Here is a 72,089-nt window from a genome sequence, read left to right as displayed (position 1 = left end):
ACTGCATTTTGAGTGATGTAGGTCTACTCGATCAGGATTAGACAGTTGAAGCAGGAGGAATTGACATTGCGCTGGAGGAGATCACGTCAGGATATTGGACGACAGAATGCTTCGGATGTTGGGCATCGGGCCAAGGAGAGCGGAATTGTGCCAAGGATATCGGGGTTATGGAGGTCAACCGCCAATTGGGCAACAAGCCGCAAGAGAGGATGAAGCGCTAAAGAATCGGATGAAGCGCCAACCAATGACGTGCCGGGCAACAGAATGTCAATTCGTGTTGTAATAATTGTCTAGATCAGAGTAGAGTTTTGGCTTGTGTGTGCAAGATTAACTACGATAACGATGAAGACATAAAACGAAACAAAGTGCTAGAGTCAAGTGTGAAGGATTCGTTAGGAGTTCGATAGTTCGATAGAAGTCCGAAGGTTCGTCGGGAATGCTGCCGGAACTAGCCGAGAATGAGTAGGGAGCTTACCGAAGGGTTTTCGGAAGCTCACCGGAAGGTACGTCAGAAGTTCACAGAGCTTGCCGAGAAAGATCGTAGCTTGCCGAAGAAGCTCATCGGAACTCGTCAATATCAAATCGTGAAGTCTAGGAGCTTGTTAGGAGTCTGTAGAATGGTTTCCGAGAGTTTATCGGAAGACCACCGAAAGTTCGCCGGAAGCTCGCTGGAAGAAGTCTTGACTTGTGGACTTTGTAATAGCTTAGGAAATGTCTTCAAATTCATAGTTAACACATTAATTAGGGTTATGATTAGGTGTTAATCTTATAACCTAAGTAAGGGCCAATTGGGCCCGAGTTTGGACTAGTTTAGGCCAAGTTTGGAGCCCAACTAGTGAGCTGAAATAGTGTAGGCGGTGGCATCGCCAGACTAGGTGGTGGCACCACCTAGAGCTTGAAGTATCAAGCAGTGGTACCACCAGACTGGGCGGTGGCATCGCCCAGCACCCAAAAGTTCGGGCGATGGCACCGCCCAAAACCCGAGAGTTCCGGTAGTGGCACTGCTAGAACTCTGTCAATGTTGAAATTGACAGGTGGTGGTACCGCCAGCCTTGGAAACCTAAGAGAATTCAAAATTTGGAGCCCAAATTTGAATCCTCTTGGGGCCTATAAATACCCCTCAAATCTCAACTAAGAATACAACCTTTGAGAAGCAAGAGATTGAGATAAAAGTCTTAGCAAAGCCTTTTGCAAGTTTTTATTTTCAATAGCTTGAGTATTCACCTCTCTCTTTCTCTTTGAAAATTTGTAAGAGTGTGAACCACTTATAAAAGGTTGTAAGAAGGTTATTTGTCCTTCCCCTTCAAAGTGATTTACTAGTGGAAGTTGGGAGCCTCTTCGAAGAAGGCTTCGCAAGTGGATGTTGGTCATTTTGATCGAACCACTTTAAATTGGTGTGTTCCTTGAATGTGTGAGTTCTTACTTTCCTGAAATTGTTATTTACACTACTACTAGTTTTCAGTTTTCATCTACTCAAGTTACTATCGAAACGAAATCTCCTCGTATTTACGAATTCAGTTTCAAACTTACAAGGTTTAATCCGCTGCACTAATTCACCCCCCCTCTTAGTGCCGCTCCGATCCTAACTATTGGTATCAGAGCCCGATATTTCTCATTTCGTATTTACATCCGAGAGAAATGGCTCTTCATGGCTTTCAAGAGGGTTTTTCGATTGTTCGTCCATTGTTGTTTAACGGATTGGACTACATTTATTGGAAAACTCAAATGAGAGTTTTCTTGATTTCTATGAATTTGGATTTATGGAATATTGTTGAAAATAGTTTTCAACTTCCCTCTAAACCGATGAACGAATGGTCAGATTTGGAGAAGAAGTATTTTTCTTTAAACGTAAAGGCTATGAATGTCTTATTTTGCGCTTTGGATAAAAATGAGTTCAATCGGATTTCAACGTGTGAAATGACTTTTGATATTTGGCGAACACTTGAAATCATGCACGAGAGAACTAGTAGAGTCAAAGACTTGAAAGTTAATATTTTATTACATGATTTTGAGCTTTTTCGAATGTAACCAAGCCTTTTTCGAATTTTGATCTCATAAGCAAGATCTTAAGATCCCTTCCAAAAAGGTGGGATCCTAAAATAATCGCAATACAAGAGATAAAAAATTTAAATAATTTTCCATTAGAATAATTAATCGGGTCATTAATGACCTATGAAATGATACTTTTAAAATATTTTGAACCCGATGAGCAGTTGAACCACCTTCCAAAGAATAAGAAGGATTTGAAACTTTGGACAAATAAATACCACTTGAAAGATGACTCCAGTGATGAGGACAATGATGAACTTGAACTTCGAATACTAAATCTTAATAAGTTCATTAAATAAAAATCTAAAATAAACAATGAACTTGAACGAAGGAAGAGGCCAAAGAAGAGGAAGGCAACCAAGGATGAATCAAGAACTTCCAAAGGTGAAATGATGAATTGGGCTTTGATGGGCTTCGACTACAAGGTAAGTAACTCAACTCTCTTGAATTATTTTGAAATTACTTGAAGTTTTTCATGAGTGCTTAATTTAGATAGTAGGAATAAGAAATAAAAAATTATTTGTTAAAAATTATATCATGTTTTTCTTTTTAGCATCATTGAAAAATTAAAAATTTGATCATGAAAAGTATATTGCTAAGGTTTCATGCATGTTATGTTTCGAAATGTTGAATGATGTATGCAACATTAGGGATGATAATTATATGATATGTGATAATGCTTAGGATTAATCCATGCATGTGTATCTTGATGATTTTATGTCATGCATGAGTTTTTGAAATGTTGATTTGAAACTCTCATTTTAGATTAACATGTTTTTGGTCTAATTGTTTTTATGACGAATTAAGATGACATTCTCATGATATATTAAGATGACATAGTGCATGTACATCTATGTATGAATTTCTTGATAGTTTTTTAATGATAGATGTGATATCATGATGTGTTTGGTCTTGACGACTTCATGATGAAACTTATGTTTCGATTTTAAATGATGATACATGTTTTCACAAAAGATTTGAATACCCTCATATGAAATCAATTGTATGAAATGGAAATAAATTTTCTATCCTATTGAAATTAATGAATTTATTTACCAAAGAGAAGAATCTTCCGAAAATGAAATGATACAAATGAATCACTTATCGATATGTCTTTTTGAAATATCTTTTTAATGTGATGTTAATAATTTGAGATGTCTGTCGGAATTCATGACATGAGATAATTGAATCCTTGACTTATTCTGGCTTAAAAATAGATGTTTAAAATCTTGCTTGATGAGTTATTTTATAAGATTTTGCCTTTACGTCTTGAACTTTCATGCTTATCTTGATTTGACATATAATGACTAAGGCATGCTTAGAGGAAAAAGAATCACTTAAAAAATACTTTTCCCATCTAATCGAGATTAATGATTTCATGATATTTTGTGAATCTCGAAATTGATTTTGATGACTTGATTATGAATTTCAAGTTAACGATTTGATTTGAATGAGTTTTATCTAAATCATAATCTTGATCTTGCAAAATTGGAATCACAAATAATATCTTTTGGTATTCATGAATTGATACTCACAATATAAAAGTATTGGTATTCATGACTTGAATTTGATTGAAACATTGCATGCTTAAATTAATCATTCTCCTATGTTTAAAAAATTCTTTAAATGCCTTATGTGATGATTGAAAATTAATTTGCTTTATGATAAATCTATGTATACCATTTTGAATCTCTTGAAAGTAATGTTGAGATTTTGATGAATTTGACGATTTGAATTTGAATGAGTTTGTATTCGAATTATGATATGGACTTCTTGGATTTACTACTTGAGATTTTTTTTAATCACAATCTCTTCTTTATACACCTATAATTTTTATTATTTATAAAAAGAAGAGATTTAATAAAATGAATCATTGTTGACTTAATGTTCGGTATCATGAATACTTTATTATCATACATGAAAATAGTGATAAATATTTTGAAAATAAATGTTTGTATCATGTTAGATGATTTTACATTTTGTGCATGATGAGTTATAGTGATGATTGAAATGATATGAATGATGATTTGGAATCATGCATATAATGATGAGTTTATATGTTTTGAAAATATATATGATGATTTGGTATTATGCATGCAATAATGATGCACGTAATGATGAAATATTCATGATAAAATTATTATTTTGATATTCATGACTTGAATCTTCCTTTCTTTTTGCCAATGATAAAGAGAGAGAAAGAGTTGCTAATGTGCTATCTTGAATTGATGTAAAGAGTCATCTCAAAGAGAAATTAGCTACCTTGCATAAGTCAAGAAAATGCAAAAACTTGCTTACTTTCTTGCACATCTAAAGAAAAGATACAAATGTAATACTTGCCAAATTATTTGCTTGCCTCATGAAAAACATGGTCCCTTGCTAGTTTGGTATTTTGCTAAGGAAGCAAAAATGACATTTCTTAAAATAGAAGAAAGAGCTTGCTTTCTTGAACATCTTTAATTTGCTAGCTAGCATGATGTACAATTTACTATCTTGAACATTATAAAGAAATACTATCATGTACATTGCAAAGGAAAGCAAATATGCCAACTTGCACATCTTTAAATTTGTTAGCTTGTATATAGTAAAGCTTGCATATTGTAAAAGTTGCTAGCTTATAGAGAAGCAAAGAATTGCTATCTCGAAAGAAGCAAAAAATGCAAAACTTAGAAAACTTGCAATATAATTGCTCATGCTTTGTATCAAAAATAGGTTGATATCCTTAAAAGCATCACATTAAATTTTTTAGTATCACAATGTATCACATGTATCGCAAATTAAAATTTTTGAGACTATTATCATATCATGTTTAACAATTGATGTCTTTCATAACATGATTTCTTTGCATTTTTATCTTGTATGTATCATATGATGATTAAAATATTGATTGATGCAAATTCATAATTTATGTAAAATTCTAAATCATTGGTTCCTCTCCATCTTTTCGGCAATGACATAGGGGGAGAAAGATTGCTAGCTCAAGGCAAATGCTGGCTAGCTTGTACTCTTCCCTTCTTTTTGACAAAAACAAAGGGGAGAAAGCTTTTGCTAGTTAGAACATGCAAAGAAAGGTAAAGTGCAATCTTGCACAAGAAGCAAGTGTTGAATTGCCATGATTGAACTTAAGAATCTTACTATGCTTTTGTGCTTGTATGTTGTGATGAAAATCTAGCTTCATGTTATAAAAACTTGAATATCTTTTAAAATAGCTAGAGCTACTTCTTCTTTTGTTGATGACATAGGGGGAGAAGTATATTGATGACCTCATGCATTGAATTGAATATTTTATATATATTTGCATGATGATTTAAATGTTTTTCATAACATATGATGAATGTTGCTTGGATTTGGGATAATCCAAGTGTTCTATCAATGGCATATTGATAGGATGAGTTTGGTTAAACTCCGGAGAGTTAAAGTTAACTCTGGTAGTCATCAATTAGTTGTCATCATCAAAAAGGGCGAGATTGTTGAATCTCGGATTTTAATGATGAAACTAATTGATTGTGTTTAGATGTTTAACTGCATTTTGAGTGATGCAGGTCTACTCGATCAGGATTAGACAGTTGACGCAGGAGGAATTGACGTTGCACCGGAGGAGATCACGTCAGGATATTGGACGGCAGAATGCTTCGGACGTCGGGCATCAGGCCAAGGAGAGTGGAATTGCGCCAAGGATATCGGGGTTGTAGAGGTCAACCGCTGATTGGGCAACAAGCTGCAAGAGAGGATAATGCGCTGAAGAATCGGATGAAGTGCCAACCAATGACGTGCCAGGCAATAGAATGTCAATTCGCGTCGTAATAATTATCTAGATCGGAGTAGAGTTTTGGCTTGTGTGTGTAGGATTAACTACGATAACGATGAAGACATAAAGCGAAACAAAGTGCTCGAGTTAAGCGCGAAGGATTCGTTGGGAGTTTGATAGTCCGACGGAAGTCTGAAGGTTCGTCGGGAATATTGCCAGAACTAGCCGAGAATGAGTAGGGAGCTTGTCGAAGGGTTTTCGGAACCTCACCGGAAGGTACGTCGGAAGTTCACGGAGCTCACTGAGAAAGATCATAGCTTACCAAAGAAGCTCATCGGAACTCGCCAAGATCAAATCGTGAAATCTAGGAGCTTGTTGGGAGTCTGCATAATGGTTTTCGAGAGTTTATCAAAAGACTGCCGGAAGTTCACCGAAAGCTCGCTAGAAGAAGTCTTGACTTACGGACTTTGTAATAGCTTAGGAAATATCTTTAAATTCATAGTTAGCACATTAATTAAGGTTAGGATTAGGTGTTAATCTTATAATCCAAGTAGGGGCCAATTGGGCCCGAGTTCGGACTGGTTTGGGCCAAGTTTGGAGCCCAACCAGTGAGCTGAAATAGTGTAGGCGGTGGCACCACCTAGAGCCTGAAGTATCAAGCGGTGGAACCGTCGGACTGGGCGGTGGCACCGCCCAGCACCCGAGAGTTCGGGCGGTGGCATTGCTCAGAACCCAAGAGTTCCAATGGTGGCACCGCCAGAACTCTGTCAATGTTGAAATTGATAGGCGATGGCACCACCAGCCTCGGAAACCCAAGAGAATTCAAAATTTGGAGCCCAAATTTGAATCCTCTTGGGGCCTATAAATACCCCTCAAATCTCAATTGAGAATACAACCTTTGAGAAGCAAGAGATTGAGATAAAAGTCTTAGCAAAGCCTTTAGCAAGTTTTTGTTTTCAATAGCTTGAGTGTTCACCTCCCTCTTTCTCTTTGAAAATTTGTAAGAGTGTGAACTACTTGTAAAAGGTTGTAAGTGGGGTATTTATCCTTCCCTTTCAAAGTGATTTGCTAGTGGAAGTTGGGAGCCTCTTCGAAGAAGGCTTAGCAAGTGGATGTTGGTCATTTTGACCAAACCACTTTAAATTAGTGTGTTCCTTGAATGTGTGAGTTATTACTTTCCTGAAATTGTTATTTACACTAGTGCTAGTTTTCAGTTTTCATCTACTCAAGTTACTATCGAAACGAAATCTCCTCATATTTATGAATTCGTTTTTAAACTTACAAGTTTTAATCCGCTGCACTAATTCACCCCCCCCTCTTAGTGCCGCTTTGATCCTAACAATATTATCTTCGGTTCTATGAATGAATCTCTTTATGAATCGTTTGCTAAAACTATGAGCCTTGAATTTGAAATGAGTTTGATGGGAGAATTAACCTTCTTCTTAGGCTTACAAATTAAACAACTAAGCAATGACATCTTTATTAGTCAAACTAAATATGCTTTAGATTTGCTAAAAAGATTTAATATGGATAGCTCAAAAGCTATCAACACTCCTATGAGCACCTCCACTAAGTTAGAAATTGATGAAAGTGGAGAAAGCTTCGATCAAAAAACTTATAGGGGTATGATATGAAGTTTACTTTATCTCACTACAACTAGACCGGATATCATGTTCAGTGTAGGACTTTGTACTTGATTTCAATCGAACCTTAAGATATCTCATCTTAAAGCAGTTAAAAGAATACTTAGATATTTTAAAGGTACCACAAATCTAGGATTATAGTATCCAAAATCTGAGAATTTTGAGTTAATTACTTATGCTGATGTGGATTTTACTAGGTGTAGACAAGATAGAAAAAGCATATCAGGAACATGTCAATTTTTGGGACATGCCCTTGTTTCTTGGTCATCCAAGAAATAAAACTCGGTTGCACTATCAACAACCGAAGCTAAGTATATTGCAGCTAGTGCATGTTGTGCACAAGTTGTATGGATGAAAAACACCTTAGAAGATTATAAAGTTCACCTTAAAAATATTTTCATTAGATGTGATAACATAAGTGCAATATATTTAACAAAGAATCTCATTCAACACTCAAGAACAAAATATATTGATATTAGACATCACTTTATACGAGATCATGTCACTAATCATGATGTAATTATAGAGTTCATTGATACTAAACATCAACTAGCTAATATTTTTGTAAAGCCTTTAAGTGAAGAACAATTTGATTTCATTAGAAGAGAATTAGGAATGTTGATTTGTCCGAATGCATGAACTTATTAAATTCATTTTTCGAACTTTCTTGATTCAATGATCAATCACTTAATTGTTATGATGAGAATTTTACACATTTACATGCCTTAATAATATGTTGAAAATTATATGTTTTGGATACAAAAATTTCCATGATGATGAGCATGTTTTATCTTCATGATTGTGTTTGAAAATCTATAGCAAAACCTTATCCGAATACATGAATTTCATTTTTGGACTTTCTTGATCCTAATAATACTATTCGAAAACATGATTTTGTATTTCTCTTCCGGACTTAATGGAGCTTTCATGAGCCTAAATGATTTTATATCAATGTATCAAGTTTATTTCATATCAATGCTCCATGATTTTTGACATATGAAAATGCATCTCTCATAGATTTATCTTGAATTTTTAATCGAGAAAGGGATTTGATGAAATGATTCTTTCATATGAATTCCTTCTTGATGAAGGACGATTTCCTTTTGAGATGAACACTTGCATGTGTTAGGATCGGAGCGGCACTAAGAGGGGGGGGGTGAATTAGTGCAGTGGATTAAAACGTTGATTTCGACAAAACTTTCGTATGAAAAGAACGAAACTTGAAAAGCTTAACTTGAAAGCGTATTCTTAAAGTTGTGCAGCAAAGGTAATAAGGAACTAAAGCATGTAAGAAGGTTTGCAATAATGTAAATGGCAATAATGAAATGCAAACCAAGGATGACGTCGATTTTAGAGTGGTTCGGTCAAATGACCTACTCCACTTGCGAGGCCCCTCTTCGATGAGGCTCCCACCTTCCACTAGCAAATCTCTTGAAATGGAAGGGTAAATACCCCTCTTACAACCTTTTACAAGCAGTTCAACCTCTTACAAAATTTCAGCAAGCAAGAAAGAATGAGGAGAACTCTCTAGCAAAATGAAAACAAGACTTGCTAAGACTTTCTAAAACTTTTCTCTCAATCAAATTGCTTCTCAAAAGTTGTAATCTCAGCTGAGATTTGAGGGGTATTTATAGGCCTCAAGAGGATTCAAATTTGGGCTCCAAATTTAAATTCTCGTTGGGTTCCCGATGCTGGCGGTGCCACCGCCTGTCAGTGGCGGTGCCACCACCTATCAGCTTTTTGACGCTGACAATGCTGGGCGGTGCCACCGCCCAGTGCTTGAGTGCTGGACGGTGCAACCGCCCAGCCCAGGAGGTGTCACCGCCCAGCTCTCGGGTGTTGGGCGGTGCCACCGCCCAACCAAGCGGTGGCACCACCTGGCTCTCCGGTTCACTAGTTTGGCTTAATTTTAGCCCAAACCAAATCTGACTTTGGACCCAGTTGTCCCCTAACTAGGATATAGGATTATCTCTTAATCCTAATCCTAATTACAAGTGAACTACATAACAAAACACATCCTAAGCAAGTTTTTAACCGCGAACGTCGAGTCTTGTTCCGGCGAGCTTTCCGACGAACTTTCTTCCGACGAGCTCCTAGCAAGCTCCCGAACTTGTGATGACTTTAATGAGTAGCCGAGCCTTCTCGGTGATCTCCGTGAACCTCCGACGATCTCTTCGGTGAACTTTCGAAAATTCCGACAAGTTCCCGATTTCTTTTCGGTTGGTTCCGGCAGCATCTCCGACGATTCTTCGGACTCTTAAACGTCCATCGAACTTGACTCCGGTATCCTTGCTTTGTGTTTTCTAGTTATCGTAGTTCATCCTGCACACTTAACTCAATAATATGGATTAGATCAATTAACCCATCAATTGATTATTATCATCAAAATCCGAGATTCAACAGCATTGATTTAATTCACATGCATATCTTGATCCGTGTAAAAATGAATCATGATTTAATCTCTTATCATTTTATTTAACTTCATTTAAGTAAGCTCATAATGGCTTTCTTCTTTCATGCAAATAGATAATGACAAATAAAAAAGAAGATGTAATGAAAGCTATCTCCATATCATGTTTCCTTGAAATATTTGTATAATTGGTATCCTATCACTTATTATTGAAAAATGACATGAATCATTACCGCACTTATGCTTGAAATATGCTTAAATCGTTCTCCTTTTTGTTGATGACAAAGGGGGAGAAATATGTGGTAAATTAATGATAGATAGAATTGCTATAATTGTCCTATTTGCATTATGTTAAGATATCAGATAAATATGTGGTAAATTGATAATAGAATTGCTATAATTGCTATGATTGCCATATTTGCATTATGTTAAGATATCAAAAGCTTACATTGTAATTTTACAAATTGATATCTTGCCATATAATGAATTGCTATGAATTGCTATACATAGAACTTACATTTGAAATATTTGCATTATGTTAAGATATCAAGAGCTCGCATTGCAATTTTACAATGTTGATATCTTACCATATGATGAATTGTTATGATTGCTATCTTTCACATTTGAAATATGAAACTTGAAAATGGATGTCATCCCTTAGGGGAAAAAAGATAGTTTTTCCCCTGTAAATTTAAGAAATTCTAATTATATCCTTTTATTCAAATTATGAAAATACCCCCTCAAAAGTTGAAAAATTCCTTGCATGTCCATGAATTCAGAAAATATTAATTAATTAAAAGGTTTAATTGATTATTATTTTTATTATTATCTAGTAGTCCTAAATAATGATGATTTATACATGTGCTGTATGATAAATGGACAGATGATCATGGACTGTATGATGTGTGTACTTGTGATTATTATTATTGGGGCTTATGAGCCTCTATTTTTATTTCTCGTTTATTGTTGGGCCTGCATGCCTATGATTAAGTTGTAATCATACGAGGAGGCATAGCGGGAGCATAGAAGTAATATGTATATGTGCAACATGTCATATTAGGAGACCAAATTATAAAAACCTCTCTTTCGATAATATTAAGTTGGTAAACATGACGTAATTAGATTGGCCCATATTGTCACGGATTTAGCTGGTTTTGCCTAAGTCGTGCGGCACCCTTGCGTGTCCGTTCGCAAAGGTCAGTCTCACCGAAGCCTCCTATGGTCCCTTAGGACCCACAAAAGAGAGAACAGGATAGAGAAAATGCCTCACTCGGGATCCACAAGCAAACATCTCCGAAAATACTTCATAGACAATGCAAATTACAAATAGACTTTACAAGCTCTGAACAGTTGCACAACAAAAGGTAAAATAGTCCATTATAGACTGAAAATCTCTCACACGTGTCCACATGACACAACCTTTATTTACAAGCCTAAAGCAGCCACCAACCCAACTAAAATGGGACTATTAAGCCTTTGGCCGTCTCTCTATATGCTGTATAAAGCATGAACATATCAAAAGACACGGATATACATAAGCATTACATCAAACATCCTGTTTAGAAGTTTGTCCGTGACATTCTCCCCCACTTCTTCCTTCGACGTCCTCGTTGAAGCCGTTGCCGACACTACAATCCCTCGCCTTTGTTGAGTCTTTAATCTTTTGCTCCAGCTATAATGTGCCTCTTGGCTCCCAATTGCTCTCCGTTGTTGTTTTTGAGTAGTCAAACCTTTGATCCGCCATGCTACTTCAACTCACCAATGACTCTAACTCTGGTGTGAGGTTGGCTGAGTTGTGTTGATATTTGTTGATTCCTACGGATCCTCCAAATAAAAGAAAAGACCATCCTTACTGCGCTAGTCTCTCAAATGCCTCATGTTGCTTAAACTGGGTGGATGCTTGTTGGAGCTTTAACGAGCATCGTCTCACAAACTTCTGAAGTTTTGGGTCCTCCCTCCACAAAATTTGCCCATTGACTCTTCTTTCACTTAGTTGTCACATCCAAGTAGGTTCGCATCACTTTTGCTTTCGATTGACATTTCGTTGGGAAATGAAGTGGACAATCTACTCTCAGTAGCACTGATCACTATTGGTGAGGATTTGACAACTATTATCTTTCATTATCTTCGAAGGGTCTTTGAACTTGTGTAGAGCTCCTTTGCTAGATAGATAAGAGAATTGGGGTACTTGGTTTCGCCCAGTCTCTTAAGGGTTGAGAAGGCAAAGGTTACTTGACTTCGCCCGCCTCCTTGAGGTTGTACTCCATGCATCGAGCTGGTTACTGGCCTTCGCCTGCTCTTTGCTCACACTTCTGAAGCACTTGAAGTGTTTGCACTCCTTGCGTTGAGTTAGCTACTGTGATTCACCTTCTCAATGCCATCGAACTTCTAGAATGTAGGAAGTTTTCACCCCAACTTGGAGTAATTCTCTAATAGATTTGGTCGCCTTTGGGATTGTACCGTCTTCTCCATCAACCCTACCGCCTACTCCCCTGAGTAGCTAAGGTACAGAACCGCGTACTGCCTACTTCTTTCCTTGGTCGTGCACTCTTGCATGACCCGAAGTCCTTCACTTTCAGCTATCTTGATGAGAAACTCATTGACACCGGTCTTACGAAGTTCCTTGGCCTCTGCCCTTCAGCCTTGTCTTGGTACTTGGAGTTTGCCTCTGTATGCTCCACCTCCTCGGCCCCTTTCACGACTAAGCGCTCTCCCTCCATGAGAGCAAGGGATCAATGACTTTTACGGAAGTCCCGTATCTGCGGTACCATAGCGCTGCCATGCCCATGGCACTACTATCCTTGCCTCGCATCTGCATCCCTTTTCTTCACAATTAGTAGATATGCCTCTGTGGTACTCCTCCGGGTCCACCTCCATTCTATATGATGCTTGATTTTGGGTAGCTAAGTCCCTCTGGACTCATCGTCGCTTCATTGCCCTTTTCAACCCCCCGCTTCAACACCTCTGTGTTCTCTAAGCAACTCCCTTTGGTCGATGGAAAGACAGACTGCAATTCCCAAGTATGGCCTCTGCCATCATGTTGTAGGGTTTGCTCCAATTCTGTTCTCCTTAGCTTCCTTGGTAGCAACGTTCGCTTACTCGACCTTGTCCTCTGACTTGTCAAGCTCCCTTAAGCGAATATTAGCTATGGAGCAGTCCAACTCTCCAGCTGCTTTGATCATACCTCTATATGATCAAGTCCCTCCCATGGGACTCACTGGTACTTGCATTCGAACTTTTTCCTTGGTGGAACACAGCCCCCATATGCTGATGACCAAGGTTTTCATCCGATGCAAAATTCGATGCATGCACGGAAGACCTGCCTCTACGGTACCATGGCCTTCACTCCGTGAATCCATAGCCCTTCTTGTTATCGTGTTGTTCACCGAAGTGGAGTTTCCAGTAGCTCCCGATCATACCTATGTATGATCCAGTCCCTCACGGGACATATTCATATGTATCGCATTGCCATGAACTATTCCACCACGATCCGCTGCACCATGTCGCCTCCTGGTGACATCTCCATTGCATTATGATTCTTGTAGGATGAACTCGAATTGTGGTCCCTCCGTATGTGGCCTATGCCAATACATCATAGGGTCTCTTCCACCTTCGATTTTGTTCGCTCCTTTGGCAATCGACCTTCATCTACCCACTCTTAGGTTACACCTAAATGAAGCACCATTCTAGGATAGTCCGTCGCCTAGTAGCTCTCGAAGTCCCCCGACTTCGCTGCAATTAGTGCACCATTGTCTGGATCCTGGGCCTCTGCCCCTACCAGCATAATCTTCGCTGCGCACCGCTTCCTTCGTAGCAACTTGAATGGAAACACTGTGGCATATTCTTCAAGAGTACCCGCCTCTGTTTCCTCTTGCCATGTGCTAAGACCTTTTGAACCCAACTTTGCCTCTGCAAATTGAGTCGCCTTAGTTCCTCCATCAAATGCTCCTCCGAGATAGAGTGCATGTGCCCAAATGCTCCCTTCATCTTTGGCACCATGCAAGATGAGTCCGCTCCATCCGAATGAATGACCTATGGAACAACATGATCCTGCTCTTGCCTCTGCAAGAGTTCATGTCCTTGACCTCTGTCCAAGGAAAGTACTATGCCTCTACTCCATGTTCCATCTTCTATGCTAGCTCCCTTCATGCGGCTTGGGTACTTCACCAAGTTACACCCAAGTTACTCCACTCCTCATTTTTGCATTGAGTTGATGGTGGCCCTCGCGCCCACCATTCCACGGGTTAGCCCTCCCTTGAGTCCGATCTCCATATCGACTCCAAGTGTGCCTTCATTTGTATTGCTTTGGGTCGCTCCCCCACTTGATCTCGCAATGCATCCACCAATGCATTCTCTCACGATCAGATCGAGGAGGTGAGTACTTAAGTGCAGAGTTTACCCAATTCCTCAAAAACTATGAGATTTTATCCCAATGGACACCTCCTTATACACCTCATCTCAATGGTGTGTTTGAAAGGAGGAATCATACGTTGTTAGACATGGTATGATCCATGATGAGTTTCGCTAACCTACTCATCTTATTCTGGGGATATGCCCTAGAGACCACAGCTTATATTCTGAACAGAGTTCAAATTAAGTTGGTAGTGTCAACACCATATGAGATATGGAAAGGGAAGAAGCCCGATCTTAATATTGTTAAGATTTGGGGTTGCCCTGCTTATGTTAAAAGACACAACCCCAATAAGTTGGAATTAAGGATGGAGCGGTGCAAGTTTGTGGGATACCCAAGGAAACTTGTGGGTATTATTTCTATCATCTTGAGGACCAAAAGGTCTTTGTAGCCAAGAGAGTGATGTTCCTTGAGAAGGAACACATTTTTGGTAGAGATAGTGGGAGCATGATAGAGTTGAGCGAGGTTAGAGAACCTAGCTCAAGCACCACTCTAAAGCCCGTGTCTATTTAGGTACCTAATACACAAGTTCCAACTATTTGTAGGTCCGATAGAGTTTCCAATCCTCTTGAGAGATATGTGGGACATATTATAGGAGAGGATATTAAGGATGTTAATCCTCAAACCTACGAGGAGGCTATTATGAGTATAGATTCCGGGAAGTGGCAAGAATTCATGAATTCTGAGATAGATTCTATGTACTCCAACAAGGTTTGGAACCTAGTTGATGCGCTCGAGGATATTGTACCTATAAAGCAAGACTAGTGGCTAAGGGGTATCGTTAAAGGCAAGGTGTTGACTATGATGAAAAACACTATGATTATGAGATCTAGCAGATGGATGTAAAAATCATATTCTTCAATGGGAACCTTGAGTAGGAGGTGTATATGATATAACCCGAGGGATTCATGTCCAATGACTACCTAAATAAGGTGTGCAGGTTGCTTAGATTCATTTATGGACTAAAGCAAGCTTCCCGAAGTTGGAACATAAGATTTCATGAGATAATAAGATCTTATTATTTTGTTAAGAATGAAAATGAGTCTTATGTATATAGGAAGGTAAGTGGGAGTACTATAACCTTTTTGGTGTTATATGTGGATGACATCATGATAATTGGGAATGATGTAGGAATGCTATCCATAGTAAAGACTTAATTATCTAGACACTTCTCCATGAAGGACTTAGGGAAAACATCATATATCTTGAGGATTCGGATATATAGAGATGATCCAAGAGGATGCTTGGCTTATCCCAATCTAGGTACATAGACACCATTGTCAAAAGGTTTGACATGAAAAATTCCAAGAGAGGTCTTATACCAATGAGACATGGGATATGACTTTCTAAGAGTATGTCTCCAAAGACTTTTGAAGAAATGGCGAATATGGATAGGATACCCAATGCCTCAGCGAAAGGATCTATCATGTATGTCATGCTATGTACTAAGCTTGATATAGCGCATGCTTTAAGTGTCACAAGTAGGTATCAGGCAGATCCTGGCTTAGAGTACTGGAAAGCAGTAAAGTATATTCTTAAGTACTTAAGAAGGACTAAGGATCTTTTACTAGTATATGGAGGTAGTAGCATTTGGGTTGAAGGCAACATAGACTCAAGTTTTCAATATGATGTCGATGATAGTAAGTCGAATTCGGGGTATGTGTACATTCCGAATGGAGGAATATTATGCTGGAAAAGTTCCAAGCAAGATACTATTGTTGACTCGATCATAGAGGCGGAGTACATTGCTACAACAAAGGCAACAAAAGAGGAAGTCTGGATGAAGAAGTTCATCATAGATCTAGGAGTCATACAAGGTAGTGAGGAGCATATTCCCTTATATTACAACAACAACGGGGCAATTACTTAAGTGAAGGAACCCAGGTCTCATCAGAAGTGTTCTGAGAAGGTTCCTCCTAATTAGATGACTCGTGACCCGAGGAGATCTAGGAGAGGAAAGAGTTCCATCCGAAGATAACATTGCAAATCCACTAAAAAAGCCATTGTCTCAAATTGTCTTTGAGCATTACAAGGGTCTAATAGGGATCATACACATAGGTGATTAAATTTAGGTCAAGTGAGAGATTGCTAATTATATGTGCTCCATAAGCCAATCATATGAGTGATAACACATATGACTTGACACGTAGTCTTTTTGCTTATTATATTTTGGTATTTTATCACTTTATATTTACTATTGTAAAAAAAAAAAAATATATATATATATATATACATATATACATATAAACATATATATATATATATATATATATATATATACATACATATATATATATACATATATACATACATATATACATATATACATACATATATACATATATATATATATATATATATATATATTTATGTATATATATATACATATATATATTTATGTATATATATATACATATATATACATATACATATATATATATATACATATATATACATACATATATATATATATACATATATATATATATATGTATATGTATATATATATATACATATACATATATATATGTATATGTATATATATATATACATATACATATATATATATATATGTATATGTATGTATGTATGTATGTATGTATATATATATATATATGTATGTATATATATATATATGTATATATATACATATATATATATATACATATATATATATATGTATATACATAAATATATATATATATATATGTATATACATATATATATATATGTATATATATATATATGTATATACATATATATATATATATATGTATATACATATATATATATACATATATATACATATATATATATATATATATATATATATATATATATATGTATATATATATATATATACATATATATATACATATATATAAATATACATATATATAGTGATGTTTTTGGATCTGTGTAATGAGAATCAGATCATGATGAGATTATGTTAATGAGACCGATTCGCCTTTAAACATAGATCCTAAATAATCCCCGTCATAGGTTACTCGAGAGGGACATCGAGATAATCAGACAAACTGGTGTGTTATATACTTATCCATATGATGGATGTAGTTGGTCTCATAGCTGCTCATGTGGGGACACTAGGGATATAATACAAGTGCTCATTAGAGAATGAGTTCACTGATTGATCTACTTACGAAATGCTGGATAGTTGATGATGCCTTATTATTAGATAGCGATTCCGTAGTCCTAGTAGTGTATCTGGTCCTTTGACTTGAGATACCAAGGATGTCTTGTATGAGTGCTCCACTCTTTGATATCAGACATATATGTTTGGATGTCCCAAATCTAGCACAACTAGTCTTCGGGAGTCGTAGTCAATCTTACGAGGGCTATTGAGTGTCGATAGAGGATCATCTACTCTCGGTGTCATAAGAGGAATATCTCATGTATTCTTACTCAAACAAATCCCTAGCTAGGGTCATTCAGATTAAGAGAGAAAGAGTTCTCCGGGAGAATCCGATTAGAGCAAGACTCGAGTAGAAACCATATGGGTCTAACAATACTATGCTCGATATACGGTCTCTAGGATATTAGATGGATGAGGGACTATAGGTACATGGTAACTAAGGACAGACATGTCCAATGGATTAGATTCCCCTATATCGTTTGGAGACTACAGCGTAGTGGCCTAGTACGTCTATAATCGATAAGTCAAGTGAATTATTATGAAGATACTAATTCATTGAGTCAAAAGGAGTTTTGATAGGTATGACTCACAACTAGCTCGATATTGGGCCTAGAGGGTCACACACATATGATAGACATTGCGATGAGTAGATGTTCGGATATAATATATTCGCTAGAGCCCCTATTTTATTGGATATCTAATAAGCCCCTGAAGTATTGGATCTCATAGATGAGATTCAATAAGAGCCCATGAGAGATTATTGGATAGAGATCCACTAATCTAAGAGGCTTGAGTAGTTGGATAGAGATCCAATACCCAATAGGGGAGGATTTATTAGGATTAAGTTGAAATATGATCTCTATAAATATGAGGAATTCAATGGTTCATAGGCTAGAGCCTTTGCTTGTCTCTCCTATTCTCCTCCCCCTCTCCATCTCAGAGTAGACCTGGAGTTTTGAGGAGCATCGTCGTAGTCCTATTGTTTGGATCACTACTAGAGAAGAGGACGCTTACCTCCTTCACCATCTCCTAGAGATTTGCAAGAATTCAGGGATATACGATCTTCCTAGGTAACACAGTTTATCTTATATGCAGTTTTAAGTTTCACCGATTTTTGTGCATCAATCTTCGTATGATGATGAACATTTATTTAGGAATAGGGGATTTTGTTTTCTGTTCTTCTACTACGCATGTGATGTCGCCCTCAAGATTTCACAATAGTGCTAGATCTGGAACTTCCAGACCTGTAAATCCGATATCAAAGAGTGGAGTACTCATACATGACATCATTGGTGTCTCAAGTCTAAGGACCAAATACACCATTAGGACAACAAAATCGCTGTTTGACAATAAGGTATCATTAACCATCTAGTATTCCGTGAGCGGATCAATTAGTGAACTCATTCTCCAATGAGCATATTCACTATAGTCCTAGTTTCCCCATACAAATAGCTATGAGACCAGTCATCTCCATCATATGTATGGGTATATAGTATATCAGTCTGTCTAGTTATCTCGATATCCCTTTCGAGTATCCTATGACTAGAATTATTTAGCGTATGTGTTTGAAAGCCAATTGGTCTCATTATCATAATCTTATCACGATTCGATTCTCATTCCATAGATCCATAGATATCACTATATATATATATATATATATATATATATATATATATATATATATATATATATATATATATATATATATATATATATATATATATATATATATAATAATAATAATAATAATAAATACTATAAAATGATAAAATATCAAATAATATAATAAGCAAAAAGAATACGTATCATATCACACATGCCATCACTCACATGGTTTGTAGGGTATTTGTAACTAGTAAACATGTCACATAAGCAGACTCTAAAGTTTGTCAACTCAAACTTGATGAGAGGAACTTATATGTTATATTTTTTAAAATATAAAGATTATTTTAGATATAAGTAAATCATAATAACTTAAATGATCGATAGCCAAAAGTATATAAACCTTAACCCTATATTGAAAGATCATATTTCATCTGTTTTGTTTTCCACCAAAAGCTAAACCATTTAATTAACTAAAAGTTATTGTATCATCTTTGGCCAATTTATCGAATTAAAATCTTCATAATTATTTTTTACTAGGGACATTTTTTTAAAATACTAATTTTATTCTCATAAATATTTTGAATTGATTGGCATAAATTTTCTAAACCCTTCTACTCCTCTTTCTCCCCTTCTCCTTTCCTCTACTTTTTCCACCGTCCTCTTCTCCTCGGTCCCACTCTCTCGCTCTCAACTCCTCTTCCTCTTCCGTGTCGTCCCCTTTAGTGTTCCTCTCCTCCTCCTAATCCACCTTCTACTCCATATAATTTACTCAGAAAAGCTCATGTTATATTAAAAAATAAATTGAAATACACTTTTCATGAAACATATCAAATTCTATATAAAATTATTTTAAATTTATCATTAAAATATGAAAATCAGTATAATACTTTTTAAAATCATGTTCTAATATAAGAGTTTGAGATGATTTAATCGAAGTTGATCCCATTATGGTAAAAAAATAAATTAAAATATATTCTTTCAAAGAATACATCGAAACATGTACTAATTTTTATAAAAAAAATAAATTTATAATAAAATAAAAAATATTACAATCCTTATTAGAATCATATTCTAATATAGTCCTGAAAGTTTGAGATAGTTACACTTGAAAATGAATAGAATTACACTTGTTCAACTAACCTACCTTAAAATATGCCAAGCTTGATATTTAATTATCCAAAATCAGCAAAAAAGAATTCATTAGAATCATGTTTTAATTGAATATTAAAAATTTTGTATGTTTGATTGAAGCTGACTTGTTATATTCGAAAATAAATTAAAATATATTTATTCCCATAATCTATAAAAAAATAAATTCAATGATTAGTTATCCTAAATTTAACAGAAAATTAAAAAACCTAGGTATAATTTTGTTAGAAGTAGTATTTTCTAGTAGAATCATAAAAGTTTCAGACGGTTTGGTCAAAGTTGACCCATTACACTTGAAATTAAATTGAATTTCTCTCGTTCATACAACTTATCCAACAAAATATAAAAATCAATAATTATTTTTTAAATCATAAAAATATAAAATATATTGAAATATTTATTTAAATAATATTTCAATAGAATTATGAAAGTTTGAGGTTGTTTATTGAAAGTTGAACCCGCCACACTAAAAAATAAACTAAAATACAATCAATCATGAAATCTATCTAAAATATATCAAATTTGATCATTAATTAACTTAAATTTATCATAAAAAAAACTAATTTAATCCTTGTATGAATCATGTTCTGGTGTAATCCTGAAAGATTGAAATGGTTGGATGGGACTTAGCCCTGTTACACTTGAAAATGAATACGATTATAATCGTTTAGAGAACTTATCAAAACATAACAAATTCGATAATTAATCATTCTAAATTTATCATGAAATAAAAAAAAAAACAATTCTTGTCATAATTATATTTTAATAGAATTGTGAAAGTTGATTATGCTTACAAAACCTACTCATATCAAATTTGATAACTAATTTCTTAAATTATTAAAGTTAACAAATTAAAATCTTTGTTAGAATCATGTTCTAGTAAATATAGGAAAGTTTATGATCATTGGTGAAAGTTAATCAGGTACACTCGAAAATGAATTGAAAAACATCATAGAACCTATCTAATTGAGGATTATATAATTGAGTGCATTTTCAATCAACATTGTATAAATTACTTTAAACTTGTAAATCCACATATGATTATAACAATGATTTTTTTTTATAATTTTTTTAAAAATATTTTTTTAAATTTCAGAAGTATTTTTGGATGAGGAGACAAAGGAGAGGGTGGAGAAGAAGACACAGACCGGAGAAAGTGAAATAGATAAGGAGAGGGTAGGAGGAGAGAACGAAGGTGGGATAGTTTGGGAAAGTATTAGGGGTAACTCAAAGTTCTATTGAATTTGATTGGATCCTTCAATAAAAAAAAAAAAAAGACTGAATTTTATCTTGATTTCCATATATTTGATAGAAAGAATAAGGATATTTTTATCTAAAAATCAGGATAACTAAGATAAAAGCGATCATAAGAGACAATATAGTAGCAGGTAATACAGGATATTTTTTCCTGTAAATTGCCCGACATCCTTCAAAACCTCGTGGTCCACGTCATTGAATACGCCGTGTTTTTAGTTCTGATGTTTTTAATGCACTCCAAAATCGTATGATATCATGAGTAGTAGTTAAATAGAACCAACAGTTCCAGCAGACACGATGATGGAGGGACATATGTGTCATATCGAATCTGGTATTACGGCAACTCTGTGCTGGATTTTACAGCACCTCCACTGCGGTCTCTCTCTCTCTCTCTCTCTCTCTGGAGGATCCATGGCTTCCCTCTTCTTCCTCTTCCTCCTCCTCTTGCCTTTCGCCATCCTCCTCCTCGTTCTTGCTGCAATCGTCCGTCCCCGGCCGGTCAGGATCCCCCTCAAGGGTCGCCACGTGCTTGTCACCGGTGGATCCAGCGGCATCGGGCTCGCCCTCGCCCTCCGCGCCGCCGCCGAGGGTGCCCGCGTCACCATCCTCGCCCGCGACCCCTCTCGCCTCCAGGACGCTCGCGACGCCATCCTTCTCGCCACCGGTGTCGACGTCACCATCCTCGCCGCCGACGTTCGGGACCCTGAAGCCGTCCGCCGCGCCCTCGAGGCTGCCGACCCCGTCGACGTCCTCGTCTGCAACCACGGTGTGTTCCTGCCGCAGGAACTCGAGCGGCAGAGCCTGGAGGAGGTCCGCTTCATGGTCGAGGTCAACCTCATGGGTACGTTCCACCTCATCAAGGCCTCCCTTCCCACCATGAAGCAGAGAGCGAAGGAGAGTGGCCTCCCGGCCTCAATTGCCATCGTGTCGTCCCAGGCCGGCCAGGTATCTGACATATTGCTTCCAGGAATTTGTACTGGATTTCTTCCTGATGATGCCATTTTGTTCATCCGGGACACGTTCTGACAACAATCTTGCTGATGATAACTAAGAAGAAGGGTGTTTTGCTTAACAGGTAGGAATTTATGGTTACACAGCATATTCGGCAAGTAAATTTGGGCTTCGGGGACTGGCAGAAGCTTTACAGCATGAGGTTATTGCTGATAACATCCACATAACTCTCGTATTTCCTCCAGATACAGACACACCAGGACTTGCTGAAGGTGTGGACAACTGCCTTTACTCTGATCGCTGTCATACTTTTCCATTTCCTTTTCTGAATGCTTGTTAATTAAACTTATTCCACATACATAATTTAGATTCTCTATGCAATGTCTGATAAGGTTTGCCATTTTGATCAGAAGCTGATCTTCTGCTATTTAAGATCTGTACGATTGCTCTCATGCATTTCATAACTTCTGCCTTACTCTGACCGCAGATTTTTGACTGAACTAACTTGGCAAATATAATTTAGGGTCTATATGCTATTTCCAATAACTTTTGTTATTTATATTAGGTACTTTATGTAGATGTAGCAATTAGCATTCATGTCGACGTTGACACTTAAGCTCTAGATCCAAATCATTCCTAGACTAGATTCTTTTTTTTCCAAAGGGGGGAACTTGTATTACTTAAAAGCAGCGAATATAACTAGTGTTAGAAGAATTAACACTCATAAAGGAAATAAAAGGATCCAATCAGTGGCCTATCCACAAAAAGGAACTTGACAAAACCAGCCAACCAATCAGAATAACAGTTCCCTTCCCTAAATATATGATAAGCATTAACACACCCGAGGGATTCCATTGGCCTTTAATATTTCTAACAATGTTAAGCAGTTTCTAATACCCTCGAAGAACAATGATTCCTTTACCATCTTAGATGAGTGGATTTCAATATCCAAGAACCGCACATTCTCCTCCTCATCAGGGAGATGCAACCCTCCAAGCACAGTAGCAAAGGTTTTGTCAATAAAAATTTGTAAATCTGCAGCCACATAATTATAGGAAAATCTAGGGACGACATCATATGCACAGCGGAAGAACATAAAATAAAAAATCTGAATTTTCCAAACAGATATTTGTTGTCGTGTGAAAATTGATACACAAAAACCCACGAAACTTAAATTTAAGTGTAAGATAGATACGTTTTACCTAGGGAGATCGCATATCCCTAAATCTCTGTAGATCTGTAGGAGAGGATAAAGGAGGTCAAGCGTCTTTCTCTCTAGCGATGGATAGGTATAAAACATATCAGTCTGTCCGGTTATCTCGATGTCCCTCTTGAGTAACTTATGATAAGGATTATTTAGGTCTGTATTTAAAGGTGAATCAATCTCATTATCATGATCTCATCACGATCTGATTTCCATTGCACAGATCCATGGACATCATAATATATTTATGCAACAAGCAATATAAAATAATAAATTACCATATTAATAATAATAAAAAAACTATGTCATGTCACCCGTGCCATCACTCACGTAATTGGCTTGTAAGGCACCAATGACTAGCAATCTCCCACTTGACCTAAAGCCAATCACCTATGTGTCTGATCCCCATTATACCCTTGTGATGCTCAAAGATAATATAAAATAACGGTTTTGTTAGTGGATCTGCGATGTTATTTTCGGATGAAACTCTTTCCACTACTATATCTTCTCGGGCCACGATCTCTCTAATAAGCTAGAACCTCCTCAGAACATTTCTGACGAGACCCGGGTTCCTTTATTTAAGTAATCACCCCGTAGTTGTCGTAATTTAAGGGAATTGACTCATTGCTTGGCACGACTCCCAGATCTATGATGAACTTCTTCATTCAGACTCTCTTCTTTGGTGCCTTTACCATAATAATGTACTTCGTCTCTATGGTTGAGTTAGTAGTAATATCTTGCTTGGAACTTTTCCAGCACACTGTTCCTCCATTCAAGGTGAACACATACCTTAAATTAAACTTGCTATAATCGACATCGGATTGAAAGCTCAAGTTTGTGTAGCTTATAGCCCTGAGGCTACTTCCTTCATATACTAGTAAAAGATTCTTAGTCCTTCTCAAGTACTTAAGGATATACTTTTATTGCTTTCCAATGCTCCAAGCTTGGATCAACCTGATACTTGCTCGTGACATTCAGATCATACGCTATATCAAGCTTGGTACATAGCATAATATATATGATAGATCCTATTGTTGAGGCATACGGTATCATATCTATGTCTGCCCTTTCTTTAGGAGTCTTTGGGGACATACTCTAAGAAAGCGATATCCCATATCTCATCGGTATGAGACATCTCTTGGAATTTTTTATACAAAACCTTTTGACAATGGTGTCTATGTACCTAGATTGGGACAAGCCAAGCATCCTCTTGGATCTATCTTTATTGATCATATTGCAAAATATGGGACGATTGTTAGGATCGGAGTGGCACTAAGAGGGGGGGTTGAATTAATGCAACGGATTAAAACTTGTAAGTTTAATAACGTATTCGTAAATATGAGGAGATTTCGTTTCGATGGTAACTTAAGTAGATGAAAATCGAAAGCTAGCAGTAGTGTAAATAACAATTTCAAGAAAGTAAGAACTCACACATTCAAGGAACACCCCAATTTAAAATGGTTCGGTCAAAATGACCTACATTCACTTGAGAAGCCTTCTTCAAAGAGGCTTCAAACTTCCATTAGCAAATCACTTTGAAGGGGAAGGACAAATACCCCTCTTACAACCTTTTACAGTGGTTCACACTCTTACAAATTTTCAACGAGAAAGAATGAGGTGAACACTCAAGCAGTTGAAAACAAGACTTGCTAAAGACTTTGCTAAGGCTTTTTTTTTTCTCAATCTATTGCTTCTCAAAAATTGTAATCTCAGCTGAGAATTGAGGGGTATTTATAGGCCCCAAGAGGATTCAAATTTGAGCTCCAAATTGGAATTCTCTTGGATTCTCGGAGCTGGTGGTGCCACCGCCTGTCAATGTCACATTGATCGTGTACTGGCGATGCCACCTCCTGTCGGTGGCGGTGCTACCGCTTGTCAATTTTCACATTGACAGTGTTCTGGTGGTGCCATCGTCGGAACTCTCGGGTTTTGGGCGGTGCCACCACCCGAACTCTCGGGTGTTGGGCGGTGCCACCGCCTAGTCCGGTGGTACCACTGCCTGATCCTTGGGTTCTGGGCGGTGCCATCGCCCAGTCCGATGGTTCCACCGCCCGATCTTACCGGTTATTGGTTGGGCTTCAAATTCGGCCCAAACCAAGTCATATTTGGGCCCAGTTGGCCCCTAACCAGGATATAGGATTATCCCTTAATCCTAACCCTAATTACATGCAAACTATGCAACTAAAAACATAGTCCTAAGCAAGTTTTTAACCGGCAAACATCGAATCTCCTTCCAACGAGCTTTTCGGCGATCTTCCGGTGGACTTCCGATACACCCTCGGATTTCTTCCGGTGGACTCCCAGTAGGCTCCCGATCTTGTGGTGAGTTCAGCGAGTAGCCGAGCCTTCTCGGTGATCTCCGCGAACCTCCGATGATCTCTTCGGCGGACTTCCGAAAACTCCGACAAGTCCCCGATTTCTTCTCGGTTGGTTCCGATAGCATCTCCGACGAATCTTTGGACTCTTAAACACCCATTGAACTTGACTCAGGTATCCTTGTTTTATGTTTTCAGGCTATCGTAGTTAATCCTGCACACTTAACTCAATAATATGGATTAGATTAATTAACCCATCAATTGATTTCATCATCAAAATATGAGATTCAACAATCTCCCCCTTTTTGATGATGACAATCAATTGATGACGAGGTTAAACATTACTCCCCCTATTTATATGCCATATTATGAGAAGATAAAAACACTTGAATTCAATCTCTTTGAATTCAAGCTTAAACTGATAAGTTCCATCCGTTGAACTTATCGTTATTCTCTATAAGCATGAGCAAATACGAAACTTCATATTTCTCATAATTTCAAGCTATGAAAATTATTTTTAAGTCGAATGATAAAAGACAATTATCACTTCGACAATAGATCAGAATTTTCAACATGAATTTCATGATATAAATATAAGGCATGATTACATATGATCAACCAATCTAAGAACTTGCGATATTCTCAAAGAGTTTTGCGATGCATATAAGATATTTGCATTACACAAGCTTTTGTAATTCATATAAGTCATGCTATCGATGCATATAAGACATTTGCATTACACAAGCTTTTGTAATTTATATAAGTCATGCTATCGAATTGGCACAAGTCATCACAAGTCATGTTTTGCTCATTCTTCTCCCCCTTTATCATCAACAAAAAGGAGATGAGACTTTAAGCGTACAATTTGTGATCATAAAATCATTAGAAAAGGAATTCAGCATTAAAATCGATCATCCAAAATTCATCTCATTAAAAAAAAGTCACCGTTTATCCAGAATTCATCTCATTAAAAAAAATTCAACATTCATCCAGAATTCATCTCAGCATTAATCCAGAATTCATTTTTTAAAAAAATCATCATTCATCCAGAATTCATCTCATAAAAAAAAATCAGCATTCATCCAGAATGCATTTCAAAAATTCAGCTTTCATTCAAAATTCATCTCATTAAAAAAGCATGGCTTTCATACAAAAGAAAGAAGATGACAAAACTTTAACTTGGCATTAAGAGTAATCATACAAGGATCGCATGTTAAGGTAACAGAATAAGAAGGTATATCGATTAATCCTTAGGAGGAAATCCATAATTCTTATACATGACATCTATTTTTTGATTCATTTGTAATCCATAGTTCTTATACATGACATCTATTTTTTGATTCATTTGTCGCAGTTCCTTCAAAATTTCAATTTACTGAATTTGAATTTTCTCTTGTTATGATTTGAGTTGTTCTTGTTGTGATTTGATTTGATGCAATTCTGTCATAATGAGTTCTTGAGAAGATAAAGCAGAAGTTGAAGGTGTTGTACCAAAGGGACTAGGAGGAGGAGATTCATTTCCTCTAAAAATTGGTGTTTCGGGGTGTTCTACTAGTGGGAGAATTGGATCAGTCCTTCTAGGTTGCCTAACCCATATACCATTGCTAAATGTGCACCTAAGTCTTTTCAGTAGATTTATATTGATGGTGTTAAATCGATCAACTTGAATTATTTCTTCATCAAGTGAGACACAAATATCATGGGCAAGTATTAATCGAGTGATTAACCCCCCATATGGTAACATAGTGTCTTTAGCTATTATATCCTACATGTGTTGCCGAATTAAGTATCCAAAGCAATTATGTTGTCCGATCATAATCCAGTACATGGTGCTTAGCTCTATTTGACTCATTTCATCAAGATGAAATTGCTTGGGAAGTAGTATGCTAGTCATGATGTGATGAAGAATTTTAGAGTTAAAGGATAGTAAGTGCTCACAACTTTTGGGTATCATGCCTAGGTTCGGATTTTCAAAGATAGTTTCTAAGGCTTCAAAGTAAGTTGCTCCGATTACATTGATATCCCATTTATTTTTAAAGTAATAGCCTCTATCCTTTTCAGTAATTCTAATTAGTTCACAAATAGTACTATCAAATATTTTAATTTGTGTTCCTAAAAGGTAAGTACTTAGGCTTTCGTTGTCCACACATAAGTTTGCATAAAATAGCCTAACTAACCTAGGATAAATTGGTTCATTGATTTGTAAGAGAGGTAAGACATCTAAATGTGCAAACCATCTAATGGGTTCTAGGTTTCCTAGTTCATCTAGATCAACATGTTTACCCTTATGTATAGTTCTTGTTTCGAAATTTGGAAACCTAAGAGCTACTTCTTTGGATCTAAAAAGATTTTGTTCATATGAATCTGCTTCAACCCTTTTCCATTTTATTCTTGTTGATCTCTTAGGAGTCATTATCTAGACAAAATGATAGATCAAGAATATGAAACTGAGAAGAGTAGGCAAAATAATGAGAAGAGGAAGGAAATTTTTCATATTTTACCTTATGGAGAATTCCTTGAAAGATAGAGAGCTTGAATCAACAAGAATCCCTCTCCTAGGCCTCTAAAGGTTGGAATGAGGATTAGAGAAGTTTTGAAGGAGTTGTGGGAGATTTAGGGAGAGTTCTATTTAGGGAGAATTCTCACGGGTTGGGAGTGGTTCCACCGCCGGCCTTAACCCCTTTTCTTTCTTATAAAGGAGATCTCGGGTGGTGCCACCGCCAATCCGAGAAGTGCCACCGCCTAGCGACTGAGCGCTCAGGCGGTGCTACCGTCGGTTCTGGCGGTGCCACCACTAGCATGACAAGAAAGAGAAAGAAAAATTTTCTTTCCTCCCCCTTTTTGTTTTTCAGAGGTGTTTGGCTTAAGATAGGATAGGATCTTGGATTGCACTTTAATATGTCATTTGGAATCGAAAAAGAAGGAAGAAATCAAATCCACAAAAGAATGGAAAGAGGATGAAAAACTTTTCAGAAAATACATTCAAAGAAGCTTATTCTCAGGGACAATTTAACATGCCTAGTTCCCTTCTAATGAATTCAAATTGGTCTTCATTTAAGGCTTTTGTAAAAATGTCTGCTAATTGATGCTTTGTGTCAATAAACTCTAGAACGACATTATTGTTAAGGACATGATCGCGCATGAAATGATGTCTAACATCAATATGCTTAGTTCTAGAGTGTTGAATTGGATTTTTAGTAAGACATATGACACTTGTATTATCACATTTTATGGGAATATTTTTCAAGTAAATTCCATAGTCTTTTAATGTATTCTTCATCCAAACAACTTGTGCATAGCATGCACTTACAGCAATATATTCGGCTTCCACTGTAGATAGTGCAACTGAGTTTTATTTCTTAGAAGTCTAAGAAACAAGTGCATGTCCTAAAAATTGGCATGTTCCGGATGTACTTTTTCTATCTATCCTGCATCCGCCAAAATTGGCATATGCATAAGCTATTAAATCGAATTTATCGGATTTCAGATACCACAATCCTAAATTGGGAGTTCCTTTAAGATATCTAAATATTCTTTTAACACTCTTAAGATGAGATAATTTAGGATTAGATTGAAACCTAGCGCAAAGTCCTACACTAAACATGATATTCGGTCTAGTCATGGTGAGATAAAGTAGACTACCTATTATTCCCCTATACGTCTTTTGATCGAAATTCTCACCATTTTCATCCATATCTAACTTCATCGAAGTACTCATAGGAGTGTTTATCGCTTTTGAACCATCCATGTTAAATCGTTTTAACAATTCTAATGTATATTTAGATTGATTAAGAAATATAACATCACTAAGTTGTTTAATTTACAATCCTAAAAAGAAAGTTAATTCACCCATTAGACTCATTTCAAATTCATGACTCATACACTTGGCAAATGATTCACATAGTGATTCATCCGAAGAACCAAAAATAATATCGTCAACATAAATTTACACAATAAGAAAATTGTTTTCAAAGTGTTTGATAAATAATGTAGTATCAACCTTGCCGTTGGTAAAATTATTTAAAATAAGAAAGGAACTAAGCCTTTCATACCAAGCTCTAGGAGCTTATTTCAAGCCATAGAGAGCCTTAGTCAATTTGAATACATGATTAAGAAGAAGAAAATTTTCAAATTCGACAGGCAGTGGCACCGCCAGTACACGGTCAATGTGACATTGACAAGCGGTGGCACCGCCACCGACAGGCGGTGCCACCGCTAGCTTCGGGAATCGAAGAGAATTCAAATTTGGAGCTTAAATTTGAGTCCTCTTGGGGACTATAAATACCCCTCAATTCTCAGCTGAGATTATAATTTTTGAGAAGTAATATATTGAGAAAAAAAAAGCCTTAGCAAAGTCTTTAGCAAGTCTTGTTTTCAATTGCTTGAGTGTTCACCTCCTTCTTTCTCGTTGAAAATTTGTAAGAGTGTGAACCACTATAAAAGGTTGTAAGAGGGGTATTTGTCCGTCCCCTTCAAAGTGATTTGCTAGAAGAAGTTGGAAGCCTCTTCGAAGAAAGGCTTCGCAAGTGGATGTAGGTCATTTTGATCGAACCACTTTAAATTGGTGTGTTCCTTGAATGTGTGAGTTCTTACTTTCCTGAAATTGTTATTTACACTACTGCTAGCTTTCGATTTTCATCTACTCAAGTTACTATCGAAAAGAAATCTCCTCATATTTACGAATACGTTATTAAACTTACAAGTTTTAATCTGCTGCACTAATTCACCCCCCCTCTTATTGCCACTCCGATCCTAACAATTGGTATCAGAGCTAGGCTCACTCTCATATTTGGTTTAATACCCAAGAGAGATGGCTTACTCTAGCATGCATGAGGGTCATTCTATTACACGTCCACCTATGTTTAATGGGTCGGATTACACGTATTGGAAGACTTGTATGAGGATCTTCCTCATTTCCATGGATTTCGAGCTTTGGACTATTGTCGAAAATGGATTTAAAAAATCTTCTTTTCCGATGAGCGAATGGGATGAATTAGAGAAGAAAGTTTTTGCTTTAAACGCAAAGGCTATGAATGCCTTGTTTTGTGCATTAGATAAAAATAAATTTAATCGCGTTTCAATTTGTGATTCGGCTTTTGATATTTGGAGAACTCTTGAGGTCACTCATGAAGGTACTAGCCGAGTGAAAGAGTCCAAAATCAACATTCTTATGCACTCTTATGAACTTTTCCGAATGAAACCAAGTGAGTCCATCGGAGATATGTACACTCGTTTCACGGATGTCATCAATGGACTCAAAGCTCTTGGTAAAGATTTTTCTAACTTTGAACTAGTAACTAAAATCTTAAGATCCCTTCCAAAAAGTTGGGATCTAAAAGTTAGGGCCATTTAAGAGGCCAGGGACCTTAAAACATTTCCTCTTGAAGAATTTATTGGGTCTCTAATGACCTATGAAATGACATGCCATGCTCATGAAGAGCTCGAGAACCCCCTTCCAAAGAACAAGAAGGATATGACGCTTACATCACAAGAAGACCACTTGAAAGGAACATCAAGTGATGAGGACAGTGATGATGACATTGCACTTTTAACTCAAAAATTTTAAAAATATATAAGAAAGAACAAATTTAAAAATAACACCAAAAACAAACATGAACATAAAAAGGACCAAGTAATATGCTACGAATACAAGAAGCCGGGGCACTTAAAAAATGAATGCTCCCAAGCCAGGAAGAAGTAACCGAAGAAGAAGAAAGCTTTAAAAGCGACTTGGGATGATTCAAGTGATTCAAAAAGTGAAGAAACTAGCAACAAAGATGAGGCAAACTTTGTGCTAATGGCTTTAGAAGAAGAGGTATGTGATTTAATTAATGAAGATTTATCTTTCGATGAACTTTCTATCGCTTTTCATGAATTATTTGATGAGTGTAGAACTATTAGTAAGAAGTTTAATCTTTTAAAGAAAGAGCATGTCTTACTACAAAATAAGCTTGGTAGTCTTCAAACTCCTCCATGCTCTAAGTGTGAACACTTAGAAGTAATAAAAAATGAAAATTTTCTATTTAAAGAGACCTTAAACGAGTTTGAGGTCGGTAGCAAGGGATTGGACATGATCCTTGCAAACAAGGGTCACGTCGCAAATAGAAGTGGAATTGGTTTTGTGAGAGGATCCCACCAAAATCCTACCACTTTCATTAAAGGACCCACATTACACGTTTCACCTTGTTTGAAATGCAACTTTTGTTGTAAATCCGGACATGTTGCTTACAAATGTCCATTTAGGAAAATTAGTCCACATAATTTGATATGGGTTCCTAAAGGAACCAAAAATACTTCAATGATGAATAACAAAATTGGTAGATCAAGTTTTGAGGCACCCAAAATCAAATGGGTACCTAAAAACCATCCTCTTTTATAGACAAACCCACAAACTAGGAGCAAGAGATGGTATCTTGATAGTGGATGCTTAAGACACATGACTGGAGATCCATCTCATTTCTCTATACTCACTAGCAAAGAAGAAGGGTACGTTACCTTCAGAGACAACAACAAAGGCAAAATCATTGGCAAGGGAACCATAGGTAACAAATCATATTTTTCAATTGATGATGTATTACTAGTTGATGGATTAAAACATAATCTCTTAAGTATTAGCCAATTATGCGATAAAGGTTACATCGTTAGATTTGAATCTAATACATGCATTATTGAAAAACCAAATAATAACTTGTCAATGATTGCTTTAAAACAAAATAATGTCTACACCATCAACCTTGATGAACTAAGTAATGAAATGTGCTTCTCCGCTTTAAATGATGATGCTTGGCTTTAGCATAGGAGATTAGGCCATGAAAGTATGAAACTAATATCTAAGATCTCATCTAGAGAATTAGTATGAGGGATTCCCAATATGAAGTTTGTTAAGGACAAAGTATGTGATGCGTGTCAACTAGGTAAACAAATAAAAACTAGTTTCAAACCAAAAAATCAAATTAGCACCACTAGACCATTACAATTGATCCATTTGGACTTATTTGGACCGATTGACACGACAAGTCTAGGAGGAAGCAAATATGCTTTTGTAATTGTAGATGACTATACTAGATACACTTGGACCTATTTCTTGGCTCACAAAAGTGATTGTTTCAAATGTTTCTTTAAATTTTATAAACTCACTCAAAACGAAAAAGGCTTCATGATTTCAACAATTCGGAGTGATCACGGTGGCAAATTTCAAAACCGTGACTTCCAAAGTTTTTGTGAAGTTAATGGATATAACCATAACTTCTCCATTCCAAGAAATCCTCAACAAAATGGAGTAGTTGAAAGAAAAAATAGAAACCTACAAGAAATGGCAAGAACTATGTTGAATGAACATAATCTACCCAAGTATTTTTGGGTCAAAGTCGTGAATATGGCTTGCTACATCATGAATAAGGTTCTAATAAGACTGTCTCTATCAAAAACTCCATATGAATTATGAAATAACAAAAAATCAAATGATTCTTATTTTAAAGTTTTCAGTTACAAATACTTTATTTTGAATGAAAAGGATGCTTTAGGAAAATTTGATGCCAAATCCGATGAAGGCACCTTTCTAGGTTATTCTTCTGTTTCTAAGGCTTTTCGTGTTTTTAACAAAAGAACCTTAGTTATAGAAGAGTCTATTCATGTAGTTTTCAATGAAAATTTTGAGTTAAATTAAAATGATTTTGATGATGATATTGGTTTTGAAAATTTGAATTTAAATGAACCTTCTCCTCAAAATAATAACTTGGATGCATCTTCTTCGTTACCTAAGGAATGGAAGTATGTGGATGCTAATCCAAAGGAGCTAATTCTAGGAGATACATCAAAAGGGGTTCAAACTCGTTCTTCCTTCAAGAATTTTTGTGCTAACACCGCCTTCCTTTCTCAAATAAAACCTAAATGCATTGACGAGGCCTTGAAAGATGATTCTTGGGTCATTGCAATGCAAGAGGAATTGAACCAATTTGAGAGGAATGAGGTATGTAAGCTTGTTCCTAGACCTAGTGACCATTTAGTCATTGGTACTAAATGGGTCTTTAGAAATAAGAAAGACGAATGCGGTATCGTGGTTAGAAACAAAGCTAGATTAGTGGCCAAAGGTTTCAACTAAGAAGAATGTAATGACTATGAAGAAACCTTCGCTTCTGTAGCAAGATTAGAAGCCATTAAGATGCTCCTTGCCTATGCTAGTAATAATAATTTTAAACTATTTCAAATGGATGTCAAAAGTGCCTTCTTGAATGGTTTTATTTTCGAAGAAGTATATGTCGAACAGCGACATAACATGCATAGTGGAAGAACTAAAAAACAAAATCCTAGAATTCTTGCAGAAAAGAAGGTTTCATCGTTGTGCAAAAGTTGGCGCACAAAAACCCGCGAAACCGAAAAACTATGCGTAAAAGAATTACCTAGGGAGATCGTATATCCTTAAAAACCTACAGATCTATGGGAGAGGATGAAGGAGGTCAATTGTGCTCTTCTCAAGTGGTGATCCACACGGTAGGGGCTGCGAAGATGCTCCTCAAATCGTTACCCAAAACTCTTCATCGTGCGCACCATGCAATCAAGAAGAGATTACCCCTTCTTGCTGTCCACACGCCCCAAATAGGGGCTACAGTATGAGGAGGAGAGGGAGAGAGGAGAATCGGAGGCAACTAAAAAGAATCTCTAGCTTATGAGTCTTTAGTTCCCTCCTATTTATAGAGGCCCCATATTAACTTAACCCTAATGGATCCTGCCATATTGGGTACTAGATTTTCAACCCACTACCCCAAGCATCTTAAATTAGTGAGTCTCTACTCAATAATCTCTTATTAGCTCTTATTGGATCTCAGATCCAATAATTCAAGGGCTTATTGGATATCTAATAAGATAGGGGCTCTAACGGATATCTCATATCTGAACCTCTACTTGTCGCAACACCTATCATATGTGTATGATCCTTTAGGCCCAATATTGAACTAATAGTGAGTCATATTTGTCAGAACTTCTTCTGGCTTAGTGAATTATTATCTTTATAATAATACACTCGACTCATCGACTGCGGATGTACTAGACCACGACGCCACAATCCCTAGACGATAGAGGGGAATCCAATCCTTTGGACTTATCTATCCTCAATTATCGTGTACCTATAGTCCTTCATCTATCTAATATTCCAAAGATCGTATACCGGGCATGGTGCTGTCAGACCCATACAGTTTCTATACGAGTCTCATTCTAATTGAATTCTCCCGGATAACTCTTTCTCTCTTAATCCGAATGACCATGGTTAGGGATTTGTCTGAGTAAAAACATATGGGATATTCCTCTCATAACACCGAGAGTGGATGATCCTCTATCGATACTCAATAGCCCTCGAAAGGTTGGCTACTACTCCCGATGACCGGTTATGCTAGATTTGGAACCTCCAAACATATAAATCCGATATCAAAGAGTGGAGTACTCATACAAGACATCATTGGTGTCTCAAATCTAAGGACTAGATACACCACTAGGATGATAGAATCGATGTTTGACAATAAGACATCATCAACCATCCAACATTCTGTGAGTGGATCAATCAGTGAACTCATTTTCTAATGAGCACCTACACTGTATCCCTAGTGTCCCCACATGAGTAGCTAGAAGACCAACTACATCCATCATATGGACGGGTATACAATACATCAACCTGTCCGGTTATCTCGATGTCCCTCTCGAGTAACCTATGACTGGGATTATTTAGGATCTATCTTCAAAGGTGAATCGGTCTCATTATTGTGATCTCATCACGATCTGATTCTCATTGCACAAATCCATGAACATTATAATATATTCATGGAACAAGTAATATAAAGTGATAAAATATCAAATAATAATAATAAGCAAAAAGATTGCGTGTCAATTCACACGTGCCATCACTCACGTGATTAGCTTGCAGGACACCTATGACTAGCAAATCAGAATCCCCAATATATAGGATGCTTCCCCTAAGTCCTTAATGGAGAAATGTTTAGATAGCCAAGCTTTTACCATGGAAAACACATTCCTATATCATTCTCAATGATTAGGATGTCATTCATATATAACACCAAGAAGGTGATAGCGCTCCCACTCACCTTCCTATACACACAAGGCTTATCTTCGTTCTTAATGAAGTCATAAGATCTGATCACCTCATCAAATCTTATGTTCCAAGTTCGTGAAGCTTGCTTCAGTCTAAAGATGGACCTAAACAACCTACATACATTATTTGGACTATCCTTGAACATGAATCCCTTAGGTTGTATCATATACACCTCCTCAAGGTTGCCATTGAGGAACGTGGTTTTCATAATGTTGCCATTGAGGAACATGATTTTCATGTCTATTTGCTAGATCTCATAATCATAGTGTGCTGCAATAGCCAATAGAATTTGGATGGATTTTAGCATGGCTCCGAGTGAGAAGGTTTTGTCATAGTCAACACATTACCTTTGACGACACCCCTTAGCCACTAGCCTTGCTTTATAGGTATCTACCTTTCCATCTACTTCGATCTTCTTGAAGATTAATTTGCAACCAATGGGTACAATACCCTCAGGTATATCAACTAAGTTCCAAACTTTGTTGGAGTACATGAAATCCATCATAGAATTCATGACCTCTTGCCACTTCCCGGAGTCTATACTTGTAATAGCCTCCTTGTAGGTCTGAGGATCAATATCCTCAACATCCTCTCCTCTAATATGTCCCACATATCTCTCATGAGGATGGGATACTCTGCGAACCTACGTAAAGTTGGAACTTGTGTATTAGGTACCTGAATAGACTCGGGCTGTAGAGTGATACTTGAGTTAGGTTCTCCAACCTTGCTCAACTCTATCATGCTCCCATTGTCTCTGCCAAGAATGTGTTCATTCTCAAGGAACATCGCTCTTTTGGTTACAAAGATATTTTGGTCCTCGAGATGATATAAATAATACTCACAAGTTTCCTTGGGTATCCCACAAACTTGCACCGCTCCGTCCTTGATTCCAACTTATCGGGGTTGTGTCTTTTAATGTGGATAAGGCAGCCCCAAATCTTAACAACCTTAAGATCAGGTTTCTTCCTTTTCCATATCTCATATGGTGTAGACACTACTGACTTAGTTGAAACTATGTTCAGAAGGTAAGCTACGATTTCTAAGACATATCCCCAGAATGAGATGGGTAGGTCAGTGAAACTCATCATGGACCGTACTATGTCTAATAGCGTACGATTCATCCTTTCAGACACACCATTGAGCTAAGGTGTATAGGAGGTGTCCATTGGGATAAAATCTCATGGTCCTTAAGGAACTAGGTAAACTCTGTACTTAAGTACTCACCTCCTCGATCTGATTGAAGAGTCTTGATACTTTTTTCAGTTTGGTTCTCCACTTCATTCTTATACTCACTAAATTTCTCAAAAGGCTCGGACTTGTACTTCATTAAGTGCACATGTCAAGAAATCATCAGTAAAGGTAATGAAGTAGGAGTAACCACTAATGACATAAGTTGACATGGGTCCACATACATCACTATGTATGAGTTCTAGCAGCTCAATGGCTCTCTCTCCAGTTCTATTAAATAAAGAGTTGGTTATTTTTCCATGAAGGCAAGACTCTCAAGTTGCATATGACTTATAGTTGAATGGATCTAGATATCCATCCTTTAGCAATTTTTGAATCATTCCCTCATGGATGTGACCTAGCCTACAATACCATAGGTATGCACTGTTCACCTTATCTCATTTCCTCTTTGACGCACTTACATTCATGATATGTGGAGTAGTATCTAGCATAAATAAACCATTATGCAAAGATCCTTACGCTAATCTCCTAGGCTTTACCAGAATTTGCAATAAATTACAGATGTGATAAACACTACTGGTATCAAATGTCAGACACTATCACAAAAATCTGACAACTAGAGACTGATCATGAATGTACCTGAAGCTTCTCCAAGCTTCTATTTCGCCCTCTCTGCAAGGTACTCTTTGCAGTTCATCTTCCAGTACCTATCTTTGCCATAGCGGAAGCACTAGCATTTGTCCTTTGCCGGGTCTTTTTTAGTAACATTTGCTTTACTTGGTTTGCTGTTGTCCTTGCCCTTCTTAAGGGACTTTTCGGTTTTCCTTTTCTTTCTGGTCTCACTAGTGTAGAGAACTGACTTCTCTTTCTTGATAGTGCTCTCTGCCTCCCTCAACATATAGAAGAGCTTCAAGAGAGTCACCTCAAGCTTATTTATATTAAAATTCATTATGAATTGTGAAAAGAAATCTGGTAGGGACTGAAACACAATGTCCACACACAAGTTATCCTCTAGGGTCATTCCTAGACCTGTGAGTTTCTCTATCCACTCAATCATTTTTAGGACATAGTTCTAAACCGGTGTCCCCTCAGTCATCCTAGCGTGGAAGAAGCTCTTAGATATCTCATATCGTTGAGTCCTTCCCTGTTCCTCAAACAGTTTGCGGACATGTAAGAGAATGGATATGACATCCATCTTTTCATGTTGTCTATGTAACTCAAGAGTCATAGAGCCCAATATGTAACACTGAGCAAGAGTTGAGTCATCAATGTACTTCACGTAGCGAGCAATCTCATCCTTGCTTGCCCCTTCCTCGGGCGTTGGTATCATTGTATCAAGGACCTACGCGATTTTCTTCACCGTGAGAACAATTCTCAAGTTACGGAGCCAATCCGTATAATTTGGACCAGTGAGGCGGTTGACATCAAGTATGCCACGTAAGAGATTTGAAAGCTACATTTTATGAAAATAAAGATGCAGTAGAAATAAATAACATACAGATTTTGCAAAAATAAACAATCAAAATATGGACTTCTATCTTAATATGCTCACACTATTTTACTAGCGAGTCACGCGACACCCTCAGCACATGAAACGGAAGTCTCCGACAGACTTCTAGTGGGGATCAAGATCCAATTAACATCTTAGTGTAACCTCGAGGGATTCGACCAATCACACTAAGCCCAAAAGGTAGGTAACTCTTGCCGATCACAACTATTTATGATTCCTGTCATATTCGACCTCTGAATCACCATGGTCTTGAGGGACTCGACAAACCATGATGTTCAGTTAAGTCAACACCATCGTTACAAGATGAGTCTGATTCGATGATATACCCTCGAGGGACTCGACCAACTCAACCTACACCGGGAATCGGTCCCTACCTATAACAATAGAAGGCCACGTGGGTCAATCTAATTGTCTCATGTTTATCGACTTAATATTATCGAGAGAGGAGTTTCTATGATTTGGTCTCGGAATATGATATGTCACACATATACATATTTAATATATATCTACATCACATGCAAATATATATATATATATATATATATATATATATATATATATATATATATATATATATATATATATATATATATATATATATACATATCTAGTAGGTATATAAGCAATCACACCAGATGATCATGGAACACAGCCTAATATGATTAGGCCCGAGCTGATGGACCTAATCACTTACATCAAGATCTATGTGTGCAATGGTGCATCTCCATGCCCTGTGATCGTCCATCTCATCCTCATTGGTTCTATCGACATCTCGACACATCTCCATGCATCGCGATTGTCCGTCTCGTCGGTTCTGCTATCGCTTCCACGCTTCCGCTGTGCCTCTGTGTATGATTACAACTTAATCATAGGTACGCAGGCATGATCATCCATTCACATATCATACATCACATGTATAAATCATTATATAGGACTACTAGGTAATTATAAAAATAATAATCAATTAAACATTTAAATTAATTAATATTTTTTGAAATCAGAGACATGTAGAGAATTTTCTGAATTCTAAAGGGGCATTTTCATAATTTGGATAAAGAGGATAGAACTAAAATTTCTGAAATTATGAGGGGTAAAGTTATCTTTTGTCCTAAAACCCTAAGCCCTCACTTCTCCCTGCTTGCTGCGGACGCCGCCACCCTGCCGGCGGCAGCCCTATGCTGCGGGGGGTTGGTGCATCGCCCCTGCCTACGGGCGGCACCGCCGCTGCAGGTGGGCGCCGTGCCCCCCCGCGGGCGGCTCTGCTCGTGGGAGGATGCCCCTGCTGGCACCGCTGCCTGTGCGGGCAGTTGCCCCTACGGGTGGCGCTGCCCCATGCAGCACCCGTAGGCGGTTGTGCTCGTGGGCGCAGCGCCCGTTGGCGTCGCTGCCGCGCGGCGCCTCTACCAGAAGGTCCAGCACCTGCAAGCGCCGCCCTTGCGCGCAGGCGCAGTACCCGCGCACAGGTGGCCGCTGTGCCTGCGGCCCTACTTGTGGGCACCGCTATAGGGACCCTGCCTGCACACGGCCGGCCTTGCGTCTGCCGCTGCAAGCAGCCTACCTACACGCAGATGGCAGCGCTGCCATCTACGACTGCTATCTATGACTACGGCAAGGGCGGCAAAAGCTTCTCCAAAACACAACACACGTAGTTCAAAACCAATCTATCGCACGAACAACCTAGCTCTGATATCACTGTTGGGAAATCTTTGGGGGCAACATCACATACGTAGCGGAAGAACATAAAACAAAATCCCCTATTCCAAAAGAGATGTTCGTGGTCGTGCGAAGATTGATACGCAAAATTTGCGAAAGAGATGTTTGTGGTCGTGCGAAGATTGATGCGTAAAATTTACGAAATAGAAAACTACATATAGTAAATATTGTGTTACCTAGGGAGATCGTATATCCCTGATCTCTAGGAGAGGGTGAAGGAGGTTAAGCGACCTCCTCTCTAGCGGTGATCCACATAGGGCTGCGATGACACTCCTCAAAACTCCAAGCCTGCTTTGAGGTGGAGAGGGGGAGGAGAATAGAAAAGGCAAGCAAAGGCTCTTGCCCATGAACCACTAAATCCCTTATATTTATAGAGGTCCAATAATCTCTCATGGGCTTTTATTTGATCTCGTCCATGAGATCCAATAATTCAGGGGCTTATTAGATATCCAATAAGATAGGGGTTCCGGCGGATATCTCATATCTGAACCTCTACTCATCCCAACGCCTACCATATATGTGTGACCCTCTAGGCCCAATATTGAGTTGGTCGTGAGTTATACCTATCAGAACTCCCTTTGGCTTAGTGAATTATTATCTCCATAATAATTCACTCGACTCATCAACTACGGACGTACTAGGCCACTACGCCGTAGTCCCCAAACGATACAAGGGATTCCAATCCATTGGACCTGTCTGTCCTTAGTTATCATGTACCCTATAGTCCCTCATCTATCTAATATCCTAGAAATCGTATACCGAGCATGGTGCTATTAGACCCATACGGTTTCTACTCGAGTTTTGCTCTAATCATATTTTCCCAAAGAACTCTTTCTCTCTCAATCCGAATGACCCTAGCCAGGGATTTGTCTGAGCAGGAACACATGGGACATCCCTCTCATGACACCGAGAGTGGTTGATCCTCTATCGACACTGAATAGCCCTCGTAAGGTTGACTACCACTCCCGAAGACCGGTTGTGCTATATTTGAGACATCCAAACGTATAAGTCTGGTATCAAAGAGTATAGCACTCATATAGGACATCCTTGGTGTCTTAAGTCTAAGGACTATATATATCACTAGGACTACAGAATCGTTGTTTGACAAAAAGGCATCATCAACCATCCAGCATTCCGTAAGCGGATTAATCAATGAACTCATTCCCTAATAAGCACTTGTATTGTATCCCTAGTGTCCCCACACGAGCAGCTATGAGACCAACTACATCCATCATATGGACGAGTATATAACACATCAGTTTATCCGGTTATCTCGATATCCCTCTCGAGTAACCTATGACCGTTATTATTTAGAATATGTGTTTAAAGGCGAATTATCTCATTATCATGATTTCATCACGATCCGATTCCCATTACATAGATCCAAGAACATAACAATATATATATATATATATATATATATATATATATATATATATATATATATATATATATATTTGTATGTGTGTGTGCAATAGTCAATATAAAGTGATAAATGCCAAAATATAATAAGCAAAACGACTATGTGTCAAGTCACACATGCCATCACTCACGTGATTGGCGTGCTGGGTACTTATGATTAACACAACTATGGTGTTCGGTTAAGTCATCACCATCGTTACAAGATGAGTTTGATTCGACAATATGCCATCGAGTGATTTGACCAAGCATACTATGCCCTCAAGTCAACGGTGACATCTTTATGTCGTAGGCAAGATAGTGAATCATGAAATAGGTAAGCCTCGAGTGACTCGACTAACTCAACATACGTCGGGAATCGGTCCCTACCTATAACGATAGTACACCACATAGGTCAATCTAATTGGCTTACGTTTACTAACTTAATATTATAAAGATATGAGATTTTTTATCTGGTCTCCTAATATGACGTATCATACACATACATATTTAATATATATCTACATTACATGCAAATATATATACATATCTAGTATGTGTACAAGTAATTACACATCACATGAGTAATCACACCAGATGATCATTGACCATATCCTAATATGATTAAGCCCAAGCCAATGGGCCTAATCACTCACATCAAGATCTATGTGTGCATTTGCCTATCTCCATGCCTTGTGATTGTTAATCTCGTCCTCGTCGGTTCCATCGGCATCTCGACGCATCTCCATGCATCGCGATCGTTCGTCTCGGCCTCGTGGACGTTATCGCCTCCACGCTCCTACTATGCCTCCTCGTGTAATTACAACTTAATCACAAACACGCAAGCCTGACAATAAACGAGCAGCAAATTGGAGGCTCGTAGGCCCCAATAATAATAATCATAATCACACGTACACACACATCACACGGTCCATGATCATCCGTCCACATCATACATCATATGTATTCATTATCATCATATAGGACTACTAGATAATAATAATAATAATTAATTAAACTTTTTAATTAGCTAATATTTTTTGAAATTTGAGACATGCAGGAAATTTTCTAAATTATGAAGGGTATTTTGGTAATTTGGATAGAAAAGACATAACTCGAAATTTCTAAAATTCTGAGGAGCAAAATTGTTCTTTTGCCCCAAAACCTTACTGCCCTGCCTTTGTTGTGTTGCGACCGCTGCCGCCCTGTCGGAGGCAGCCACTGTAGGAGGTTGGGGCGTCGCCCCTTGGGGCACCACCGCCATTGTGGGCGGTTCTGCCCGCGGGCGTAGCACTCGCAGGTGCTGTTGCTTCCGCGGGCGTAGCGCTTGTAGGCAGCGTTGCAACCGCCCGCAAGCAACGATACCCCCGCGGGCAAGCGCCCTTGCAGGCAGTTCTACCCGTGGGCACAGCGCCCGAAGGCAGTGCTGGCCTCGCAGGCGCTGCTATCCGTAGGTGCTACCCCTACGGCTGCTGGTCGCTTGCTGCAACCAGCTGGCTGCCGACCATCATAGATGGCCAAGGTTGCAAGTAACCTTTGGCCATTCTTTGAGCGTAGCAAGGGCAGCAACAGTTGCTATCCTTTCTCGCCTTTTGCATCAACAATTTTGACGATAAAATTTTTCCTAAAATACAACACACGCAGTTCAAAACCAATCTTTCGCACGAACAAGCTGGCTCTGATACCATTGTAGGGCAATCTAGGGGTGACATCACATGCGCAGCGGAAGAACATAAAACAAAAAATCCAAATTTCCCAAAAAGGTATTCATCGTCGTGCGAAGATTAGTGCACAAAAACCCATAAAACTAAAATCCACGTGTGAAATATATGCCTTTTACCTAGGGAGATCGTATATCCCTGAATTCCTATAGATCTGTAGGAAAGGATGAAGGAGGTCAAGCGTCTTCCTCTCTAGTGGTGATCCACATAGTAGGGCTATGACAACGCTCCACAAATCTCTACGCCTACTATCTAAGGAGGAGTGTTGGGGATGGAGGAGCAAGGAAAAAACAAAATACTACGATGCAAGTAAAAATAATCCTTTCGATCAAGAAAACCGATGTAGTATTTAAAATAAGAGGATTGACATAGAACATTTACAAGATATTCCCAAGTGTATTCTCCTTCTATCTTGCTTCATGAACTACGGTCCTATTTATAGGACCTAGTTGTAACTATCTCACTCCACCATGTCACCCATGATTAAGGTAGTTATAGGAACTACCTTATAACTTTTAGATCATGGGCCACTTCTTGAAACATGCCTAAAACTACCCTGAACATGGTAACTACCTAGATAACTACTATGAATCAATTCTCAACACTCCCCCTTAATTCATAGTTACATACATCGATTTGCGACATGAAATAAACATGCTTTTGAAATGGAAGTGACTTGGTGAGGATATCCACAACTTGTTTATCTATTCCACAATATTTCATTAATATGGCTCCACTTGCAACAAGATCCCGGATGAAATGATAGCGTATCTCTATACGCTTCATTCTTCCATGAAATGTTGGATTCTTCATCATTGCAATTGTGGCTTTGTTGTCATAAAATATTTCCGTTACTTCTTTTTGTTCTTAATGAAGATCTTCAAGAAGTCTTCTAAGCTATATTGCTTGACAAGCTACTGATGTTACGGCTACATATTTTGCTTCTGATGTCGATAACATAGTTGTTGCTTGCTTTTTTGAACTCCAAGATATAGCTCCTAATCCGTGGCTAAAAATATTACCTGAAGTACTCTTTCTATCATCTAAAGCTCTTGCCTAATCACTATCAGTAAAACCAAATAATTTACATTTAAAATTATGAGAATACCAAATACCATAATTTATAGTTCTAGCAATATAACACAGAATTCTTTTAACGGCTCCGAGATGATGTTTGCTTGGGCTATGCATAAACCTGGATACTACACCAATAGAGAAGGTAATATCTGGTTGAGTATGAGTTAGATAAATCAAACCTCCAACCAAACTTCTGTAGTATCTTTCATTTGTCAGACTTGTACCATCTTCAAGTTACAGTTTCTCATTTACATTCATGGGTGTTGCTGCAACTTTGTAATTAATCATATTAGATTTTTTGAGTAGATCCATTGCATACTTTCTTTGTGAAATAAAATTTTCATCTGATCCTTCACTTCCAACCCAAGAAAATAGTGCAGTAGACCTAGATCTGACATTTCAAATTTATTCATCATGTATTTTTTTAATTCTACTACAAAAGAGTTAGATGAACTCATGTATATAATATCATCAATATAAAAGCAAATCATTAGAATATTATGTTTGCCTTCCTTCTTTAGATAAAGAGTAGGTTCATTATTGCTCCTCTTAAATCCATTTTAACTAAAATAATAATCAATTTTACTATACCATGCCCTTGGAGCTTGTTTAAGCCCTTAAAGATCTTTTCTTAGCTTATACACCTTTTCTTCATGTCCTTTAACCAAAAAACCTTCAGGTTGAGTAACAAAAATCTCTTCGGGTAAATCTCCATTTGAAAACATATATTTCATATCAAATTGATAAACAAGCCAACTTAAGTGAGCAGCTAAAGCCAAGAAAGTTCTCATGGTTTCAAATCTAGCAATTGGAGAAAATATTTCATCAAAATAAATACCTTATTGTTGTGAATATCCTTTTGCTACAAGCTGAGTCTTATGCTTTTGGATACTTCCATTTGCATTAAACTTTATTTTGAACACTCATTTTAATCCAATAGCATTCTTTTCTTTCGGTAGATCCATTAGCTCTCAAGTTTCATTCTTCTCAATTGACTTGATTTCCTCCTTTATTGCTTTTCGTCATTCCTCTTTTTCAACTGCTTCTTCAAAAGTTATATGATCTAAAATAAACAAAGCAAATGTTGGGTCATAAATTTCTGTTAGTGATCTGAAATTTCTTGGAGGGGTTTCATCGGAAGAATAAGAATTTGAACTGCTACTAGGTGAGATTAACGATGAACTTGTTGGAGCATGATCTGTCATTTGATTCTACGGATTGTCTAGTTCTGATGGAATTTGAATTTGTGTTCCACTTTTATTGGTCTCCCGATTCCAACTTGCCCTTTCATCAAACACAATATTTCTGTTAATAATAACTTTGCCACTAACAGGATTATATAATCGATATGCTTTGGATTGTAAGGAATAACCAATTAAGATGCATTTTTCAGATTTTTCATCAAGCTTGAGACGATTTTGTGAATTCACCAAAGCATAAGCAATACAACAAAAAATTCTTAGATGGTTGACACTTGGTTTCATATCATACCAAGCCTCAAAAGGAGTTTGATTCATAACCGCCTTTGTTGGTGAAATATTCAACAAATAAACTGTTGTTGCAACTACTTCTGCCCAAAACTGATTTAGAAGGTGTTTTCCTTTAAGCAAACTTCTTGCCATTTCAACGATAGTCTGATTCTTACGTTCAGCTACACCATTTTGCTCCGGTGTATATGGTGTTGTTAATTCTCTATGAATACCATTTTCTTCACAAAAAGAACTAAACTCATTAGATAAAAATTCACCACCTCTATCTGTCCGAAGTGTCTTTATATATCTATCACTTTGCCTTTCTAGCCTTAAATTTTCAAAAATTATCAAATGTTTCAGATTTCAGTTTCAGAAAATATATCCAACTCATGTGACTATAATCATCAGTAAATAATAAAAAATATTGACTTCCACCAAATGATTTTATATTCATAGGTCCATATAAGTCAGCATGAATTAATTCAAGATAATTAGATGTTCTCCATGCTTTTCCAATAGGAAATAGTTTTTTACTTTGTTTGCCATAAATGCACCCTTCACATACATCAAGTGTATTAATCTTGGGCAATCCGAAAACCATTCATTTTTTATTTAACAACCTTAAACCCTTAATGTTAAGGTGTCCATATCTTAAATGTTATAAATTGAACTCATTCTTTTGAGTTGCGACAAGAGCATGCTTTTAAATATTTGAAACATCAAGTGGAAACATCTTGTTTTGCCTCATGCAAATATTTACCGTAATCAAACCAGATTTTTTATTTTTAATAGTGCATAAACCATCATCAAATATAACTAAATATCCATCATTTATCAATTGACCAACACTCAATAAGTTATGTGATAAAGTAGGAACAAAAAAAATATTATCAAGGTATTTTACCTTTCCTTGATTTGTCTTCACCTCAATTGTTCCTTTCCCTTTCACTTGGATTTACTTGTTATCTCTAAGTCTAACTTTCAACTTATGAGTTTCATTAATATCTCTAAACATTGATCTTATGCCTGACATATGATTAGAACATCAACTATCTAGAAACCAAATATCATTTGAGATATCGTTAACTTGTGAATGAGTCATAAACAACTTACTGTTTTCTTCATTTTTCTCCACATAGCTTGCTTGCTTTTCTCTTTTTCAGCAATCTGTCTTATGTGACCAAACTTTTTACAATAGTGACATTGAATTCCACTCTTGTAATTTTTTTAATCATAATTTGATTGCCTTTGTTCATCATGCCCATCAAAGTATCCTCTCCCTCTTCCTCTTCCATTTCCTCTACCACGAAATCCTCCTCTGCCACGTCCTCTTCCTACTGATTTTTTATCTTCTTTTGAAGTAGAAGACCCCCCTTAACTTGAAATGCTTTCTCTTCACTTTTTTCAAGTGACCTGTGTTGAATCTCATATTTTGATGATGAAGTCAATTGATGGGTTAATTGATCTAATCCATATTATTGAGTTAAGTGTGTAGGATTAACTATGATAGCATGAAGACATAAAGCAAGTTTACTGGAGTCAAGTTTGATGGGTGTTCGAGAGTCCGCCGAAAGTCCGAAGAATCATCGGAAGTGTTGCCGAAACCAACCGAGAAAGACTCGGGGACTTGCCGAAGTTTTCGGAAGTCCGCCAGAAAGATCGTCGGAGGTTCATAGAGATCACCGAGAAGGTTCAGATACTTGTTAAAGACTCGTTGAACTCGCCACAAGACCGGGAGCCTACTGGGAGTCCGCCGGAAGAAATCCGAGGGTGTATTAGAAGTCCGTTGGAAGTTCGCCGGAAAGCTCGCCGGAAGGAAACTCGAAGTTGCCGATTAAAAATTTGCTTAGGGCTATGTCTTAATTTCATAGTTTGCATATAATTTGGGTTAGGATTAAGGGTTATTCCTATAACCCAGTTAGGGGCCAATTGGGCCCGAGTTTGGACTGGTTTGGGCTAAGTTTGGAGCCCAACCAATGAGCTGGAAGAGTCCAAGCGATGGCACCGCTGGACTGAGCTGTGGCACCGCCCAGAACCCGAGAGGTCTGGCGGTGGCACCGCTAGTACACTGTTAGTGTCAGACATTGACAGGCGATGGCACCGCCAACACCGGGAAACCCAAAAGTAATTCAAATTTGCAGCCTAAATTTGAATCCTCTTGGGGCCTATAAATACCCCTCAATTCTCAACATAGGATATATCTTTTTGACAAGTTAGAAAGTGAGAAAAAGCTCTAGCAATGTCTTGTTTTCAATGGCTTAAGTGTTCACCTTCCTCTTTCTCTTTGAAAAATCTGTAAGAGTGTGAACCACTTGTCAGAAGGTTGTAAGAGGGGTATTTGGTCATTCCCCTTCAAAGTGATTTGCTAGTGGAAGTTGGAAGCCTCATTGAAGAAGGCTTCGAAAGTGGATGTAGGTCATTTGACCGAACCACTTTACATCGTGGTGTTCCTTGAATATGTGAGTGTTTAATTTTCTAAACTATTTCTTTACTTAGCTGCAAATCGTTCGGTTTTCATCCCCCTACTCTTGACTACCTTTACTTGAGCTATTTTAGCTAAGTCATCCTTCGTCAAATCGAAATCTCTACACATTTACGAAATCAATTTCAAACTTACGAGTTTTAATATGCTGCACTAATTCAACTCACCCCCCCCCCCCCCTCTTAGTACCACTCCGATTCTAACAATTGGTATCAGAGCAAGGCTCACTCTCATATTTGGTTTAATACCCATGAGAGATAGCTTACTCCGGCATGCAAGAGGGTCACTCTATTACACGTCCGCCTATGTTTAATAGGTCGGATTACACGTATTAGAAGACTCGTATGAGGATCTTCCTTATTTCGATGGATTTTGAGCTTTGGAATATTAATGAAAATGGATTTCAAAAATCTTCTCTTCCGATGAGCGAATGGGATGAATCGGATAAGAAGGTTTTTGCTTTAAACGCAAAGGCTATGAATGCCTTGTTTTGTGCACTCTTGAGGTCACTCATGAAGGCACTAGCCGAGTAAAAGAGTCCAAAATCAATATTCTTATGTATTCTTACGAACTTTTCCAGATGAAACCAAGTGAGTCCATCGGAGGCATGTACAATCGTTTCATGGATGTTATCAATGGACTCAAAGCTCTTGGTAAATGTTTGTCTAACTTTGAACTAGTAACTAAAATTTTAAGACCCCTTCCAAAGAGTTGGGATCTAAAAGTTACGGTCATTCAAGAGGCCAAGGACCTTAAAACATTTCCTCTTGAAAAATTTATTGGGTCTCTAATGACCTACAAAATGACGTGTCATGGTCATGAAGTGCTCGAGAATCCCCTTCCAAAGAATAGGAAGGATATGACACTTCGAACAAAAGAAGACCACTTGAAAGGAACATCAAGTAATGAGGACAGTGACGATGACATTGCACTTTTAACTTGAAAATTTAAAAAATTTATAAGAAAGAACAAATTAAAAAATAATACCAAAAACAAACTTGAACATAAAAAGGACCAAGTAATATGCTACGAATGCAAGAAGTTGGGACACTTCAAAAATGAATGTCTCCAAGCCAAGAAGAAGCAACCGAAGAAGAAGAAAGCTTTAAAAGCGACTTGGGACGACTCAAGTGATTCCGAGAACGAAGAAGCTAGCAACAAAGAGGAGGCAAACTTTGCGCTAATGGCTTTAGGAGGAGAGGTATGTGATTTAATTAATGAAGATTTATCTTTCGATGAACTTTCTATAGCTTTACACGAATTATTTGATGAGTGTAGAACTATTAGTAAGAAGTTCAATCTATTAAAGAAAGAGCATGCCTTACTACAAAATAAGCTTGATAATCTTCAAACTCCTCTATGCTCTAAGTGTGAACACTTAGAAGCAATAAAAAATGAATCGTGGTTAGAAACAAGGCTAGACTAGTGGCCAAAGGTTTCAACTAAGAAGAAGGTATCGACTACAAAGAGACCTTCGCTCCTATGGTAATCAGAAGCCATTAGGATGCTCCTTGCCTATGCTAGTAGTAATGATTTTAAACTATTTCAAATGGATGTCAAAAGTGCTTTCTTGAATGGTTCTATTTCCAAAGAAGTGTATGTTGAACAACCTCTCAGATTTGAAAATTCTCTTCTTTCTAATCATGTATTTAAATTGACTAAGGCTCTCTATGGCTTAAAACAAGCTCCTAGAGCTTGGTATGAAAGACTTAGTTCCTTTTTTATTTTAAATAATTTTACAAAAGGCAAGGTTGATACTACATTGTTTATCAAACATTTTGAAAATAATTTTCTTATTGTTCAAATTTATGTTGACGATATTATTTTTGGTTCTTCAGATGAATCACTATGTGAATCATTTGCCAAGTGTATGAGTCATCAATTTGAAATGAGCCTAATGGGAGAATTAACATTCTTTTAGGATTGTAAATTAAATACCTTAGTAATGGTATATTTCTTAATCAATCTAAATATACATTAGAATTGTTAAAACAATTTAACATGGATGCTTCAAAAGCTATAAACACTCCAATGAGTACTTCCACTAAGTTAGATATGGATGAAAGTGGTGAAAGCTTTGATAAAAAAACATATAGGGGAATGATTGGTAGTTTACTTTATCTCACCGCAACTAGACCGGATATCATGTTTAGTGTAAGACTTTGTGTTAGGTTTCAAGCTAATCCTAAATTGTCTCATCTTAAAAGTGTTAAAAGTGCATATGCCGATTTTGGCGGATGTAGGATAGATAGAAAAAGCACATCTAGAACATGTCATTTTTAGGATATGCACTTGTTTCTTGGACTTCCAAGAAACAAAATTTGGTTGCATTATCTACGGCGGAAGCCGAATACATTGCTGCAAGTGCATGCTGTGCACAAGTTGTTTGGATGAAAAATACGTTAGAAGACTATGGAATCTACTTAAAGAATATTCCCATAAAATGTGATAACACAAGTGCTATTTGTGTAACCAAAAATCCAATTCAACACTCTACAACTAAGCATATTGACATTAGGCATCACTTTATATGAGATTATGTCAATAATAACAATGTCATTCTAGAATTTATTGATACAAAGCATCAATTAGCGGACATTTTCTCAAAAGCCTTAAATGAAGATCAATTTGACTTTATTAGAAGGGAATTAGGCATGTTGAATTGTCCTTATGAATGAGCTTGATTGTATATATATTTTCTGAAAATTTTTCATCCTCTTTTCGGTTTTCGTGGATTTAACTTTTTTCTTTTTCGATTTTGAATGACATCTTAAAGAGTGATCCAAGACACTATCCTATCTTAAATCAAACACATTAAAACTTCTAGAAAAAAAAATCATTTTTTAGCATGCTAACGGTGGCACCGCCAAAATCAATGGTAGCACCGCTTGGGCGCTCGATCCCTAGACGGTGGCACCGCCCAAGAACCCCCTTATAAAGAGGGGGGGTTAGGGTTGGCGGTGGAACCACCCCTTAACCCGAGAGCACCCTCCCTAGCACTCTCACAAAGCCCTCTAAACCTCTCTCAACCTCATTCTAAGCCTCTAGAAGCCTAAGAGAGGGGTTCTTCTTGATCAAGATCTCTACCTCCCAAGGAAACTTATATAAGGTAAGATCTGAAATTTTTTTTCTTCCTCTCATTATTTGGCCTATTATTTAAAGTTCTCTCTTAATCCATCATCATGATTAGATATGGCTCCTAAGAAATCATCAAGAACCAAAGGAAAAAGGGTGGAAGGAGATTCCTATGACCGAATCCTCTTTAGATCTAATGAAGTAGCCCTTAGGTATCATAATTTCAAAACAAGAACAATACATAAGGGCAAACATGTTGATCTAGATGAACTTGGAAACCTAGAACCCATTAGATGGTTTGCAAATTTAGATGTCTTATCTATCCTATGAATCAATGAACCGATTTACCCTAGGTTGGTTAGGTTATTTTATGCCAACTTAAGTGTGAACAATGATAGCTTAACTACCTACCTCTTAGGAATACAAATTCGAATATTTGATAGCACTATATGTGAGTTAACTGGAATTACCGAAAAGGATAGGGGTTGTTGTAACAGCCTTGATTAGTCCCATATCGAAAGTGGGCTAGATTAAGATTGACTTATAAGGGTCTGATGAGTGTACTATCAACTTCAGCTTAAACATTTTGGTCAGTGGTTTAGACCAAACGAAGTTGATAGGCTAGTTAGCCCATTAGGCTCAAGTCATGATATTTGGTATCAGAGTCGACCTAGCATTTGGGCAGGGTGAGAGGGCTCGAGTAGGAAAGGGCTACCCGTGGATGGAGTCAGAGAACTCATCACGATGTGGAGCCACCACTGAGTTAAACCTCACATGCACTATGCTAGGGTTCGATCTGGGTTATGTTGGACCTTGACGAAGACGTCAAGCTAATTGAGTTGGGGATATTGTAACATCCCATTAGTCCCACATCGGAAGTGGGCAATAAGTATGATTAGCTTATATGGGCCTGATGAGTGTACTACGTTAACTCTCGCTTAATCATTTTGGTCCGTGGTTGAAGGACCAAAATGGAGTTATTGGCTAGTTGGCTCATCAGACTCAGGTCGTAACATTTGGTATCAAAGTTGACCTAGTATTTGAGCTTGGTGAGGGGGCTCAAGTAGGAAAGGGCTACCCGTAGACTCTACACTGGTATCAGAGCCGACCTAGTATTTGAGCATGGTGTGGGGGCTCAAGTAGGAAAGGGCTACCCGTAGACAGAGTCAGAACACTGGGCTACCCGTAGACGGAGTTAGAACACTAGTATCAGAGCCGACCTAGTATTTGAGCATGGTGTGGGGGCTCGAGTAGGAAAGGGCTACCCGTAGACGGAGTCAGAAGACTCGTCACGGCGTGGAGCCACCATTGGGCTACGCCTCACATGCACTATGCTAGGGTCTGATCTGGGTTAGTCAACACCTCTTATTAGTCCCACATCGAAAGTGGGCAAGATTAAGATTGACTTATAAGGGTCTGATGAGTGTACTATTATCAACTTCAGCTTAAGCATTTTGGTCAGTGGTTTAGACCAAACGAAGTTGATAGGCTAGTTGTTATTTTAGAAGTAAATGGGATATCAATGCAATCGGAGCAACTTACTCCGAAGCCTTAAAAACTATTTTTGCAAATCCGAACCTAAGCATAATTTCCAAAATTGAGAGCACTTGTTGCCCTTTAACTCTAAATTTCTTCATCACATCATGATAAGCATCCTACTTCCTAAACAATTTCATCATGATGAAATTAGTCAAATAGAGTTAAGTACTATGTATTGGATTATGACCGACCAAAATAATTGTTTTGGATACTTAATCCGGCAACATATGCAGGACATAATAGCTAAAGACTCAATGTTACTATATGGGGGGTTAGTCACTCGATTAATGTTTGCCAATAATATTTGTGTCTCACCCGATGAAGAAATAATCCAAGTCGATCGATTTAACACTATCAACAGAAACCTACTCAAGAGACTTAGGTGCACTTTTGGCAATGGTATATGGATTAGGCAACCTAGAAGGACTGATCTAGTTCCCCTACCAGTAGAACACCCTGAAACATCCATTCTTAGGGGAAATGAATCTCCTCCTCCTAGTCCCTTTAGTGCAGCACCTTCAGCTCCTATTTCATCTTCTGAAAATCCCATCATGGCAGAATTACATCAAATCAAATCACAACAAGAGCAACACAAATCACAACAAGAGCAAATCCAATTACAGCAAGTTGAAATTTTGAGGGAACTACGATATATGAATCAGAAGATAGATGTTATGTATAGGAACTTTGGAATTCCTCCTAAGGAATAATTGTTGTGTTAAACCTTTCTTATTATTGTAAACCTCTATGCTACCTTGACATGCGTTTGACATTATCTTAGTATATGATGTTAGATGTTTTTTTCGAAATTTTGTCAACATTTTGATGGCATCTTCATGTTATTTTGGATGATTTGATGTCATCCTTGAATGATCGATCTTAATGCCAAGTTGAAGCTTTGTCAATTTTGACATCTCATTTTCAAGATTATTTTCTTATGAGATGATTTTATGAATGACTTCAATGATCACGAGTTTTATGCTTGAAAACTCATCTCTTTTTGTTGATGACAAAGGGGGAGAAGAATGTGCAAAGATTGATGACTTAGTGCAAATATGAAATTAGCATGACTTATATGTATCGTAATTGCAATAGCTTATATGTTGTATAACGCAATGAAAAATGTCTTATATGTGTTATATTCCTTAAAAGCATCGTAAAACCGTATATCGCATATTGAAGTTTTTAGATTGATTGTCGTATCATATTTATCATTTTTTATATATATATAATAAGCAATCATCTCATGATCATATGAAATCATGCCTTGCATTTATATCATGAGATCCATATTGAAATTTCAAATTATTATTATTTCTTTTCAAAATGATAATTATCTTTTATCATTCGACTTAAAAATAATTTTTATGCCTTGAAATTATGAGAATACGAAGTTTCGTATTTGCTCATGCTTATTAAGAATAACGATAAGTTCGACGAATAGAACATATCGGTTTAGGCTTGAATTCAAAGAGATTGAATTCTAAGTGTTTTTATCTTCTTATAATATGACATATAGATAGGGGGAGTTATGATTAACTCTGTCATCAATTGATTGTCATCATAAAAAAGGGAGAGATTGTTGAATCTCAGATTTTGATGATGAAGTCAATTGATGGGTTAATTGATCTAATCCATATTATTGAGTTAAGTATGCAGGATTAACTATGATAGCATGAAGACATAAAGCAAGTTTATCGGAGTCAAGTTCGATGGGTGTTCGACAGTCCACCGAAAGTCCGAAGAATCGTCGGAAGTGCTATCAGAACCAATCGAGAAAGAATCGGGGACTTGCCGAAGTTTTCGGAAGTCCACCGAAATGATCGTCGGAGGTTCGCGGAGATCACCGAGAAGGTTCGGATACTTGCCAAAGACTCGTTGAACTCGCCACAAGACCGGGAGCCTATTGGGAGTCCGTCGGAAGAAATCCGAGGGTGTATCGGAAGTTCGCCGGAAGGAAACTCGAAGTTGCCAATTAAAAATTTGCTTAGGGCTATATCTTAATTTCATAGTTTGCATATAATTTAGGTTAGGATTAAGGGTTATTCCTATAACCCGGTTAGGGGCCAATTGGGCCCGAGTTTGGACTGGTTTGGGCCAAGTTTGGAGCCCAACCAATGAGTTGGAACAGTCCAGGCAGTGGCACCGCCGGATTGGGCGGTGGCACTGCCCAGAACCCGAGAGGTCTAGCGGTGGCACCACCAGTACACTGTCAGTGTCAGACACTAACAGGCAGTGGCACCGCCACTAACAGGCGATGGCACCGTTAGCACCGGGAAACCCAAAAGTAATTCAAATTTGGAGCCTCTTGGGGCCTATAAATACCCCTCAATTCTCAACAGAGGATACACCTTTTTGACAAGTTAAAAAGTGAGAAAAAGCTCTAGCAAAGTCTTGTTTTCAATAGCTTAAGTGTTTACCTCCCTCTTTCTCTTCGAAAAATCTATAAGAGTGTGAACCACTTGTAAGAAGGTTATAAGAGGGGTATTTGGTCCTTCCCATTCAAAGTGATTTGCTAGTGGAAATTGGGAGCCTCATCGAAGAAGGCTTCGAAAGTGGATGTAGATCATTTGACTGAACCACTTTACATTGTGGTGTTCCCTGAATGTACGAGTGTTTAATTTTCTGAATCATTTCTTTACTTATCTACAAATCGTTCAGTTTTCATCTCCCTACTCTTGACTACCTTTACTCAAGCTATTTTAGCTAAGTCATCATTCGTCAAATCGAAATCTATACACATTTACGAAATCGATTTCAAACTTACGAGTTTTAATTCGATGCACTAATTCCCCCCCCCCCCCCCCCCCCCTTAGTGCCGCTCCGATCCCAACCTGTTCAACCTTGCTTCATGTACTTGCAAGGAACCAATTAGTTATCAAATGAAAATGTAGATAAATCTTTTAACTCCTCAATTGCGGCAACAACATAATCAAATTTCGGAGTTAAACTTCTCAAAACTTTTACAACAATTATATGATAAGGAAGATGTTCACCATAAGATTTCATTTGACTAACAATTTTAGTCACTCGAGAAAAAAAATCTTGCACCGATTCATTGCTTTTCATGAACAAAATTTCAAACTCACGACGAAGGATTTGAAGTTTTACCATAATCACCCTTGATGAGCCTTGAAATTCATTTTGAAGTATTAACCAAGCTTGCTTTGAGGTTGTCGCTACTGCAATTCTTGAGAAGATTGTCTCATGTACAGCTTGTTGAATGAAGAACAATGTCTTTGAGTCCTTCTTTCTAGTCTCCCTCAGCTTGATTTCGTCATATGGATCTACATACCCATTCTCTATTAAGTCTCAAAGATCTTGAGACTTGAATAGAGTCTTCATCTTGATACTCCAAAATTTATAGCATTTGCCCGAGAAGATAGGAATAAGGGGTTGCGACATAGAATTGTCATTGAAATCCATAATGCCCAGTTTATATTGAAACTAAGCTCTGATACCACAAATGTTAGGGATGGAGGAACAAGGAAATGATAAATACAGAATACTACGATGCAAGTAAAAGGAATCCTTTCGATCAAGAAAACCGATGTAGTATTTAATAAAAGGTAAGACAAGAACACTTACAAAATATTCTCAAGTGCACACACCCCCTCCCTTGCTTCATGAATTATAGTCCTATTTATAGGACCTAGTGGTAACTACCCATGTCACCATATCACCCATGATTGAGGTAGTTATAGGAACTACCCTATAACTTCTAGATCATGAGCCACTTCTTGAAACATACTTAAAACTACCAAGAACATGATAACTACCTAGATAACTACCATGAATCAATTCTCAACAAGGAGAAAGGGAGAGGAGAATAGGAGGTGACAACCAAGAAGCCCCAACCTTTGGGCCTTTAGTTCCCTCCTATTTATAAAGGCCCCTAGTTAATTTAACCCTAATGGATCGTGTCCTATTGGGTATTGGATCTCTATCCAATTACTCAAGCCTCTTAGGCTAGTAGTCTTTACCCAATAATCTCTTATTAGCTCTTAGTAGATCTCATCCATGAGATCCAATAATTCAGGAGCTTATTGGATATCCAATAAGATAGGGGCTCCGGCGAATATCTCATATTTGAACCTCTACTCGTTGCAACGCCTACAATATGTATGACCCTCTAGGCTCAATACCGAACTGGCTGTGAGTCATACTTATCAGAACTCCTTCTAGCTCAGTGAATTATTATCTTCATAATAATTCACTCGACTTATCGATTATGGACGTATTATGCCATTACACCGTAGTCCCCAGACGATACAGGGGAATCCAATCCATTGGAACTATCTGTCTTTAGTTACCATGTACCTATAGTCCCTCATTCATCTAATATCCTAGAAATCATATATCAGACATGGTGCTGTCAAGCGGCCCATACGGTTTCTCCTCGAGTCTCGCTCTAATCGGATTCTCTTTGAGAATTCTTTCTCTCTCAATCTGAACGACCTTGGCCAATAATTTATCTGAGCAAGAACACATAGGATATTCATCTCATGATACCAAGAGCAGATGATCCTCTATCGACACTTAATAGCCCTCGTAAGGTTAGCTGCCATTCTTAATGACCGATTGTACTAGATCTGAAACTTTCAAATCTATAAGTCTGGTATCATAGAGTGGAGTGCTCATACAGGACATCCTTGATGTTTCAAGTCTAATGACTATATACACTACTAGGACTATAGAATCACTATTTGATAGTATGGTAGCATCAACCATCCAGTATTCTGTGAGTAGATCAATTAGTGAACTCATTCTCAAATGAGCACCTGCATTGTATCCCTAGTGTCCCCATATGGGCAGCTATGAGACCAACCGCCTCCATCATATGGATGGGTATACAGCACACCAATCTGTTCGGTTATCTTGATGTCCCTCTCGAGTAACCTATGACTAGGATTATTTAGGATCTGTGCTTAAAAGTGAATTGGTCTCATTATCATGATCTCATCACGATCCGATTCCTATTGCACAGATCCATGGACATCACAATATATTTATACAACAAACAATATAAAGTGAAAAATTATCATAATAATAATAATTAAAAAGACAGCGTGTCATGTCACACGTGTCATCACTTAAGTGATTGACTTGCAAAGCACCTGATAAGGGCAAAAATGGCGACGTGACGTGCCACAACGTCAGCCACGCCAGGTGGACGCACTGCCCGAGGAAGCAAGCATTAATGCCGACTTGATGTGCGCCAACGTCACCAGCTCTCAGCCAATAACCTTAGCATTTGACTCTGTGCGCTCGACCGAGGCAAAGGAGCACGTCGACCGAGGCGTGCCCATACCCTACGGTAGCCCGGTTCTCCACGCAACCCTAGTGGCAATGTCAGACGCCACGAGAGGTGCTATCCTGCCCCTACAAGTAGCCACATCAGGTAAAATCAAACTCATCTATAAACACCCCAGAGTTCTAAACGAACAAGGGGGAAGAACACAAGCATAACACACTTGGAGGCATCTCTTCCTCCAAAACCCTCTCCACATCGCTAACTTGATCGTCGGAGGGGTCGGGCCGAGCTCCCGGCCCGACCTGCGTGCAGGAACGAAGGCGAGGTCGCATCTCCCCGACGCCACATTCCATCCGGACTACCACGACCGACCACCCTGGCTGCCTCGAGGAGCGCCGCGCCGGATCCCCGCGCATTCGGACCCGAACCAAGCCGCGTCGGCCTCGAGGCCACGGCTTAAACAGATGCCCTCCGCATCATTTTGGCGCTAGAAGGAGGGCCCGAATGTCGAGGGATCCTCAGACTGATCCCGACAAACTCCCTGCCGAGGGATCGTTCTTAGCAGGGGCGCAGGGCGTGCGTCCCTTGCGTGACGGGCTGTGGGCTGACGACCTCCCCGTGACCTCTGAACGCTGCTGGCGTTCACTCGACAATCCGGATCTGCTTCCGCCCGAGGGCGCTCTGAGCGTCCCCTCGCCGGTGTCATCCGAGGCCTTTCACACCTTCGCTCGTCAAGTCCGAGCTCTGACGGATATGGTGCAAACCATCATCCGCTCGTCTCCCAACCGACACCCCCACTTATGACTCAGCCGCTACGGCAACAAGAGCCGCGCGCTCGGGCCCACATGACGCTTTTGGAGCCTTCCACTTCTCCTTGGGTCAGACCGACCCCACTCGGGGATCCAGTGAGGACAAACCCGAGCGGTCGCCCGGAGCCCGAGGTATTATCTCCGGAATCAACGGACTCCCTGCGAGCCCAGCTATGCTTTCTTAGTCAGCGGCTCGACGAACTAGAGAAGGAGTTTCGCAACTCAGAGGGAGAGCTCGGGATGGACACACACCGAGGATCTTCGTTCGCACCAGAGATACAAGATCACGCCATTCCCCCGAACTTCCAGCTCCCTTCTTTGGATGCATACGATGGCTCCACTGACCTGGCATACCATGTCACCGCTTTCCGTGCCCATTCGGCACTGTACGGAACGTTTGACGCTTTAATGTGCAGGGCGTTTCCCACGACCCTGAGGGGTCCGGCTCGCACATGGTATAGCGGCCTGAAGATCGGAACGATCACTTCCTTCGGGCAACTCGCCAAAGACTTCGAGCTCCACTTCGTAACCCATGCCCGGCCAAAGCCCTCCGCGACACTGCTCCTCGGATTCAAACAAAGAGAGGACGAGCCCCTCTCACATTTCGTGGATCGCTTTGCCACGCAAATCCGGAGCTTACCGGACACTCACCCCTCTCTGTTAGTGCAAGCGTTCATGGCAGGCTTGCGACCTTCCCGATTCTGCTGGTCCCTCGTAGAGCGACCCCCCACCGCAGTACCAGATATGCTCCAGCGAGCCAATCGGTACGTCACGGCGGAAGCTTGGGTGACCGTAAGGAAAAGGAGTGACTCTGGGCGACGGGCCCCGTAGCAGCGGTCAAGCGCCCGCGGTTGCTCTCCGGTGTAATCCTCGTGCAAGGAATCTAGCCCCTTCCTCAGTCTCCTCCAAGCAAAGGCTCCATATTTACCTGACCGCCTCTTGGCTCACAGTTAGCTTCGGTCTAACCCCCCTCTTTTTTGCATTCGCATGGCTCGGTCATAGACGGCCGAGTCCACCTCAGTGCGGCCTACCCGCCTGAGCCATGTCCCTCAGTCGCAGTCTGCCCGAGTCCATCTCAACGCGGCCTACCCGCCTGACCCATGTCCCTCGGTCGCAGTCTGCCCGAGTCCACCTCAGTGCGACCTACCCACCTGAGCGGTGTCCCTCGGCCGCAGCCTGCCTACGCCGAGCTTCCCGGCCATACATCGCCGAGTTCACCTCAGAGCGGCCTGCCCGCCTGAGTGGTGTCCCTCGACCGCAGCCTGCCTGTGCCGAGCTTCTCGGCCATACACTGCCGAGTTCACCTCAACGCGGCCTGCCCGCCTGAGTTGTCTCTCGGCCCAAGCCACTCCCCTTGGCCATGCACTGCTCGAGTCCACCTCACGTGGCCTGCCCGCCTATGTCGTGCTACTCGGCCGCATGACCAACGCGACCACACCTGCGCGGTCAATCTGCCTGCGTCGTGCTACTTGGCCGCATGACCAACACGACCACGCTTGCGCGGTCTGCCCGCCTGCGTCGTGATCCTCGGCCGCATAATGCCCGAGACCACACCTGCGCGTCCAGCCCGCCTGCGTCGTGCTCCTTGGCCCCATGTTCCTGAGACACACCTGCGCGGCCAGCCGCCTGCGTCGTGCTCCTTGGCCCTATGCTCCCGAGACACGCCTGCGCGGCCAACTCGCCTGCATCGTGCTCCTCGGCCGAGTAATGCCCGAGGCCACCTCCTCGGCCGCGTAATGCCCGAGGCCATCTCCTTGGCCGCATGGCCCTCGCGACCACACCCGCGCGGTCTGCCCGCCGGCGTCGTGCTATTCGGCCGCATGGCCATTGCGACCAAGCCTGCGCGGTCTGTCCGCCTGCGTCGTGCTACTCGGCCGCATGACCAACGCGACCACGCCTACGCGGTCTGTCCACCTGTGTCGTGATCCTCGGTCGCATAATGCCTGAGACCACACCTGCGCGGCCTGCCCGCCTGCGCCGTGCTCCTTGGCCCCATGTTCCCGAGATACACCTGCACGGCCAGCCCGCCTGCGTCGTGCTCCTTGGCTCCATGTTCCCGAGACACGCCTGCGCGGTCAGTCCGCCTGCGTCGTGCTCCTCGACCACAGCCGGTCCGAGACCTTTGCGCGACCTGCCCACCTAAGTAGCCCCTCGGGTCCTCGGCTCCTCGACTCCTCAACCACAGCCAACCCGAGACCATGCCTGCGTGGCCTGCCCGCCTGAGCGGTGTCCCTCGGCCGCAGCCTGCTTGTGCCGAGCTTCTCAGCCATTCACTGTCGAGCTCACCTCAGCGCGGCCTGCCCGCCTGAGTTGTCTCTCGGCCTGAGCCATCTCCTCGGCCGCGTAATGCCCGAGGCCATCTCCTTGGCCGCATGGCCCTCGCGACCACGCCTGCGCGGTCTGTCCGCCTGCGTCGTGTTACTCGATCGCATGACCAACGCGACCACGCCTGCGCGGTCTGTCCGCTTGCGTCGTGATACTCGACCGCATAATGCCCGAGACCACACCTGCGCGGCCTGCCCGCCTGCGTCGTGCTCCTTGGCCCCATGTTCCCTAGACACACCTACGCGGCCAGCCCGCCTGCGTCGTGCTACTTGGCTCCATGTTCCCGAGACACGCCTGCGCGGTTAGTACGCCTGCGTCGTGCTCCTCGGCTCTTCGGCTTTACGCCACCCAGGACACACCTTTGCGGCTAGCCCGCCTGCGTCGTGCTCCTCGGCCCCTCGGCTCCGTTCTCCCCGAAACTGCGTCCGCACGGCCAGCCCACCTAGAGACAGAAGCCATGCATCGGACTCCCCTTGCGTGACAACCGACGCATAGCTCCTTTCGGGGGGGGAATATGATAAGGGCAAAAATGGCGACGTGACGCGCCACGACGTCAGCCACGCCAGGTGGACGCACTGCCCGAGGAAGCAAGCATTAATGCCGACTTGATGTGCGCCAACGTCACTAGCTCTTAGCCAACAACCTCAGTATTTGACTTCGTCCGCTCGACCGAGGCAAAGGAGCACGTCGACCGAGGCGTGCCCATACCCTACGGCAACCCGGTTCTCTACGCAACCCCAGTGGCAATGTCAGACACCACGAGAGGTGCTGTCCTGCCCCTGCAAGCAGCCACATCAGGTAACATCAAACTCATCTATAAACACCCCAGAGTTCTAAACGAACAAGGGGGAAGAACACAAGCACAACACACTTGGAGGCATCTCTTCCTCCAAAACCCTCTCCACATCGCTAACTTGATCGTCGAAGGGGTCGGGCCGAGCTCCCGGCCCGACCTGCGTGCAGGAACGAAGGCGAGGTCGCATCTCTCCGACGCCACATTCCATCCGGACTACCGCGACCGACCACCCCGGCTGCCCCGAGGAGCGCCGCGCCGGATCCTCGCGCATTCGGACCCGAACCAAGCCGCGTCGGCCCCGAGGCCACGGCTTAAACAGATGCCCTCCGCATCAGCACCCATAACAACAACCATTATTATTTCAACTAAAATAATCGAAACTTTCTAAACATTACGCTTACCCCTCCATATTAAGTTTAAACCGTCTCACTTCAGGCCTATGCCAGATCACAAGTATCCGAATTGGGGGAATAGAAGTGCCCTCAGAACAAGTCTGGAAAGGATCAACAGCCATGTAAGCGATCACCTTACAAAAAAATAGAGTAAGGAGTTGCTTTCTCACCACTAAACAAAACATTATTACGTACCTTCCAAATCAATCAGAAAGCATATGCTATAATAGCCTATATAAGGACAAACTAGCTTGTTTTTATCCGAGTCAATTCCTTTCTTAAGCTAATCACCAGTATGCTACCGGCCAAGAAATCTGAATGATATATCCAATTTACATGGGAAGATTTCAAAAGCAGACCAACTAAATGGATAGTCAAAGAAAAGGTGAGACAACTCATCCTGTCGAGCACCACACAACAGGCAAGGTTTAGCATCCACAAGATAAAAATAGCTATATATTGAGAAGTAGGCAACGCATGATGAAGCGTCTTCCAGCAAAAACAAGCAAGACAAGGAATAATATGCCACAAATGAGTCCAATCAAAAGATTATGAATGGTCATAAGCATACTCTGAGACGAGTAAGGCATAGGCAGCTTCAGTTGATGGTTGCCCATTAAGATTGGGAAAACCTGGCAAATCAATCTTGGAAACAAAATCAGCAAACAAAGGTCCAAAGAAATCATTCAATTTACACAAGTCCCATTTATGAACAATAATCAAACCCAAGAGCGTGGAAGACTCATGAACAAGATCCATGTTAATAAAAATTGGCTTAAAGGCTAAAGGCATATAAAAAATTGAGGTATAATGGAAAACATACATAGGAAGACTGTCACCAAGAACAAAGGAGAAACTGGACTTCAACTGGTGCATAGCCTTCAAAAAAAGCCTCCAAGACCAACTGGCATTAGCTGTAGAAGTGACCTACAAGGGAGAAACTAACTCAAATTTTGCACGCACAACATCAAGCCAAATTCCGTCAGCATGAGAAAGTTAAAAATTCTTTTGGACTGAAGAGCAGTAGAGGTGAACTCAAGATTCTGCACACCAAGGCCACCCTAACATTTGGGGGCATGACTTTGCTCCAAGTAACGAGATGCAATCCTCTAACATTGTGGCCCTTTTGCCATAAAAAAATTCTTAGAAATTCTTTTAAGATGGTTAAGCACCATTATGGGTATCTAAGAAACGGCAAGCAAATGTATAGGGGATGACACAAGAATAGATTTAATCAGCATTACACGGTCGGCTTGAGATAAGTAATTGGTCTACCAAGGACTAAACTTCTATTGGATAGACTACACATGAAAATCAAAAGCAAATGCAAGCATACAACAAGAATTCATGATTCCAAGATATTTAAAAGGAACTATCCCTTTTTAATACCAAAAAAAAATCACAGATCAAGGATTTAGTTTGCCTATTAATATCAACCGAGAAGAAAATTTCAGATTTCCTAAGATTCATTCTTTGGTTAGTAAGACACTAATAAGTCTGAAAGATTTCAACGATAGTCCTACAAGATCTTTTAGTAGCCGTAAAACAAAGAAATATGTCATCCACATACATCACAGGGGTAAAGCTTATATCTATTCTTAAAAGAAAATGGAGGAACCTTTCCCTCCCTAGTGGCCTTAGGAAGATGGTATATAAACAATTGAGCCATGATGATATAAAGGTAGGGGGACAAAGGATCACCTTGCCTAATACCCCTAACACCTCTAAAGAATCTGGATGATTTTTCGTTAATCAATCAAATATACTCAGGAGAAGAGACACAGACATGAATCTAAGGAATGAAAGCTTTAAGGAAATTGAACGCATGAAGAGCCTTAGAGATAGCATCTCAAGACAATATGTCATGTCTTCTCTAAGTTGACTTTAATGATGATAAAGGGATTTGTACCTCTAGACTTATACAGGGAATGAGCAACCTTCTGGGCCACTAAAATGTTATCCTGAATGCTTCTACTAAGAAGAAAGGCAGACTGTTCCATGGCAATCAAATTAGCAAGGAGTCGGCCAAAACATAGTGTATATAACATGCATAAAAAGCTAGGTATGTAATCCTGATTAGTACTAGGATTGGGACACTTTGGAATAAATGTAATGAAGGACCCAAAAACTATTCAGGATAGATGTTTTAAGTGATTCAAAGAGATCGCATGGAATCAGAAATTATATCCCAGCAACCCCTATAAACTGGGCTAGAGCTTTTGCCATAGCCCATAGACCTCACCACATCCCAAAGCTCACTACTTTAAAAGGGTTTAACTAGGCAATTATAATCTCCCCAAAGAGAAGGGCCAGCAAAGATTGGTAGATAGAATAGAGGGGGCTTGATTCGACATATCAAAAATATAATTGTACAAATTTGGCCATAATCTCCTTCGGTTGAATAATCATAGAATCATTAATCCTAATGGACAAAATATGATTCTGCCTTCTATGGGAAGCAACGATATTATGATAGTAACGGGTATTATGATCCCTATCAGAAATCCATTTAGTCTTAGCAAATGCCCATCAATTAAGATGTCTAAGGATGGCTTGAAAATGATTATGCAAACATATCAACTGCACACCCTCAACCTCATTTAGACCAGAAATGGCCTCCTTAGCTTCAAGAAAATTGATGCATGCTTGAAGCTAGGAAGCCTGGTCATTATGGTCCCCATAATGCTTCCTAGACTAATTCTTGGGCCATTGAAGTTGTGTGTTTGTCTCCTTTGTTGTTTTACAAGTTTGGTGTACCATTTTGAGGTTTGAGTTTGTGTCCTTTTGTGACGCTACAATTTTGACACCATTTTAAAGTTGAGTTTGTTTCATTTATTGCTCTACAATTTTAACACACCACTATGATGTAGGTCCATTTAATTGTATGCATCATTTAAATAAATCTTATTAGTTTACTAGATAAATAAATGAATGAATAGTTTCTATATTGTGTATGTAAGTGGTGTATGTTTAAGTTTTTGATGGTGTTATTCCATTGTCCACCTGTGGGACCTTCATCTCCAAGAGTTTCTCCTTGAACTAGAATGAGTGAGTTATTCTATTTTGTAATATTCGTCACTATTAGTGTCTTTTCCTCTCTCTCTCTCTCTCTCTCTCTCTCTCTCTCTCTCTCTCTCTCTCTCTTTTCCTTGTTTTATTCTTAAATAATTATTTTTTTTGGGTCATGAATTTGTTGTTCATCACACTACTGCTCTACAGTATTAACATACATTTTCTGGGCAACCGAATAAGTTGGGCTTACTGATTGCAGAGCACAAGAGAAGACCTGAGATAACAAAGGTAATAGCAGGGTCTCAAGGTGGTATGAAGGCTGATGAGGTTGCTAAGAAAGCCTTAAATGGAATCAAGTCTGGACAATTTGTTGTTGCTTGCAACTTCGAGGGATATCTATTACATGTAGCAACAGTTGGACTGTCTCCTCAAAGATCATACTTCATGGCATTTGTTGAGATTCTTGGTGCTGGTTTTATGCGGTTTGTGGCCCTGTGCTACCAGTGGAGTTGGTTCACCAGTATCGAGAAATGGCATGCTAAAATGAAGAGCGGTTAGTACCTTCTTCTCTTGTTGTTTTAGGTTTGTTGATTATTGCTCTAGAACTGAAGAGGATTTGTTCATCTGCTGTTGTCCTTTAAGCACTTCAATGGCTGTAATGCAGATTTATTGAGAGACTTTTGACAATCTCCATACATAGTGGCATAGTGCATGAGTTCTCCTTCCAATTAGAATCTTGTACTGCTTTAATGAGTTCTCTCATAAATTTAATGTACTGCTTTATGTTGTGAAACAGCTGTTTTCTCCTTTAAATGTCATAATGCATGCATATGTATGATGAATCTAGAATAGGCAATGCTTGAAAAGTATAACGAGTCATTCTCTAAGCTTCTCACGCTCCTAAAATTCAGAACTGGGAACTTGTGGAATGTATCCTCTCTCATAGAATCAACAACTGAAGCAAAGTTAACCTTGACATGCCGATTTCGGTTTTCTGCTTTATTTTATTTTTCCAAATTGCTTCAGGACCAATTTTGTTTATAGATAAGTTAGTGTGGGAAGAGACCCTTTTTGCTCTTGGGATCCTCTCTATCTATTTAACAAGCTCTCGACAATAACAATTACATCAATAAATAATATAATAACAGTACATAATGATATAATAATATGATAATAGTATAGTGAATATGATAATACAATAAAGCGCTCATCATTTTTTCTCGATTCAAAATTTGCATCCATCAATTTTGCCTTTGCTATATTAATCTAAAAAATTTAAACTGTCAATAAATTATTAGATTAAGGTTGTCCTTGTAATTTTAACTATGAACTTCTTAAAGCTTTTAAAGCTTTTATGATTTATTTATCTAAAATAATTTTTATATTTTAAAAAATATAACATATAAGCTTCTCTTATCAAGTTTGAGTTAATAGATATTAGAATATGCTTATGTGGTATGTTGACTTATAATAAATCATTAATATAATGATACATATAATTTAGGATTAAGGTCCATTTTAACTATTGTGGTCTTCATCATGAATCTCTTAAGCCCTTATGGTTTACTCATGCATAAAATAACCAATATATTTTTAAAAATATAGTATATATTCCCCTCACATCAAGTTTGAGTTAATAGATGTTATAGTTTGCTTACGTAATATGCTAACACACAAGAAACCATTAATATAATCATTGAACAGATTTTGATGATGAAATCAATTGATGAAGATAAGATCTAATGTGCGTTTGAGTGACATAAGACTAACCTCGATCAAGGAAAAAAAATTGATTAAAGTAGGAAGAATCAAACATTAGGTCGGAGGAACATGTTAGAAGATTGGACGTTGGGCCGGGGGAATGGTCGACATGCTAGAAGGACTTCGTGCCATGAGTTCGGGCATTAGGCCAAAGGATCGGATACTGCGCCAAGGAGATCGGAAGTTGCAGGAGTCAACATGCCGATTGAGCAATACACCGAAGGAGAGGACGAAGTGCCAGATGAACCAATGACATGTCGGACAATATATGCTTGTAATCATACGTGTAGATCGAGTTAGTTTAGGTCTAATTGAGTCAATTTTGGGGTGAAACAATGCCAACTCAATTAGGGGCCAATTGGGCCTGAGTTGGGGTTGTTTTGGACCAAGTGGAAGATCCATTTGATCACCCATAAAAGGGCCAAGTGGTTGCATCGCCAAACTGGGCGGTGGTACCACCCCCCAAACTATGTCAGGTGGTGGTATCGTCCAATACTAGCGGTGGTACTGTCAATACCCCGAAGACCTAGGATAAGATCGTTTTGGCTCCAAATTTAAATCCATTTAGGGCCTATAAATAACTCACTCATCCTTGCTCGGTTAACACATGAACTGAGAATAAAAATTAGGGAAAACGCTATTGTAATCTTGTGAGAATTCTCCTCCTCTAGCTCTAAGTGTTGATTTCAGTTTAAGAGAGGGGTGAGTGACTTATAAAGGTTATCTCCTAAACTCGTGAAAATGAGAAAAGGGTTGTAAGAGGGTAGTTGATTTTTTCCTATTAAAAGAAGATCGATAGTGAAAGCCGATGGCCTCGACAGAGGAGGAATCAAGAGTGGACGTAGATCATGACATCCGAACCACTATAAATCGGTTTATAATTTATGTTTTGCTTTTCATTTCATTATAAACTGATTTACTTACGACGCTTACGAACATTTTCAAGTTAAACATCTTTCCGATATGAGTTTCATCGAACAAGATTTTCTAAATCATCGAAGTTTTCTGATAGCACTAATTCACCCCCCTTAGTGCCGATTTCGGTCCTAACAATAATGGCATATATAGTTTAAGTTAAAAAAAAAACTAAGACCTTTATCAATGGTCGGAGGAGGCATCATCGTGGAAGCGACCATCAATAGCAACACTGAGCTGCTACTACCTAGTAGGACATCGTACGGACGCAGCCTCTCTCGCATTGACGATGAGCTCAGAAGCTTCCGGTCCAATCTCAAGTGGATGTGCATTGACTAGTCTGATGCTAGGAACGCAGTGATCTCTTGGTCCCTCTTCCTCCTCTAGGGTGTCTTCATCCCTATTGCCTCCCACTTCGTCTTTTTATGCATCCCCACTCGTCGTACATACGACGTGGTGGTCCAGCCCTTCCTCACCTTTGCCTCCAGCTTCTCCTACCTCTACCTCTCTGCCATTATCCCTCGTTATGGCCTCCGTCACTTCCTCTTCCTCAACAAGCTAGTAAAGGAGAGCGAGCTGGTGCGGGAGGGTTACATGGGCTAGCTCAACCGCTCCTTCCGCCAACTCTAGGTCTTCATGATGTCGTGCTTTGCGGGCGAGGTGGCATACAAGGTATGATGGTACTTATCGGGATCGAAGCAGGTGCTGTTCGTAGTGGCGGGCAGTGCCATGGTAGCATGCACCTTGGAGGTGGTGAGTGGCATCCAAAAGCTCCTGAGTTCGTCGTCAGCGTGGGAGAAGTTGTGTACGACGCCTTGCTATGTAGTAGCTCGGTGCTACTACTGGTGGTCACTTCCACGATGATGCCTCCTCCCGCCACTAATGGAGGTCTCAGTTTTTTTTTTTACTTAAATTATACGTGTCATTATATTAATGATTTATTATGAGGCATCATGCCACGTAAGCAGATTATAATATCAGTTAACTCAGATTTCACAAGAGAAACAGACTTATATGTTACGTTTTTGAAAATTTAGAGATTATTTTAGACATGAGTAAACCATAAAGGCTTAAGAGATCCATGACCAAAACCACGTGAGCTAAAATAGATCTTAATCCTAAATTATATATTATTATATTAATAATTTATTATGAATCAGTATGTCATATCAGTAGACTCTAATATTTGTTAACTTAGACTTAATAAGAGAGACTTATGCGTTATGTTTTTTAAAATATAGGAAGAATTTAAGTGATTTATGACTAAAATCATAAGAGCTAAAATGAACCTTAATCCTAAATTATTTAGTCTATATTAAACTATAACCCTTACTTGGTTACTGTTCAAAGATACTATCGTGGTGATATCACACGGAAGCTTTTCGGTTCTCCCCTTCTAATTTGTTCTCTCTCTAAAAAAAAAAAAAAAAAAGCAAACTCATACAATCTCCACAAGCATAGGGAGATTTGATTTTTTTTATTTTTTATTTTTATGAGAGTCTTGGTTGTGATGTTAATGCCACTAGATAAATTCCAAGGGGGATGGAGTTGTGGCTGGCTAACTTTTTGCTGCCACCCATGATCAGTTCCTCGGTTCATGGAGAACATGATTCATGGTGATGCAGCAGCCACTCTAAAAGGCATCCCAAGTTTCATGGGAACTTTCCACCTTTTTTCCGACTGAGTTCTCATGTGCATGGCTGAGGATATATACTATTTGTCATCAATCACCTCGTCTCACAGAACTGATTTCTAGTGTTCCACTGGGACTAAATATATAACACAACAAGTGGTAACCATGTAAAATAATCAAAGTAATGATGCCTTGCAACTGACACCAAATTCTATTGGGTCCAACACATTTGAGGATCAAGACAGATCGGCTTGCTCGCCAAAATCATGGGATGAATACGTGAAGCGGAAAAACTTATTATAAAGTTAGATTTTAGTTGTTCGATAGGAATATTGATTTAGATTTAACCTTTTTTTTTTTGAGTCGATCTTAAATAAATTTTATTGGTCTGATCCAAACCCTATAAAAATTATATTAAAAACGTTTCAATAATACCCCTATGATATTTAAGTTATTAAACTAGTCGAATAGGTTGAACTATTTCTAAGTTCAACCTACCCGACTAATTTAATAAATTAAATATACCTATTGAACATTTTTTATAGTGGGTTCCCGTTGTTGTTACTTCTAGATGACACACTACTCGTGGGAATATGGTGTGTCGATCTCGGGTGTAACTGTTGTTACTTAATGCTGGGTCCAAGATGTGGCATGTTTCTATCGTTTTGCATTGATTGGGTGGTGCGACATAATTGGTTGGCTGATGTCAAGGTGCCATCCAAATATCAACCACCTGCTGTCAAGGTATCAATCGCCTAGCACTAAAGTGTTGCCACCCAACGTTGGGGGTATTTACCACTTAGCTCTGAGGTGTTTGCCATCTAGTGTTAGGATTAAGAGTCAGCACTAAAAGGGGGGGTGAATTAATGCAGCGGTAAAATCACATCAACTTAAAAACTAGTATCATATGATAAAATCATTTACGTTGAAAATTAATTTCGGAAACTTAATTTGAAAGCGTACGTAAATGTATTAAAGACAGTAAGCTATTAAAGAGGTTTGCAGTATATAAATGGCAAGAAATAAATGCAAACAAGAGTTTTAGAGTGGTTCGGTCAACGTGACCTACATCCACGTGGTTCGGTCAACGTGACCTACATCCACTTTCAGCTTCCTCCTCCGACGAGGTCACCGACGTCCACTAGAGGTCTTCCTTCAATAGGCGAAGACCAATCACCTTTTACACTCCTCTTCCCCTTTTACCGAGTTTAGGAGATAACCCTTACAAGCACTCACTCTCATCTCTTAAATAGAATTCTAACATTTAGATTTGGAGGAGGAAATTTCTAAAGAGATTGCAACAGCATTTTTTTGCTTTTAGACTCTCTATGCTTTAACCAGGGATGAGAGGGGTATTTATAGGCTTCAAGTTGATTCAAACTTAGAGCCTAAAATTTTCCCATCCCGGGTTCCTTGGGCACGGGCAGTACCACCGCCTAGTGTCAGTCTAACGCTGACACTGCCCTGGGTGGTACCACCGCTTGGGGGGCAGTGCTGGGCGGTACCACCGCTTGGTACCCTGCAAGGGGCGGTACAACCGCCCAGACTGACGGTACTACTGCTTGACATAGTCTCGAAGACTGTGCCACGACGGTAAGACTCCTTGGGGTATTGTTTGGGCTTCTTATTGGGCCCAACACAGTTCTTACATAGGCGTAGCTGGCCCCTAATTGGGTTGGCCCAAATCTAAGTCCAATTACGTGCTAACTACGAAATCCTAAGACATTTGCTAAGCAAAACAAGTCCCTATGTCTATTCTTCCAATGAGCTTTCGGCAAACTTCCGGCGAACTCCCGGACTTCACGATGATCTTCTTGGTGAGTTCTGACCATCTTCTCTGGCAAGCTCCGAGACTTCTCATCTGGTTCCTCCAGAACTTTCGACGAATGTCCGAACTTCCGACGAACTCTCGAACTCCCAACGTAATCACGTCCTTGACTCCAGGACTTTATTTTGCTTCATGCCTTGCTATCGTAGTTAATCCTGCACACGTAAAAACATACTTCGACCTAGACAATTAAT

General features: G+C 39.2%; 1 protein-coding gene across 1 annotated transcript; it reads left to right on the top strand.

Annotated features, from left to right (window-relative positions):
* Window positions 1–21,712: 21,712 nt before the first annotated feature.
* On the top strand, window positions 21,713–66,551 carry LOC135593478 (3-dehydrosphinganine reductase TSC10A-like). Its single transcript, XM_065083565.1, has 3 exons — window positions 21,713–22,371; window positions 22,502–22,649; window positions 66,018–66,551. The coding sequence occupies exons 1-3, from the start codon at window positions 21,724–21,726 to the stop codon at window positions 66,314–66,316; spliced, it is 1,095 nt and encodes a 364-aa protein (XP_064939637.1). The 5' UTR covers window positions 21,713–21,723; the 3' UTR covers window positions 66,317–66,551.
* Window positions 66,552–72,089: the final 5,538 nt, after the last annotated feature.

This window comes from Musa acuminata, chromosome BXJ1-9, assembly GCF_036884655.1.
Source record: "Musa acuminata AAA Group cultivar baxijiao chromosome BXJ1-9, Cavendish_Baxijiao_AAA, whole genome shotgun sequence".
Lineage (NCBI taxonomy): Eukaryota > Viridiplantae > Streptophyta > Magnoliopsida > Zingiberales > Musaceae > Musa > Musa acuminata.
This window is presented reverse-complemented; position numbering and strand designations above follow the sequence as displayed.

Excerpts from the sequence above, each read along its gene's own strand:
- LOC135593478 (XM_065083565.1), top strand. The coding sequence starts at position 21,724 with ATGATGGAGGGACATATGTGTCATATCGAATCTGGTATTACGGCAACT. Across the intron at positions 22,372-22,501 it reads TGTCGTCCCAGGCCGGCCAG|GTAGGAATTTATGGTTACAC; the intron begins GTATCTGACATA and ends TTTGCTTAACAG. Across the intron at positions 22,650-66,017 it reads CACACCAGGACTTGCTGAAG|AGCACAAGAGAAGACCTGAG; the intron begins GTGTGGACAACT and ends TACTGATTGCAG.